The sequence below is a fragment of the Oryx dammah genome, unplaced genomic scaffold, assembly GCF_014754425.2.
Source record: "Oryx dammah isolate SB20612 unplaced genomic scaffold, SCBI_Odam_1.1 HiC_scaffold_13, whole genome shotgun sequence".
NCBI lineage: Eukaryota > Metazoa > Chordata > Mammalia > Artiodactyla > Bovidae > Oryx > Oryx dammah.
Window position 1 is genome coordinate 27,053,023 of NW_024070197.1, and position 72,089 is coordinate 27,125,111.

The following is a 72,089-nucleotide window of genomic DNA, read 5'->3' on the forward strand; positions in this document are numbered from 1 at the left end:
CCTGATGGTTCTACCCAGTTACTCTTCCCGCTCCATGTTTGCGTCTGTTTTACATATCAACTCAACAAAAATCCCATGGAAAGAAAGGGCGACACTAAGAAGAGACCTAGGACATCTATGGGGAAGCCAGCAAAACCTCACAATTCAATAAAGACATTTCATTCCCTTTACTTTCTAACAAGCTCCAGCCCATTCAAAGCACTTATTAGAATTTCCAATGAAAAGCTGAATACTATGAGCACTGTAAATCAGCTACAAACAGCTTTTAAAACTGTGTCAGGAGAAAATACACATGTAATTTTCTTCTTTTTTTTTAATATTGCTTTTTTTTTGCCCTCAAAGGTTCGTTTGTTAAGAAGCAGGTACCAATTTATTTTTACAGAGGGAATCTGTTTGATGTGGGGAGGAGTGAGGAGGCTGGAGAAATCCTTTAACCTGCATTTGGAGGGCTCCCAGCATTACTTCCACGTGTGGTACGTGCCCTACCACCCAAGGTGGTGGGCGTCACTTCACAAACCGCATTGCACTGCTGACTTTTTTCTTTCTCAGAATTCTCAGAATTCTCAGAATCTGAAGCAGAAGTATCACTTACCTGGGAAGAACTGCTCGTCAGACTTCTCCAGTCCAGGAAACTGTGGCTGCTGTCTTTGAAGGGTCCAGGAAAGATCAGGGTGCTAGTGGGGAGCTCTCCCTCGAAAGGAGAAGAGGGAGGCGGGATCCTTCTCAAGAGTCAGGAACCCTTCACCTCTTCTGCTGGCACGTCCTGCAGCCTCCCATAAGTTCATTTCCCAGAGAATATGACAGGGTCATGAGACAGGGATACTTTAGAATTGCTCCTTATTTCCTTTTTCAAGTTTCTGGAAAGAAAAGAAAAAGAGCTCTTTCAATTTGTCAAGTTCTTAAAGTAGTGGGAGACTGGGATTAATTTCCAAACTGAAGAATGTCATCTCCTCCTTCCTTTCTTCCCCTGCCCCCTCCTCCCATCCTTCCTTCCTTATCTCTGGCAGCACAGGAAAGCCTGTGTGGTTATATGGATCACCTTCCGTACCTCACAAAGCAAAATGATAGAGACAAACCAAAGTGTCACAGAGACTAGATACACTCTCTAGAAAACATGCACAAGAATTCAGTCTCCTGTTAGTTTCTTGACAGAGAACACTTACTGCTCAAGACTCTGAAAATGTGGGACAGTATGTTTTCATAGGAAAGACCACAGCCAGCTCTGGCGGAAAGCAGGTGCCACTCAAAACTCAGAAACTTTCATCTCCTTTGTTTTGGTTCTAAAAGTAGCTACCTCGACAGCAAAATGAAAATTACAACCTTGAAATGAATGAAGAGCTGCTCCAAGTCCTGGAGAATGGGATCCAGATGTCATTTTACCTCTATCTGGATAAAAAGATTGAATCAAGCTGCACTGGATAATTTATTTATTTAACAAAGAATTACTAAGCATCAACTACTGAAAACCATATGCATGCACTCTAACTACCGACAAGTCTCTGCCTACTTCTCCTTCAAATTTTGTAATTATCTTCCAGGCGAAAATACTTGAATGGTCAGTCAAAGGGTTATCCTATAAATTTTCTTTAGCGTGGGTAATGAAGGACTCTGGGCTTTAGGATCAGACAGAGATCTTTAGGAGAGAACATTCAGGAGGAAGGGAATCCACTGGTTGCTCTGGGTTAGAAATGGAGGGGTGTATTCACCACATACAGAGGGTGGCTGAACCTCATGTTTCTGGGAAGACTGGAAGACTCACTCCTCTCCCTTTCCTGCACCCTCTCCTCATAGCAGATATAGTCCTCTGCAATTTTTGGAAGATTTTAACTGAGGCAACGACAGTTTTCTTCCATAGGGGAGCATCTGCCTTGAACTAAGCCTGCTAGGCCACGAGGTAATGACAGAGACCCCAGTGGGAATGGAAATCCTGGACACCAGATATGGAGAACAATGAGGTCTGGCCTTTCCTTTCAGGAAATGTTTCCCCCACCAGTGGCAGCCCTGAAATGCCTGGCTTTGATTGCCTTGTGGGAGCTGGAATGCTTCCTTCCATGTGGATCTGCTATATATTAGCAGAATGACCTTGGGCAAGCTACCTAACTTCTCTGAACCTCATTCAGTCACCTTTAAAATAAGAGGAAAATACCTGCTTCATGGTGATGCCTAAATGAGATAATGCACAGCAAGTTCTTAGGACACAGCCTTGCTCAGGGGCACGTGGCTACAGTATTTTTTCCCCCTGGCTCCTGCTAGGGAGATGGTAATACTAGCTAAAGATAGCTTAAACTCAGTTGTTTAGAAGATTCTTCTGTGACTTTCTATGAGCTGATTTCACAACCTTTACCCACAAGAGACATTACTTTGCCAACAAGTTCTCTTTAGTCAAAGCTATGGCCTTTCCAGTCATGTATGGATGTGAGAGTTGTACCACAAAGACAGCTGAGTGCCAAAGAATTGATGCTTTTGAACTATGGCTCTGGAGAAGACTCTTGAAAGTCCCTTGGACAGCAAGGAGATCAAACCAATCAATTCTGAAGGAAATCAACCCTGAATATTCTTTTGAAGGACTGATGCTGAAGCTGAAGGTCCAATACTTTGGCCACCTGATGCAAAGAGTTGACTCACTGGAAAAGACCCTGATGCTGAGAAAGACTGAAGGTAGGAGGAGAAGGGGGCAACAGAAGACAAGATGGTTGGATGGCATCACCAACACAATGGACATGAGTTTGAGCAAATGCTGGGAGATAGTAAAGGACTGGGAAGCCTGGTGCACTGCGGTTCATGGGGTCACAAAGAGTCAGACACAACTTAGCAACTCAACAACAACAACAACATCCCATAACAGTCACCTATTATGGTAAAGGTTATTCATTTTGATTTTTCTGTCCCCTCTTTGCTAAGTCACTTCAGTCGTGTCCGACTCTGTGTGACCCCATAGACGGCAGCCCACCAGGCTCCCCCGTCCCTGGGATTCTCCAGGCAAGAACACTGGAGTGGGTTGCCATTTGCTTCTCCAATGCATGAAAGTGAAAAGTGAAAGTGAAGTCGCTCAGTCGTGTCTGACCCTCAGCGACCCCAGGGACTGCAGCCCACCAGGCTCCTCCGTCCATGGGTTTTCCAGGCAGGAGTACTGGAGTGGGGTGCCATTGCCTTCTCCCGTCCCCTCTTTAGTCAACTAAAAAGAACTATCCTTAAAAAATTTTCTCTTCCTTCCTCTTTCCATCCTCCTCTTCTTTCTCATGATCTCCCTTCTTTATTTCTCGCTTCCTTTTATATAGACATGTTCAGCCCAGCCGGTTACATGGTGCCTAAGACATGCACCACCTGAACTTGGAGTTTCTCTTCTGACTCTCTCGTTTTTTGTTTGTTTGTTTGTTTTGTTGTTGTTGTTATGCTTGTCACCTCTGTTTCAATATTCTGCATTACCTTCTTCTGCTCCTGATGCTGGGAAAGACTGAAGGCAAAAGGAGAACGGGGCGGCAGAGGATGAGATGGTTGGATGGCATCACCAATTCAAAGGACATGAATGGGAACAAACTCCAGGAGTTGGGGGAGGACAGAGGAGCCTGATGTGCGGTAGTCCACGGGGTCCCAAAGAGTCAGACACAACTGAGCGATTGAACAACAAACAAATGGAGTGTGGAAAAGTTCTGGAGTCACTGGATGCACTGAGCTCCTGGCTGCTTTATTTTTTTAATTAAATTTTTGGAGATAATTGTAAATTCATGTGCATTTTAGGGAATAATAAGATCCTGTGTACCTTTTTCCTAGTTTCCTCCAATGATACCATCTTCCAGAACTACAGTCCGCCATCACAATTAGGCTATGACATCAATAGAGTCAAGATACAGAACATTTCCATCCCCACAGGGCTCTCTCCAATTGCCCTTTTATAGTCACAGTTACTTTCTTCCAATCTCCATTCTCTCCCTGATCTTTGGCAACTAATCTGTTACCCATTTCTACACTTTTTCTCAATTTGAGAATGTTGCATAAATGAAATCACACAGCATGTAACTTTTGGGGACTGGCTTTTTCTACTCAGTGAAATTTTCTGGTGATACACCCAGGTTGTTGGGTTATATCAATGGTCTCTTCCGTTTTTATTGTTGAATGATATTCCATAGTATGGCTGTACCACTGTTGTTTAACAATTCACCCACTGAAGACCATCTGGGTTGTTTTCAGTTTTTCACTGTTACAAATAAAGTTGTTATTAATACAAACATTCATGGACAGGTTTTTGTGTAACATCCTTTTTCATTTCTCTGATATAAGTGTCTAGGAGTACCACTGTTGGGTTGTTTAACTGCATGCTTCGTTTTTAAGTTAAGAAACTACCAAACTGTTTTCTAGAGCAGTTTTATCATTTTACATTCCTAGCAGCAATGTATGAGGAATTGGATTTCTCTGCATCCTTGCTAGCATTTGGTGTTGACACTATGTTTTACTTTATCAACCTAATATATGCATAATGATATCCCATTGTGGCTTTCATGTATATTTCCCAAATAGTTCGTGATGTTGAACATATTTCCAACTGCTTATTTCTCATCTGCCTATCATCTTTGGTGAAATGTCTCTTTGCGTCTTCTGCCCATTTTCTAATTGGATTGTTTGTTTTTCTATGTTGAGTTTTAAGTGTTCTTGGGCTTCCCTGGTGGCTCAGACAGTAAAGAATCTGAGTTCTCAAGAGTTCTTTAAGAGTTCTTAACATAGTTTAGAAATTAGTCTTTTGCTGGATACACAGTTTGCAAATATTTTCTCCCAGTCTGCAGCTTGCCTTTTTCATCATCCTAAGACCTTTCACAGAGCAAAAGGTTTCAATTTTGTTGAACCAGTTATTAAGTTTTCCTTAAATGGATTGGGCTATTGATATCAAGTCTAGAAATCTTTGCCTCGACCTAGATCCTGAAGATTCTCCAATTTTTTTTGTACAAGTTTTTATCATTCTATGATTTACATTAAGTCTCTAGGATCCATTTTGAGTTAATTTTTGTATACAGTGTGAACTTGGGTTGCAGTTCGTTTCTGTTTGCCCATGGGTATCCAATTGTGCCAGCAACATTTGCTGTAAGGCTATCTTTCCTCCATTGAATTGCTTTTATATCTTTGTCAAAAATCATTCAGACATATTTGTGTGGGTCTGTTTCTGAGTTCTCTATTTTCTCCATTGATCTGTGTGACAACACCATACTGATTACTGTGGCCAAATAAGTCTTTAAATTGGGTAGATTGATTTCCTCCCATTTCATTCTTCTTTTTTGAAATGGTTGTAGCTATTCCAGTTCCTTTGAATTTCCATATAAATGTTTAAATAATCTTGGTTAAATTTATAAAGAAAAATCTTGCTGGAATTTTTACAGGAATTACGTTGAACTCATACATCAATTTAAGGAAAACTGATATCTTTACAATGGTGAGTGTTCCAAACCATGATCATGGTATTTTCTCTCCATTTATTAAGACCTTCTTTGATTTCTCTCATCAGCATATTGCAATTTTCAACATACAATTCCTGCATATTCTGTTAGATTTATACCTAAGTATTCATTTTTTAAAGCTATGATAAATGGCATTGTACTTTTAATTTTTATTTTTTGTGTTCAGTACTAGTATATAAAGATGGAGTTGGTTTTTGTATGTTTATCTTGCATTCTGTGACTTTGCTGAACTCATTTATTTAGGGAATTTGTTTGTTTGTTTGTTTGTTTACTGTAGAGTTCTTGGGATTGTCTATGTTGACAATCTCGTCTTCTGCAAATTAAGAACATTTTATTCCTTTCCAGTCTTAGAGTCTTGTTTCCTTTTTTGGTGTTTGCACTGACCAGAACTTCTAACAATGTAGGGAAAGTGAGTGGTGAGAGTAGGTATCCTTGTCTTTTTCCTAAACTTGGGAGAAAGCAATCAGTCCTTCATCCTTTAGTATAATATTAGTTGTAGGTTTTTGTAGGCACTTTTTAAAATTTGAATAAGTTTCACTCTATTCCTATTTTTCTCAGAGTTTTTATCATGAAAGGATATTAAATTTTATGATCATGATCATGCGATTTTCTTGTTGATATGGTAGAATATATTGTTCGATTTTTGAATATTTAACCAGATTTGCATGCCTAGGATAAACTCTGCTTGGTCATAGTATATAGCTGTTTTTATATATTACTAAATTCTTTTTGCTAATATTTTATTAAAGACTTTTACATCTATGATATGAGGGATATGTGTCTGCAGTTTTTCTTCTTTTTTATGCTGTGTAAGTCTGGTCTTGGTATTGGGGGAATATTAATTTCATAAAATGAATTGAGAAGTGTTTTCTCCTTTCTGGATGAAACTATGTAGGACTGGTGTCAATATTTTAAACATTCGATACAATTCTCTAGTGAAAGAAATGGGTCAGTGACTTTTCTCTTTTTTTCCAACTTTCCTTCCAGCTCTTATTTCCTTCTACAATTGTGCAAGTTTCTGGTGTCTATAATAAACTCCTTATTCCATAATACTCATACCATCTGCTCTTGTGAATAAGTCCTGGCTGGTATTTTAAATCATTTGTTATTAAACTAAAATAATAACGATAGTATTTACTGAGCACTTAAAAAGGCCAAGTACCTGCCATGTAGTTTACATGTGTTATGTATTGCAAGCAACCCCATAAGAAAGGATATACTACCATCCCAATTTTACAGAAAAGGAAATGGAAGGACAGAGAAGTTAAGTAAGCTGTAAACAACATACACTAAGGATCAGACGATAGAAATCAAACTCTCAATCATGATCCTGTTGATGTTCTTGCTCTTGGCATCTCATTTCTCTTTCAGAAGACCAGGGCCTATGGTGCTGGTACAATATACTTGAGTCTGTTATGTCCACTTCCAGTGTAACTTGTGCATTTAATTTTGTGGTTTTGTTGGCTTTCTCTTTACACCCACATCTTTTCCCTTTTTCTTCCTTTCTCTGCCCATTGAGGACTCTTCCACTGAACTTTTCTCCACCTAAACGCCCTCCTCACTTCCCTATCATGTTTCATGTAGCTGGAAAGTGATCAACACTAACTGATGTGTCTCCTTCCAGATTCGCTGGTCCCTATATGGGTAAAGTACCAGGTTTCCCTAGTGACTCAGTGGTAAAGAACCCACCTGCCAATGCAGGAGATGTGGGTTCGATCCCTGGGATGGGAAGATTGCCCTGGAGAAGGAATTGGCAACCTATACCAGTATTCTTGCCTGGGGAATCCCATGGACAGAGGAGCCTGGAGTGCTACAGCCCATGGGGTCGAAAAAGAGCCAGACACGACTTAGCAACTAAACAGCAACAAATATAAGTAAAGCATGACTTAGCAACTAAACAGCAACAAATATAAGTAAAGCACGGACAAGAGAACAAGGTCAAGCACTGGCTGGGGAAGGCAGGATGGCTGGTGCAGTGTGCTCCACAGAAGGCATGTGCATTAGAGCAAGAATCAGTGGGAATGTGTGGGGCGAGCAGACATAACCTGTTTAAAAAAACAGAGAAAAACGTTGCGCAGTTACTCTGAGAAAACACCTCCCTTGTTCTTTTTTTTTTTGGCTCACTTTGGGGTCCATTTCTTTATTAAAATGCCTACCATGCCTTTAGAAATAATATTAATGCATTAAAATAAACAATACTTTGGATGCACAAATGAACATTTAAGTAGATGCAGCCCAGATCCATTCCATTCAGAGGGGGTGTGTGTGTGGGTGTGTGTGTGTGTGTGTTTTCTTTTCCCTGAGTGCCTTTGCTTGGTAAAAGCCATCAAATATCCTTGGGAATTATTACTAATTTTTTGAACAGCCTGAAGAATTAAAGAGAGAGAGCAAGAGAGAAGGAATAAGAGGAAGAGAGAGAGAAAGAGAGAGGTTAAGCTCAAAGGCAGAGAGAGGCGAAATGGACCAGATTATACAAAATTAAAAAGCAAATACGAGCAGACAATTTGTGCCGAGTGATTGCAAGCAATTACAGTCCAGCTTTTCTGGAGGGAAGATGGGGGAGGGGGTTATTTCAGCTTAAAAGGAGACTTTATTCATTCCTGATCAGCTTCTCCTACCATTCTCTCTTTTATTCTTGGATATCAATTTAAAAAAAAAAAAATCAGCTTTCAGATGTTCCATGTCCACCCCTGCAAATCCACCCCTGGGCAGACAGTGAGAGTTTAAGCTTCCAATCGGTTCTTTCTATAGCCCTGGAAACCAATTTGTTCATAAAGAATAAAACAAGGAGGGGGAGGGGGAAACACAACAAGAGCATGTGTTTCTTTTAGAGGAGAGCTTCAATTTTACTATAATTGTCTAAAGACGGAGCTGCTTTGATCTGAAGAATTATTATTGTGCCTCAGATGCCGGCTGCTAGTGTCACAGCTGTGCTGGGGCTCGGTCACGCCAAGGGGCTTGGGGACCAACTTAGTCCCCAACCTGCCTCTGAGTCCCTGTCTCCTTATCTTTCTTTTGTCCACACAAGAAAGTTTGCTCTCCCAGTGCACCCCTCCTCTGCTGGCTTTATTCAGGATCCTGGGGAGGCAGGAATGTACACAGTGCTGACATAACGAGGGGCTGCTGAGGCTGGGCAGGAACGTGGGGATGAGCCTTCCGGGGGGCTGCACATGAGCTGGACATGAACATGCCCAGGAAGGCTGGTGTGGTCACTAGAGCAGGGCGACCCAGCTGCTCTTGGTCTCCCCGTGTGGGCAAGAGCAGCGAGGAAGAGGGCCTCAGTGCTTATGGGAAACACATTCACTGCGTTTCCCTGATCTTGCTTCTCTGGGTTAATAGTTATTTTCCCTCTCTCCAGCTTAGGCTGCACTGAAGCAAAGGGCAACTCAAGAAGTAGAATTAAACAATTTTTTTCTTTCAGGAGAATGGCTAAAAACTATATTTCGGGTCTGAGAGCTGAGCCATCTCCAGCGCTCAGGTTTGCCTTCCTGGGGCTGAAGCAGAGACCCAGAAGCAGGTTCTCCCAGTCGCTCCCCGGAAGCCTGGGTAGGACAGGCTCCAGGCTGCTCAGGTCCTCGCCTCGCCTCACCTGCTCCCAGCTCGGAAGCTGCCGTACTAGCCTTTGCCAAGGGCCTCGGAGATGTCCCCGGAGGCAGGAACTCTAGCAGGTCCTCCCCATCTGTTTCTTCGCGGGTTCCCCACTGCCCCCAGCGCCATCCAGCCTCCCCAGCCTGGTGCTCAAGTCTCCTCAGAGAAGCTGCCCACGGCCCTTCCTCTGCTGCTTTCCTGCTCAGGCTCAGGTGACACTGTTTCGGAAGTTCCAGCCAAGTTTTGCCTCTGGGCCCTGCTTTGAGCCTTTCCCCTGCCTGGAGCAGAGCCTGGCCCCCTCTCCCCTTCCCGGAGTCCTTGCCCCTTCCTTGGCTCCTCTTCCAGCCCAAAGTGCAGATGAGATGGATAAGAAAACTACTGCCCATGGACTGAGACACCATGTTCTGGGCACAGAGCTACGTATGGCCTGCATTACGGTCTGGGAGGGTGCAGGGGGCAGGGCATGACAATAAGGAAAGGACAGACTGGGAGGGACAGACCCACCCCACCCTGGACTCCAAGCCAGTGTTTCTCAACTGGAAGAATGCATGGAGCATTTTCAAAGAAAATGTAGTAAAATGTAAGAATGTTTGTGAGCGCCTAGGGTCTGAAGGTTTGGTTGGAAAAACACTGCCTTGAGAAATAAAAACACAGCAACATGAAAATATAAATGTAACTGTAGTTCTATTAAATTCCCCACAAAAATCATTCTTTCCAATCTGAGCTTCCCTGATACAAAAAATACTTCTAGAAAACTTCCATCAGCTGTGTAAGCATGGACCAGTCACTTAACGTCTCTGAACCTCAGTTTCCTCACTCATAACAGGAAGAGAAATAAAAGTACCTACTTCAAAGTATTGCTGGAGGGATAAAATGAAGTGATACACATGGTAAAGTGCTTTCATGACCCCTGGCACTTTGCCAGTTCTCAACCAGCTGTGGCTGTGATCAAACAGAACCCTCTAAGGTATCTGTTTTGTTACTGAAAAATTCAAGGACCTAACTCAGAACTCCTCACTCCCTCTTCAGCTCCAGGAGGTCTGATGTCCTGGGGTTTCCAGAGACTGGGAGGAATGAAGCTCAGAAGACTGAGGCTCTGAGGAAGGCTGAGCTGCAGCTCCAGGAAGCCCAAGAAAGGAGGCAGAGTCAACGTAAGATGTGTGAGTGAAGGGGAGGTGAGCTGGTTTTCTAGAGTGGTCTTGGTAGATGACGAGCACAGAACAGGTGGACAAATGCCCTAAGGATGGGACACAGGGAGGCAGGCTTAAGCTAGTGGAGGAAAAGCTAGTTGAAAAGAAGAATGGATATGATTCCAGCAAAAGAGGATTGATCTTTGTACCTTGGGGCAAATGGTAGGAGTAAGGGGAGAAGGGAGAGAGCTGTAGGGCTCGAGGAAATCTACAGAACCATCTCAGGGCAACTGTTAGAACAGAGAATGAGGAGGCAAGATCTCTCCAGAGGACAACGCAGCTCTGTCTGGCTTTGGTATCTACTTCCATTAACTGCCTGGGAACTTAGGTGCTGGAAGAGGAAAGATGAACCCTATGCAGATCTGTGAGTCATAAATTTTAGCCCTCAACCTCCTGCTCTCCTTCCTTGCAGGGATATAGGCTTGAACAGAAGCAGAGAAGTTGTAAAAATGAACAGACTGTATAGAAAGCAGGAAATTATTCAAGAGAGAGGGTACTGGTGCCTGCAAATTACTTTGACATCAGTTGACCAAAAAGGATAAAGTCTTGGATGGGCAAAAGGAAGAACAGATAGATGGACTGTGACAAAGAAAATCCATTCAAATGTTCACAGCTGAATATAGATGATGAGTGGATGGGTATGTATTATAAAAGTTTTTCAGTTTACATTTTAGCAAATTTTCATAATTTAAAAATTTAGGGAAAAAAAAAGCAACAGTATCCCAAATAAATCAACTTATACTCTCAAGGCCCCAAGACAAGCTGTCCCAAAGAACAGTTGGCAGAATGTTAAGAACGTCAAAAGAGTAGATTTTCTTCAGCTCTTCTCTCTTGATTTTCAGTCCCCTGGTGCTGTCCACCACCACCTTTTCCAAGGCTGGAAAACCTGCTAAGAACATTGCTTGTAAAGATTTAAGCTGTGAGCCCACCCTGCGGCATCTACATTTTATCTAGTCTTTCCTGACTAGAGAATAAAGTTAAACATTCAAAGAAACAAATCTTCAGAAGCGGAATTTAACCAACGCAGAAGATGCTTTAGGTGATACACCAGTTGGGATTAGGTTTGGTTGCAAGTGTCAGGTCAAAACAGTTGTCACCTACAAGAAGGAAGTTCATTTCATGTTCACATAAACAAAGTACAAATGGAATATGCGCAAGACTCTGTATCTCAAACATCTTAAGAACTCCAGTCCTTTCCAACTCAACTGCTCTACCATCCTAAGCAGTGGGCCCCCTCTTCCTGGCCCAAGATGGCTGCACCTTTATTCCAAGCAGAGGATGAAGGAAGGAACAAAGAAGAAACGCAGCAGGATGCGCAAGGGACCTCTCAAGGGGGGTTCTGGGAGCCCACCGTGTGCACTTAGTCACCTGTTTGTATTTGGCTTCAAGGGAAACTGGGAAATGCAGTCCTTATTCTCAGCAACAAATGTGCCCAGTAGAGAGATGATCTTACCATGAAAGAAGGGAGAAAGGATGTGGGGGGAACAAGCAGTAATCTCTTTAAAAGGTGGGGAGAATGTTCAATCACAAATCCATAGTCTCCACTTATTCTGTCTTCCCGTAGGTACCCCTGACCTTATCCTGACCTCCACGATAATGGTTTTCTTTCTGGCCTGATTACATAGTAAAGAGGAGAAGGAAATTAAAAAAACTATGTAATAAGTGATTTAGAACTTAATAAACAGTGTAAGGTAAGTATTAGCAGCATCAGCTTAGAGATAAGAAATGGACTCTCTCTAAATGCAAAAGACTAGTAGGGTTCTAGTCTTCAGAGACTGCTGTTAAAAGTGCATGAGGATTTAGAGCAAGGCTCCTCAGCCTCTCCTACCACCTAACCCCTCTACCTCCATCAGATAACTGAAACCTTGAAAAGCACAGACGTTGCCTAAGAGCAGAGATGCCTTAAACAGGTGGTCCCACCTGGAGGGGAAAAGAATCAACCAAAGCTGGGGGTGGACTGCACGGAGGCAGCAGGGAAATGCTGGGCCAATAAAGGGCAGCCAAGGATCCTTGAGTGTCTGGGAGCTCTAGGAGGAGGACAGCTGCTGTGGGTCTGGAGGGGAGGGAGAGGGGACTGACAAAGGAAGGTGTCCAGGTTGATGCAGATCGCCTGCATCCATATGGCAGCCCTGAATCCACTCCAAGGACCAGAACATGAGTTCTCTAAGTTCTCAAGCGGTTTTAAGGTAATCCAGTGCCCCAGTCTTCCTGATGAGAAGTTCTCCGAGTTGACCACCCGTTAAAATCACCAGAGCTTCTGAAATCATGCAAACACTTTGCTCCAACCTCCAAGATATTTATTTTATTATCCTGGGGTAAAAGGCTCTGTGTTGGGGTTTTTCAAACTTCCCAGTAAGATTCTAGTGTGCAGCAGATTTGGAGAATTACTAGAGGCTAGGGCAGTGGTCCTCAATCTTTAATGTGCATGGCCATCACCTTGGATTACATAAACATGCTGAACCTTCTTCAGGAGGTCCAGGATGGGGCCTGAGATGCTGCATTTTAATAATTTTCCAGGTGATGCTCAGGCCGCCCATCTCTGGGGCACACTTGACTTTGAGTTGCAGGTGTGACACACTTCTCCCACAGATGAAGTGTCTTTTGCTCTCTTCATGGAGGTGTTGATATACTGTGTACTTATGCAAGGCTGTCTGGAGGCCACAGGAGCCCTGATCCCTGTAACAAGAGGCCCCCGATAGGACTTCAGATCTGTTCCTGGCCTCCAGGTCCACATCTGCCTTTATGTTTAGAATGCATGTGTGTTAGTTGCCACACTTCTCCATCCATAGGATTCTCCAGGCAAGAATACTGGAGTGGGTTGCCATTTCCTTCTCCAGGGGATCTTCCTGACCAGGGATTGAATCTGGGTCTCCTGCATTGCAGGCAGACTCTTTACCGTCTAAGCCACCAGGGAAGCACTAATGGTTAGCATATCACCCACTAAGCCAATGATCTAGAATGGCCCAGCCTGGACACAGCAGACAGCAGCTTCCTGGTTCTCAAACAGTTCTTATTAATAATTAATACTTAGTGCTAATGAATAACCGATTACTCATAGCAACAATGGCATCCAGAAAACAGTGATAGTCCTACAGGGTACAATCAATCCCCTTTGCTCCTCCTACCCCAAATTATAGTTCTAAATGAGCTTCCAGAATCTTGTTTTGACAGGTACAGCCTCGCACACATTCACTTAGTAAGACAGCTCTAGTGAAATTCACCTTTCAATGGCTGCATTTTCAGCGTGGCTCACAGGAAATTAAATGTGAAAGTGTCATTAACATGGAAGTTGTGAGTTTAATTCCCTACCAGGGTGCTGGCAAACTAAGATTACTTATCTATTTCTCATTATGGCTGTGTGTTTCTTACAGGATCCAGTGATTTCCTTGGAAGTCAAAATCTTTCGTCTCCTTTTTTGGATATACATCTAATTGCCGCTTCAAATACTATCCTCAAAGACGCATATTCTCAGAAGCCAAAGAAGCAAATGTGAGCACATCACGAGGGAGAACATGACTCCACGGTGTGGTTCATGGTCACTGGAGATGGCATCCAGCACTGATTCGGGACATAAACCTTGTGTGTGTCTCGTTTCTTTAAATGTTTCTTCTTAGAGGAAGGAATGTAGCACTTAACGTCTAATGATATCTATTAAGGAATTCATTAAAGAAAACCTGATAACAAGATATGTTATCGTAGTTAACAATTAACTGTGCCGTGTAGGAATCTTGATTGCTCTTAGGATGTGTGACTGGAGCTGCTTTTGAAGCTGTACGTACAAAGCGGCAAGTATGGCACCGGTGCAACTTTCTGGGGCTGATTCTGACCAGTGGGCAAGCTACAAGTCCCGGCCATAAGTAAAGAGATGGGCCAAGCCAGGCTATTCATTCCCTACATTTGTTACATGTGGGCAAGACAGACCCCCACCGTGTGACTGTCTCTGTCTTTTTAAATCTCATCAGTCCTCAGGTCTCCTCTTTACTGCAGGTCTAACTGACTTGGGTGATGGTGGTTAAAAGAGATCCCGGGAAACCCTACAGGTTTTGATACCCTTGGGGACTAGGTTACAGGGAACTATAGGAAAAGCATTTTATTAGCAATCTCTCTTGATAAAAGAGCACCTAAGGAATGATGCTAAGGCTGAAACTCCAGTACTTTGGCCACCTCATGCGAAGAGTTGACTCATTGAAAAAGACTCTGATGCTGGGAGGGATTGGGGGCAGGAGGAGAAGGGGACGACAGAGGATGAGATGGCTGGATGGCATCACGGACTTGATGGACGTGAGTCTGAGTGAACTCCGGGAGTTGGTGATGGACAGGGAGGCCTGGCGTGCTGCGATTCGTGGGGTCGCAAAGAGTCAGACACAACTGAGTAACTGAACTGAACTGAAGGGAAACTCAAATGTCTCTGTTCTCTGGGTGGAGAAGAGCAGAGTTAAGAACTTGCCTGAATCTTTACAGTTAGTCTTAGCCTAGGAAAGACCCTGAAGCAAGCTGAGACATCTGAGAGCGTCTAGTGTGTTAAGCATGCGAGCTAGCCCTCTTCTTGGGGATAAATCACCTACTCACCTTCTGACTCTGACAATGTGATGCCAAACTTCTTCCAGCAGCCTAGGCATTTCAGAACCTACTCCTGCTTTTCCAAACACTCATGTCTGAGGAGTGGGTTCAGACATTCACGTGTATAACCTGTCATTCCTCCTAGTAGTCTTTGGTTTCGATTTAAAGACCTACTGAATGTTTGGTCTTCCCAGATGGGACCAGTGGTAAAGAACACACTTGCCAGTGTAGGAGACATAAGAGATGTGGGTTCAGTCCCTGGGTTGGGAAAATCTTCTGGAGAAAGGCATGACAATATCCACTGCAGTATTCTTGCCTGGAGAATCCCATGGACAGAGGAGCCTGTGGAGCTACAGTCCATGGGGTTCCAAAGAGTTGGATATGACAATCAACAGTATGCACGCGCTGAATGTTAGTGCCCAGAGAGATTTAAACCAGCTTTTAACCCCATTTCCTCATTTCACAGATGAGAAAACACCTAGAGAGGATTACCCACAGCCAACTGGAGCAGGAGCCCAGGTTTTCTGACTCCTAGTTCTGTTTTTTCAAATATCTAAAAATGTTAAATTTAAAGACTCAAATAAATACTTCTGGATTATCCTGCCTGTGGTGGTACGATGTGAAATCACACTTCATTGGCTTACTGGCTTTGTCTAGACTGTCTAGGCTGTTCTGATTCAGCCACAATACTTCTAGTTTGCCACCAGATACTCCTGCCATATTGAAAGGTGGAGCATATTTTGCTACTCCTGCCACCAATGGGAGAAATAGCACACTGAGTTTTACACAGATCGTAATTGCCTGAGTCAGGAGAGTATACCCAAAGTAAGGGATGTGCTGATTATTCTGTTTATTCTATTCTGCAGACTCCTACATCATCCTGCAGTTTCTCCACCAGGCTCTGTGTCCCAGGACACTAGCTTCTACAGACTGTATCACACGGATTCACTTTTCCTCCAGCTCATAGATGGATTTGACCAATGGGAAGATCCAGAAGGGGGTCAGAGGTCAAAGTATTGGTTGTTTCAGCTCCCTCTCTGCTTCACCATTGCTTTGACAGTGGCCATATCCCTCTGCCTACAGGCACAGCTCTTTCACAGCCATAGGTCTCACAAGGGATTTATTTTCTCTTCTTCCTTTTGCCACTTTATTTCTCTGAGATGTTTCATTATCCTTTGTCAGTTCCCTTTACCTTTTCTCCTCTATCAACACTATTAAACTCTCTTCATTAAATTAGCATGTCAGATATACTGTCCATTCCCTGCCAGGACCCTGACTGTGGCCATGCCCGTGGGTTGGAGCAGTCCCTAATGATCTTGGGTGTCCCTGGGTGGAATTGTATCACACAATGGTAGCTTACATTGTGTGCTGACTTGTGTATGGGGGCACTTCCATTTGAATAGAGTGGAAGGGAAAAAATAAGATATGAGGCATATGGGACCAACAGCAGTTGGCAAAATTTGTCTGATACTTGAGATCCCCGTGGTCTACTTCAGAGCATCCCACTCAAGTGAAAGGAGTCCACGGTAGAATCACAGTGTTCCACTTCCAGTGTCGCCACGGCTTTATTCTGTGGAACTGGGCAGGTCCCTCCTTTCAGTCCTCCAAACTGGCCACGTGATTCTGTTCCCTTATCTGCCCACTAAATATTAAGTGTTGCTATCTGCAATGTCCAAACTCTAGCAACTCACAGTAAGCTGTCTTAAATGCTAAAACAAACACAAATTGAACTGGTTTTCCCCATCTGTTTCTTTAACAAAAGGGAGCTTAAGCCCATGGGGAAAGTGCGTGGGTCAGGGAAACATCAAATGAACACTTCTGAGTAAAAACAAATGTTTCTGAAGATCTCAAGATATTTTAAACATAGCACTCCATTGGCCAGGCCAACTCCCCTCCGATGCCTGCACAAGATCCCGATGACAGCATTATTTGCTTGAATTGGATTTGTTACTGTGCCCAGAAACAACACACAAGGAACCTGGAATAGGAAACAGCTACTGGGTCCTAAAAGTTTTTCCAGGACACTGTCTGAGGCCAGACAGGAATGAAACAACAGTTGGAAAGAACACCGAGCGAGCAAAGATGATCATTCTTAGGGATCTGCATTATGGTTCTTATTTTATTATTAAAAATACCAAGAGCAAAGGGCAGTGTCTTGCTTTCCAACCTAAAGCCCTGCCAGGGGATACAGCATTTCCAGCGGGGGAAGAAGAGAAAATGGAGGAGGAGCAGCAGGAGGAAGTTTTATTTAAGAATCTGGATCATCACCCCTGATGAGCCCCTCTGAGTAGATGTGCCTTCTGGGTCCCTTTATTGCATTCTTCACCTGTGCCTAACGAGCTTGGTACATAGTAAGAATTAAGCAAATGCTTCTTGGCTCATTTAATTAAAGAATTAATGAATGACTGAGTGAATCTGTAAGAGATGGATGGGTCAGTGAATGGAGGGATCAATAATTGACAGCACTGCCTCTATAACTGATAAACTATTTCTTTCAAAAAAAGGTGATGGGTACTTACCACTAGGGGGACCTATATTGTGATGTCATGGGGCCACTTTCAGACTCGCTGCTGTTCATTCCCTGATACCCACCCTCACCCCCAGGAGTACACCAGCATCCCCAGGAGGGACTCCTTCAGCAGTTTGTATGCCAGGGCTCCCTTGGGGCTCCCCATCTCCCTTCCTGTCCCCTTCTTCCTCCTCCCGGGGCTTCCATGGTTTTCCTTCCTGTTCCTGCCTCTGCTCTCCGACTCTGTGATTCATTTTGATCTTTTCTTGCTGAGTATTTCTTCAGTTTTTATTCCTATTATGAGGAGGCCACACATTTATCAACAAATATGGAGACTTTTCAGAGGAAAAGTCAGGAATAATTAAAATTTGGTAATTTAAAATATTAGCTTATTTACTAATATATGGATTTTATTTATATTAATGGAATATAAAACAGTTTTATTTAAAACCTGTTTTCAAAGATGAAATCATTTCTATTAAAAATAAAATACATATCTGTGTTCATTAAAGCAAAATGAAAATAATTTCTTTTGTTCAATCTATTATCTGAATATTAAACAATATCATTAGCAGAATAATGGTATTTAGCATATCTTCATATATTTTAATGTACTTTTAGTCATATTTATTTTTAATATTGATATTGTTATCCCATGGTATTTTCATAAAGACCATTTTTTAAAACATGGATTTATTTTTAAATCTTTTTGCTCCATAAAATTGCATATAATCTTCTTTATAGTGGCATTTTTAAAGTTTTCTGAAATATTACACACCAAAATGCACTGAAGTTACATTTTACTGTTAATAATTTTGAAACTGTTGACACTCTCAATTGAATCATCTCTGTAGATTATAATATTATTTTTATTTGAGAAAAATACTTTCTCTAAAGTTACTAAGATGCCTTGTAAATTCAGAGCAAATTCTACAAGCATATACTCCAATGCTGTATTTTTCATATTAAAATCTGTAAATATTTTTGACTCCATGGACTATATAGTCCATGAATTTTCTAGGCCAGAATACTGGAGTGGATAGCCTTTCCCTTCTCCAGGGGATCTTCCCAACCCAGGGATCAAACCTAGGTCTCCCGCATTGCGGGCAGATTCTTTACCAGCTAAGCCACAAGGGAAGCCTAAGAATACTTGAGTTGGTAGTCAGCCTATCCCTTCTCCAGAAGAAATCTTCCCCACCCAGGAATCAAACCAGGGTTTCCTGCATTGCATGCAGATTCTTTACCAACTGAGCTATCAGGGAAACCCATATTTTAGCCCACATATTTTCTCAGATATTGTCTTTTTACCTCCCAAGTACTTGTTCCCACAGATATTTTTTCAGGAGAAAATCATTTAAATTAGTTTTCTTCATGATTCCAAAGGCTTCCTTGGTAGCTCAGCTGGTAAAGAATTTGCCTGCAATGCAGGAGACCTCGGTTCAATCCCTGGGTCAGGAAGATCCCTGGAGGAGGGCATGGCAACCCACTCCACTATTCTTGCCTGGATAATCCCCATGGACAGAGGGGTCACAAAGAGTCAGACATGACTGAGCAACTTACACTTAACTTATGATTCCAAATCATAAGGCTTTCAGTTTCATTTCCTCTGCCAAGACTGCAACTTTAAGCAATTAAAAATGGAAATGTCATCAAAAGAGTTTTCCAAAAGATCAAGATATCCTAAAGTGCAATAATAATTTTGAAAATAAAATTCATAATTTTTAAGTTCTTAACATTTAATTTGTTCATGGTTTTTTTTTCTTTCTCTTCTAAGGATAAATTTCATTGTCCTGTTTGCAAGCAATATTTTCAAAAATTACCTTTGGTTAAAAGCTTTAAAATAGTTTTTTGAATATTCTATTCTTAGAGTAAAATTATCTAACTGATGTTGAATAAAATGCAATCAAATTTTATAAATTTGTTTATAAAAGGTCAGTACCATTGCAAAACATGTACGTTGATTTACAAAATAGTTCTTCAAAGGTACAAAATCTTTAAAAATCCCTATTGATGACAGAATTTCAGCTGAGCTACTTAAAATCCTAAAAGATGCTGCTGTTAAAGTGCTGCACTCAATATGCTAGCAAATTTGGAAAACTTAGCAGTGGTCACAGGTACTGGAAAAGGTCAATGCCAAAGAATGTTCAAACTCCTCCACACTTGTGCTCAATTTGCATGCTGGTAAAGTTATGCTCAACATCCTTCAAGTTAGGCTTCAGCAGTACGTGAACTGAGAACTCCCAGATGTACAAGCTGGGTTTAGAAAAGGCAGAGGAACCAGAGATCAAATTGCCAACATTCATTGGATCATGGAGAAAGCAAGGGAATTTCAGAAAAGCATCATCTTCACTGACTATGCTAAAGCCTTTGATTGTGTGGATCACAACAAACTGTGGAAAATTCTTAAAGAGATGGGAATACCAGACCACTTTACCTGTTTCCTAAGAAACCTGTATGCAGGTCAAAAAGTTACAGTTAGAGCCAGACATGGAACAAGGGACTAGTTCAAAATCGGGAAAGGAGTAGGACAAGGTTACATATCATCACCCTGTTTATTTAATCTCTATGCAGAGGACGTCATGTGAAATGCCAGGCTGGAGGGGTCACAAGCTGGAATCAAGACTGCTGGGTGAAATATCAGCAACCAGTATGCAGATGATACCACTCTAGTGGCAGAAAGTGAAGAGGAACTAAGAGCCTCTTGAGGAGGGTGGAAGAGGAAAGTGGAAAAACTGGCTTGAAACTCAACATTCAAAAAATTAAGATCACGGCATCTGGTCTCATCACTTCATGGCAAACAGAAGGAGAAAAAGTCGAAGCAGTGACAGATTTTATTTTCTTGGGCTGCAAAATCCCTGTGGACAGTGATTGCAGCCACAACACTAAAAGATGCTTGCCCCCTGGAAGCAAAGCTATGACAAACCTAGATAGAGTATTAAAAAGCAGAGTTGTCACTTTGCCAACAAAGGTCCATATAGTCAGAGCTATGGTTTTACCAGTAGTCACGCACGGATGTAAGAGTTGGACCATAAAGAAGGCTGAGTGACAAAGAATTGATGCTTTCAAATTGCAGTGTTGGAGAAGACTCTTGAGAGTCCCTTGGACTGCAAGGTCAAACCAGTCAATTCTAAAGGAAATCAACTCTGAATAGAAATTCCAATACTTTGGCCACCTAATGCATAGAGCTGACTCATTGGAAAATACCCTGAAGCTGGGAAAGATTGAGAGCAGGAGGAGAAGGAGGTGGCAGAGGATGAGAAGGATAGACAGCATTACTGACTCAATGAACATGAATTTGAGCAAACTCTGGGAGACAGTGGAGGACAAGGGAGCCTGGAGTGTCCATGAGATCTCCAAGAGACAGACACCGCTTAGTGACTGAATGACAACTGAAGATCAGCAGCAAAGAAAAAGTGCATCTTGGCACAGGAAGGCATTCCTTAATTATTCTAATTGATCTAATATTGCAGCTTAGTTGGAGGGAACTATGAATTATATGAGCACCAAAGCAAATTCAAATCGTATTTCTGTTCCATAAGTATCTTAATTTTGTGATCACACTATCTTTACCATGAAGATGTGTATCACCAAAATTTAAATGTGTATTTATCACTACAAAAACTAATTGCTTTATCCTCAAAGTTAAACTAAAAAGATCATTTTTTAAAAAGTGAATTTTATGCTAATATTAAAAAAGTAGGTATTTCACCTTCTTCAGAATGAAATTCCAGAAACTTCATTGTTATTTCCTGAATTGAAAGTGAGTATTTGAACTAGTTATTAGAATTAATTGATTTTCTTTGTGAAGCATCAAATAACACTAATAAAATTGATACCCTTGAACTAGCTGCAGTTTTTCTTCTACTTAATCTCAACATATTCTAACTATGAACACCAAGTTTTGCACATAAATGAGACTTGGAGTAAAAATATTAGTGAAATTTAGGAAACAACAGTCATTTGATATAAAGCATGCTTTATAGAGGAGTCTGTAAACCCACCTCTGGCAGATTCATATGTGAATTCATCATCTAGAAGAGAACCTTCTTAAAATAACTGATTTTTAAAATTAGATGCTTATGTTTTGCAAGTCAAGTTTTTCCTCTATTTTTTATGTGGTCATTTACAACAATGGATGGTAAATGTTGATAAACATTTTGTGTAAGTTACACGTTCATCACTTTCCCAAGAAACAGAAATCCAGTAATTAATTTTTTATTAAACATGCATTTTTGGAGCTCACTGCTGACAGAAGTGCTTCTTTCAAAATAAAAATGTTATCAAATAATGAAATAAATAAGTTGTGGACATAAATGACAATAAGTGACGAAACCGCTATTGCAAGAGCACTCTGTGTTCCATGGCAGACGTGCTGAGACTGCATTTTCTACATGGAACCAGTATTTTCATGTACACCTAACCTGTGGTTTTCTACACTTCACACACATCCTGCCAACTGGCATCCTAGTGACCTGTTGCACGCTGAGGGCCCCAACACTGGCTAAACGCAGGTAGCAAGTAGGGCTGGCAGCATCAGTCACTTCTCAGCACCAGAGACCTGGAGGAGGCCCTGAACCCCAGTGCTCAAAGCTGCATGCGCTTCACACCATCAGCAAGTACCCTGCACACTGCACTTTAGAAAGCAGCATCAATTACCTTGTGCCTGGAACAAACTGCGAAAAGGGACACATCATCCCTGGTAATTTTTCAGCCTGAACCAAACTTGCATCTCACACACAGTTGGATGGGACCTTGACAGGAGCCAGCAGAACCAAGTGGAGGTCCATCAGCCCTCCTGGGTTATTTTAATGCAACAGTTAATTATGACACTTTGTTTAAAAATAGTAATAAAAGCAAAATCCGGGACAAATAATAAGCTGCATGCATGCCAAGACAATAGTCATACCCCAGGAATCCTTTGGTTTACCAAAGGGGGATTTTTTTTTTTTTTTGGGACTCTTGGGTTGTATTTTTCACTGCAGCAAATATCTAAATTTCTTACTCTTTTCTGTGCTAAGTGTTTTTCTGTTCACCTGTCCACCCCTTATAACTCCTAGGTTTTTCATAAAACAAAAAGGTAAGGTGCAAATACCTGATAGGGTATGGATGCAAGATGACTGCAAATCTCATGGAGGGAATGGCCACAGCCCACACCCAAGAGAAGCCCATGCCCCTTCACCTGTTGGAAAAGGCTTTGCTACAGCCTGTCTCGTGCCCATGCCATGCCCACGCTACCCTTTTTCCTTACAGGGGAAATGAACCTGAAGAGGGAAGTCATCTGCTAAGAATGGTGGATCAGAAAAACCAAAGGACTGTGGGTTGCGGATGGCTGTGGAGCTCCCACGGCTGCAAACTGCCAAAGTCTAGTGCCAGGAATCTGGCTCCTGACTTACCTAAACACCCAGGGGTGCAGTTCCTGTTTCCCGCTCCAGGATCCTCTGTCTCCGGGCTGCCCTTTGTACCCCAATTCCTTTGCCAGAAGAGTCTTTTCAACAGCTTCCAAACTCATTCCTCTCAACCTTCGCACATGCTGTTCCCTTGACTGAGATGCCCTTCCCAGCCTTGACACCCAGCCATTTCTGCCAGAAATGGGCATAGTTGTCACTTCCTCCAGGAAGCCTCTCCAGGTTGAGCTCCCATGACATCCCTTGCTTGCTCCCTCACACTACTCTATAATTGTCTGTTACCATGCCTGCCTTCCTTCAACCTGCAGTCAACCTGAGGGAGGGATGGGGTGCTTTCTCCATGATGACTATCACATACCACCATACTTGGTACAGAGAGGCATGCTTCTTACAAAGTGAAAGAATGCTGAAACTCACCAGAAAAGGGAGGGTCCCCAAAGGCCTCTGGGAGGATACCTGCCGGGCTTCTAAAGGCAGAGGTCACAAAAATGGCAGTTACTCTCCATCAATAGGATTAGGACCATTATCCTATTACACTTCCTTAGGGACCAGGGGGATGAGAGGACACGCCTATTAGTAACCCCAGTTTATGGCTGGACAAATGGAGGCCCACGGAGGTTAAAAGCCCCAGGTCAGCCCAGGAGCTACTGATGGACTGGGCTTCACAATCAGGGCAAGGCTGTCCACATGCCCTGATGGGGGTCCGCCACCTCCAAGGCCTCATCAATCCTTTTTCTATTTTTTAAGTAGAATTCAAAAAGTCTTCTCTCCAGATTAAGTCATCCTGGCTTCAAATATCTAAAGCAGCTTTTTTTTTTTCTTTTTCTTCAGCATTTGAAATGTTTTTAAGGGTTTATTTCAAACACCTTTTTCTTTGAACTGATTGTTCAGAACTTTCATTCCACTTTGTCAGTGTTTTTTGTAGTCAGCTCTGATTTCTCAAAGGTTTTTATTTCTTCTCTATTAGCAGCCACCACCTGCTTACTGTTTGGATGGTGTTTGCTGTATTTTCTTTGCTTTCATCTATTGAAATGGATGAGTGGGACCTTAGGAAATGAATCTCGTTTCCCCCTTGCCCCCACACTTGCCTTATTTTTAACTCCTCCTGCCATGACTGAGGATGAGGAAGAGGGTGGAAAACTCCTGGGGTGTTGATAAAGTCCACAGGAGTTCCTCCACCTTCCTTTCCAGGCACGGAGAGGGAGTGGCGAGCAGAAGAGGGCAGAACTGTGCCTGGAACATCACACATGCCCTTGGAGACTGCCTGGCCATCCTGCTCAGCCTTCTAAAAGGCCTTTCTGGCTGGGACTGAATGGGTGTCTTTCTTTATTCTAATGGTGACCCATTGCCTGTGACAGCAGTGTGTGTCACTGGCCAATGCTGAGGCCCCACCTTGATGGACACTAGCTTGTCCCACTTGGGAATAATCTGCACACACTGGCCCTTGTGGGAGCAGCCTTGCATATAAATATATAAATATTTTACCAGTCCATCCTGCCCTCGGGGTATCAAGTTGAATGAACTAAACATCCTCCATTAATCACCCAGCAGAACATTATTTACTTCTAGTGAGGGGGTAAGTGGCCAGCTGCAAAGACGGGCAAGGGCTCTGTTTGCACAACTCCTCCCTAAGCCATGTTGTCCCAAACCTTTAAGAAAAAAGGCTTAAATCCGTCAGGCCCACAAGCTGCATTGACATCTCACCACCTTGCCCTCTTCTCTCCCCCTTCCACATATCAGATACCAACTTTCTCCCCTATCTTCTGTCATCATAAAAAAAAAAAAAAAAACACCTCATTCTCCCCTGGTATCTGCCAAGTTCTGGAAAGGCATAACCTGTCTGCACAAATGCAACATAGTATATGCCTGGTAAGTTGCTTGAGTCGTGTCGGACTCTTTCTAACACTATGGACCACAGCCCACCAGGCTCCTCTGTCTATGGGATTCTCCAGGCAAGAATACCAGAGTGGGTTGCCATGCTCTCCTCCAGGGGATCTTCCCAGCCCAGGGATTGAAACTGCGGCGGTGGCAGAAGGGTTCTTTAGCAATCCCTGGGAGGCTTCTGGAAATGCATGGCTGTGGGGTATTTTAGCCTAGCGAGGGAGAAAGCAGTACTTCTTGAACGCTTCTCCCACAGCCAAGGTCAAGTAAGTTGTAAGTGATGCTGAGAAAATGTAGCTGAGGTAGGTACAGTACCAGAGGCCCTTTGACATATCTGAATATGCTCTGTAGATAGTATCTGTCATCCAGCTTAGAGCTCTGACAGCCACTCACTGCAAGTGTGTGGAGCTGGGAATGAAGGAAGGGGCGGGCACAGGCAGGGAAGTGGGGGCTGGTGTTGGTCGGCAGGAGCCGGGCTTGGGGAGGCAGCACAGTGACTGGGATGAGCAGGGCTTTTCCAGCCTTAGGTATTGCATCCTCTCCTCCTACAGACAAAGGCAAGGCTTAGAAGCTGACATCTCACCTGCTTCTTACCGGAAACAGTGATGTCCTCTTACATGTTGACCTCACGGACATCTAAGGGAATTGGGGGAGCTGCCATCCTGGCACAGAAAACAGGTATGAGCTACTGAGGCCCTGAGATGCGTTCTGCCCTTTGTCTCAGTTCTTTTGCAGGGCTGACCCTGGCCTCGCCTACTCCCCACTAGGTGGGCAGGCTCCTCCCTGCACTTGGCTAGGCTTTCAGAGCATCCTGCCTTGGGCCAGAGGTCTAGCAAAGCCTCTCCTGCCTGGGCTGTGCACTGCTTTAGCCCAACACTAATTAGTGATGCAATCCCACAAAGAGTGGAGCTGTCTGCCACCTCCCCTCACTCATAGTGATTTATGTTCAATTTGTACAAATGGAGAAAATGAGATTTCAAATTTCAATGCCATTTCTGCAATGAGGTGATTAAAAGAGAGAGAGGTATCGCCTTCCACTGTATAGAATATTGATCCCAGTGCTATTTTCCTTTGCAATAACCATTAGCTCGGTATTATTTGCAAACCTCTAATGTGAACCTGGAGATGTAATTTACATTTGTGCCTCACTTATTTGCTTTAACAAAACAACACAAAAGCTTTGGGTCTTTCAATCTATCCATATTGTCAATAAAATTAGCAGCTTGAAGAGGGAAAAATTATATTCAAAACCATAACTTCCCATTAACTACCGCAAGACACAACACATTGTTCCAAAGAAGCAAGCACGGCATGGTTAGCCCCTTTCTCATTCTTCGTCTCCTCCTTCGCCCCTACCCCCTTCGAGGGGCTAAGACTGAATAAGAAAACTTAAAAGTGAAGCATCTCCTCCTCTAAATGTGGATGAGCCTGGGCGCTCGGAGCTGGCCCTGCAAGTTCCATCCCTGGGCGCGCGTCCCCGGAAGGGCGCGTCTCCAGCGCCAAGTGCCTGCACGCGCCTTGCCCAGAGGTCCAAGCCCGACTGCCTGGACAAATGCATACACACAGACACGTGCGGGCTGCCGCTAACCCTCTGAGAGGCTTCCCCAAAGAGAGGCGGGGGGGCCGGGGCAGGGGGCAGACGGAGATGGAAGAAAAGAGGAGGAGGGAACTGTGAATAAAAGCGCAGGGCTGTGTGAGCGCAATTCAAGTGGCAGTCCGTCAGCCCCCCGACTCTTAACAAATAGGCCACGCAGCTCTGCGCTCTCATTTCTTGTCTCTGCAAATCCGTCAGCTGCCTACCACTGCTTACCAGACCCTGGAAGACAGAACAAGAAAAAGCGGGGTGGGGGTGAGTGGGGGGGGGGAAGCTAATGACCCATAATTGCCATGATAGTGGGAGAGGGGCCAGGCAGCTGTTTTACATTCCTGGTATGTATAGTATGCAAATATCGACAAAGGCTCGACACAGTTTCGCTATTGTGGATCCGGAGGGTAACCAAATTAGCCTTTGGCAGCCATGGTAATTGGGAGGTGCTGTTCCCATTAGGAGTCCTGCAAATTATGAAGAAAAATGGACCGAGGGCTTTGTCACAAATAATAATACCAAGAAGAAAAGAGCAGGCGGCTGTCTTTTCTTTTCTCTCCCCCCGCCCCTCACCCTCTGCATTTTTAAAAAATTTCTGCATTGTGTTAATACCTTTCCATTTAGTAATAAGAAAACAGTCTGAAATACCCCACTAGTCGGTGCCTAGACTTTGTTGCAAGGGGGGCTCATGTTTGGGAACGCATGTACACCTGTGGTGGATTCATGTCAATCTATGCCAAAACCAATACAGAATTGTAAAGTAAAAATTAAAAATAAATAAATAAATTTAAAAAATAAATAAATAAAAAAATAAAAAAAAAAAAGAATGTCAAGTTTGGAAGGGCAAGAATACGGGTTTGGTTCAGGAGCTCCTTTTCTGTCTTGGAACCCAGTGTCTGCAGGTAAGAAAGGTACCGATGTCCTGGGTCGAAGTTACGGCTCAGAGCCCTGGGAGATGAGAGAAGCTTTGGAACTAATGGGGTGGGGAAAAAAAAAAAGCTCTCACCAAGGAGTATCCTCACCTTAGTCCAGTGGTCCAGAGAACCTGGCCTTCTGGGTTATAGCTGTGCTTTTCCCTCCATCTCACTCTCAAAGAGTCTAAAGTCTGGCTGCTTTTAAGGTCCTAACCGTTCTGGTACTAGGCTCTAAACCTCCAGTTTGGATGCTTTAAGTTCCAAACTCAGGCAGAAAAAGTCCAGAGACTTTTGCCTGGGCATTCCCTTGAGACAGCCTAATTCCATGTCCCCAGGAGTTGGGTGGCTAGTGACCAGATGGGCCCCTAGAATATCAGATGACTGCTGGGGTGAGCTCATCCTGCTGTGTGTCATGAGTGAAGTTCAGCTGAGGGCATCAGAGGGGACAGCCAGCACTATGTTCCAGAGTCCTCAATGTGAAGAAGGCCCACACTTCTAAAAAGTCTCTCTGCTTTAAAGCATCAGCTTCCAGTTTCCCTGTTTTAGCCTCTGTTCTGCAGGAGGTATGCCTTCCATGAAAAAGGCCTCTCAGGACACACAGTGTCTCTCGTTTATATTCCTCCAGTGGCATAGGAACATTACATGCCTTGCTTTGGCACTTTATTTTTATTTTATATTTCATAAAAATGGTCAGTGTTGATACATGGGAAGGAACAGGAACCTTCCATTTGGATAACTGAAAAGATATAGCCACATACACGTCTTTAAAACCAGACAGCATTTCCCACAAGAAAAAAAAAAAAAGGAATGTTTCTGAGGTTTGAAGTATCCTTATAGATACATCTGCAAAAGGACCCCACCAATTTTGTCCTTTAAAGGGTAAAGAAAGAACTAATGGCTAGTTTTGTGCATTTGGAAAATTAACCAAAACATGAGAAAGGCTAAAAATAGATGAGGCAAAGTCACAGGGTTGAAAAATGAGTAAAAGAAAATGGCAAATTGCTTGTCCAATGTCAGGGCAGACGGGACCAATGGGTGATCTGGGGAACGGGACTGAGATGCTGGGTCCTTCAGTCCTGTAGTGTTTAAGCCCGTTCAGTAGATAGGGAGCAAGCGGCCAGGGCTTCTCTACTCAGCCTCCCTCCCAGTCCCATTCCTGGCTGGTTGTAAATGAAGAACTCTTGACTGTTGGATACAATCCAGGTTTTGATTCTCTTTGGAGGAAAACTTGAGAGTATGTGGGGGAACTTCTCAAGCATTTACTTTTTTTTTTTTTTTTAAAGAAAAAATGTTTCTGGTGAAAATGCCCTTCCATTTTGTGATTGTGTTTAAGTCTTTGTTCTGGTTCTGCCCCTTGATGTAGCTGCAGCCTCCAGGCTCCCGTCTGCCCTCCAACCGGATTTCTTCTCCCTCCTCAGAAACCCAACCATGCTAAACGTGCTTCAGTGTCTTGAAGTCAACGTGCCTTCTCTCGCCTCTTACTTCCACACCAGTTATTGCCTCTGCCCACTGAGGAGGTCCCTGTCCACTGCTCCACTCTGTCACACAGCGCCTGCAGGCCCACACGGGGATATGTATGTGCACAACTGCCCTCAGGCTGACTTATCTGAATCCTCTTCCTTAGCTCTCTGCTTAGATGCTGCTTCCTCTGGCAGCCTCCACTGACCTCCTAAGGCTGGAGCAAGCTCCCTCTCACAGTGCCCAGCGCTAGAACATATTACCAAGTTCTCTAACGGATCACTTTTCCAAGCCTGTGAGCTCCATGAGAGTAGCAGTAGCCCTCTCCTATTCATCTTGAGCCCCGAGGACCTAGCATGGGTGCCTGGCACATAGCAGTGGGTCCATAAACATGTGTTAAATAAATGCTACCTGATTATCCAAAAGCTTACTTGAGGGCTCAAAGTGACATGTGCTGATACTTCTCCACCACTGTCTTTGCATCTAGGAAAACAGGTTTTGCATTTCCAGCAAAGCCTGTCTGTTCCAGCATCCCAGCAAGTCCCCAACATAAAGGTAGACCTATGTGACTTCCAAATACACTAGATAAACTCCGTGTTGCTTGGTGACCTAGTGGGTTTTGTCACGCAGCTTTCACTCTAACCCAGAATCTCCCTCATTTCCTGCTGAAACTAGGGGCCTCTCTTCTCTATTTTTTTTTTAATCTTCAGAAATGGAATTCACTTTTATCTGAGAATGTTGCAAAGAATCCATCCTTCAATGTACTTTGCTGTGCTCTACACACTTCAGGATCTCAGGCTTCCCCCATAAACCCAGAACAAGATCACTTCAACCCTTGCAGGGAATTCACAAACCCCAAGGCAGTTTTGGATTTTTTTTCTAACATAAGCCCAATTCAAGACAGGTTACTGGGTATTTATTTATATCTTCCGTATATATGTGTTAGGGCCTGAGACTTACTTGGAAAATAAGGTTTCTGAGATGACAGCAATAGTAGGAATGATATGATGGGAAATGAGGCTGGAGATTGGAGTTTGGTAGAAGAATAGTGTTCCTTCAGCAGAAATAGCTTACTATTTAGAGAGAGCAAGGTTCTGACCCCGGGTAAATGGGAAGAGACCCTGAATAGGAACAATGGCTAGAGCAGATTTCTGAAGAGGTTTATAAAAAGATAATTTTAGAAGAGATCCACATTGGTGTGAGCCTTCAAAATCACACTAAGGAGTTTAGTTGATGGTGGGCAGTTTAGGTTTGGTGTTGTACGACAAGAGTCACACAAATGTCTTCTGAACCAACTCCAGGATGACTATTAAGGTTCTGTTATAGCCACGGCCCAGTGAATGACATCTCTTTGCATCCAGAGTATTATGTAGACCCTTTCACACTGACTCTGGGCTTGATCATGTGACTTGCTTTGGCTAATGCGACTTTAGTAAATGTGACGTAAGCAGAAGTTTTGTATGCATACATTGGAGTTTGTCTTCTCTTACTGCTTGCTGGGATTCTTTCTGGCATGTGAAAATAGCCTAGGCTAGCCTCCTTGAGGGTGAGAGACCAAGTAGAGAGAAAGATCCAATTATTCTAGGTGATCCAGCTGAACTCCCAGACATGTTGAGTGAGTTCAGCCAACACTGTGTGGGACAGAAATGAGCTATCTAGCTGGGCCCAGCCCAAGTGGTCTGCCTACAGAAGAGTGGAATATCTTATCATTTTTGTCTTCAGCTTCCAATTTTGGGGGTGACTTGTTACTTGGCAGTAGATAAATGATACCAGGTCCTCAAGGGAGGAACCTAGAAGAACTTGAAAGAGCAGAGCCACTCTTTTGGGAACTGACAGAAGAGCTGCAAACACTTTAAGAAAGCTAAAGGAGTGGGGCCATCCTTTTAGGGCTGCTTGCTCAGTGTTGTAACACTGTCATAGCAGATTGATGATAGCAGCCATGAGGGTGGCAAGGAAAAGAGAGGCAGCTCATGATGGTGGTGATCAGAAAAGCATCGTGGCCAAGCAATGGTTGGCTTGGGGTGAAGGGAAGTCAGAAGGACGGAAAGAATAAAAGAGCCCACATCAGTAGGAATCCCATGGCCAAATGGCAGGTCACAGCTAATGTCAGCTCACACTGGAGGAACCACAGGGATAACAGATGTAAGTTCATACTGACATGGATAGATCTAGCAGGCAAACCTCACTGGTTGCCTCTTGAATCCTGTTGGGGCAAAAAAAAAACAAGGAGGGGGAGGGTAATATTTAGACTCTACTGGGAAAAGTTTCACTGATCAAGTTTTCCCCATCTAGGCAGTTGGCTATATTTAGGAAAGCGTAGGCTGTCCAGAGACTAAAACTGCATGACAGGGCATATAAAACCCTGCAAAATTTGTCTGTCAGCTTAGACATTATTTTTGTTTTTATTTGCATCACCCCATCCACTACTGAAGTTGATGTCCAGTTATATTTACAGTTGTTAGGGGCCAAGATAGAATGGTGACTAAAGGTACCTGTTCTAGAGCCAAATGCCAGTGTAAACACCTACTGACTGATGGCCTTGGACAACTTACTTTACAGTCAGTTTCTTGATTGTAAAATGGAGATGATAATAGCTTCTATCTCATATGGTTGCTGTGATGATTAAATAAAATTAAACATTCAGCATATTTAAACACAGTATCCAGATCATAGCAAACTCTTCATATTGCCATTATTTTCAATAGTTATTTGGTCCTTCATATTTTCTCAAGGTTCTGACAAACTCAATTGGATTGTCCAGAAATACTTTGCCATTTGAATATCATCAATACCTCCTCTGATACCTAAAATAGATTAATTAGGGAAGATGCCCTCTGGACCACAGCATTTGAAACTGCCAAGGAGATAAGGAGGTTGCCTACTTTCCTCATGGTTGAGATTCTAATGTATTCCTGATGAAAATCTATATATACATTCAGCTGTATTTGATCTTTATTTCTATCCCATCTGGCTAGCAAGTTCTCATTAAGATATGATTTAAGAACCAAAAGTTCATTAAAAAGATCATTCTATGATAAAGTGAGATGAGCAACACAGAAATGATTCCATATCTTCTCCAGATCATCCCATTTAGGGCTTTTTTCCAACTGAATCCAGCATAATTCATAAAAGCACTAAGATTTGCCTTTTAAAGCCCTGGAATGACTCAACAATTAACATTAAACATTCTTGATATCTGATAAATGCACTGGCTCCAAATTTTAACAAATACCACCATTAGTAACTGTCTTCTACAGCTTTCTTACTTTAAGCACATTATCTTAGGAATCTTTCCTTCCATGCTCAGTTCTACAGGAAAATATTCACAAATAGCCTCTGACTTCAATATAATTTCCCCTTACTTTCTTAAGAATAAGAATATGGGGAATGAAAAGGACTGAAGTTTTCATTCAGAATGCTTAAAACATCTTTTTTTCCAGTTTTTTTTTTTTCAAATGAATAAAACAAAAACTCATAGTAATTGCAACGTTACTAGCATTCTTTTAAAAGCAGGGATCAGTCACAGAAATCTTGTGTTCTACAATGTCAAAATTTGTCTGAACTGCACTTTAAAAAAATCACAAAATAACAGCATGTCTATTCATGCTATATAAATATGAAAAACACCATCAAATGTAAAACATGAGACGCACCATTTACGTAATTGTTACAAATTTCTGTTGTACAACCAATTCCCACGAAATGCCACTGCAGTTGTTCAAATACTTGTGGAAGAGTATCTTAAAACCCCTACATTCTGCACCTTAAGGTTAAAAGAAATACCATCAACCAAGATTCTAACAGTTTTATCAAGAATTCCCCTGCCGCTCAGAATGGAGGGATAATATCAGTTGCTTCATCCAGTGAGATATAAAGTTCAAGAAACATCACATGAACTATGGTACTTTCACAGACATATTTTCCAAAGAAAGGAAGATCTTCATATTTTTATAGCATGGAGTTGTGAAATTTTGCCCAACTTCTGTTGTAAAACTTTTTAAGTGGGTAGGAAAAAACCCACAGATAATTTCCTTATTGTTTACATTAGGGAACATTTTATTGTGATTTAAGTAATGTGGAAATTAGTTTCAAAACGCATGATACATCTGAAATCAAGACTGAATTGGGATGCTGAATAATTCCACCTTTCACTGACACAAACTCCATTTAACAAAATCATGTTGTATCAAAAAATAAACAAATAAATAAATAACAACTCCACTGAAACTGGAAAACTACAGAGGTGACAGCTGACTGATGTTTCTTTGGCTGAATATATAATACCATGTCAGATTTCTCAGTGTTACTAACATTGATCTTACTATTCTATTAGGTACAGTTTTTATACGTGATTGTCATATACTTGGTTCCTGCAAAGTGGACATACATTTCACAAAACCTCAGTAAAATTTTCCTGTTCCCCCTCCCTTCTATGCTAATAAGAATTCTATTAATCAGAGTAAAGCTAAGCTCTGCTGTGGTAACATATAAACCTCCAAGCGTTAGTCTAAGCCTTGACACATCATATCCATACAAAGTCAGATATGGTTCAGGCAGCCCTCTTCCATCTAGAAAATAAGTCATCTGGAATATGGCTTCTGATGCTATTGTGTCAGGGCAAGAGAAATGGAAAAAGACATCTGGCTTTTATCTATTTCAGCCCAGAAGTGATACGTGTCAATTCCTCTCTCCCAAATCACTGAATAAATCAGTTGCCTGACTCTAACTCAACTGTCTGAGAAATATGAGAGCACGTGGGTAGTTGGTGAGCATCAGCTGCCTTTGACACAGGCACTAAAACTGTATAATTAAGTGATTTTGAACACACCTCAAAACGTTTCAAACTATAGGCAAATGACCAGTGCTAAAGAATTTAGAAATATTCAGTCTTCTGTTTCATAGCAGTCATTTTTCCTTGTGTATGTAATTACAAGAGCAGCACTGAGTCCCACTGACTGAAAACGTAGCACAGATGACATGATTCACATATATGTGTATACATATGTGGGTGTAGCATGAAATTTATGCTTATAAAATAGTCACATGAACTAGAAATAAAACTCTTAGGTCTATCTACCTCAGTGGTTTTTAGCTGGGGGCAACTTTGCTCCCCCACAAGGGACATTTGGAAGTGTCTGGAGATATTTGTGGTTGCCACAGCTGGCATCTAGTGGATAAAGGCCAGGGAAGCTGCTAAAATCCCACAATGCGTGAGACAGCCGCTCACAGCCATGACTCGCCTGACCCAAAGTGCCAACAGCACTGAGTTGAGAAACCCTTGTCCACCAGTCGGTCCGTGAAATGCCCAATGCCTGATGTGTCCAATGAGTGCTTGTGAACAGAGCAGTCAGAAAGTTGCTTGGTTTTGGCCTTGTGCTCCTGCTTGCTTGGCATCTTTGTTGCTATATACCTAACTTTAATCTCTCCCGAATGCCATATGTCTAACTACTATCAGTTATGCTTATCTGGATGTGCAACCATCTCCTTACATGAAACCTGTTCAAAATGAAATTCACTGCCATCTCCTGCCTCTGGCTCCAACCCCCTTTCCACCGTCTCTAATATCAGTCACTGACCTGCCCTTCCGGTCACCCAAGCTGGGAACCTTAAAGGCTGTCCCTGACTCCTCCACCTCCACAACTCACTCGCCCCGCAACTCCATGGAGAGCTCTGAGGAGAATGCTGAGCCGGACTCTTCTCCCACCCCCTTGTCATTTGTACACTGTATAATCTCCTTGTACATCCACTATTATTCTCACCAAATAACAATACTATTATTCCCCTCACGGGTCCCTCATACCCGTCTCTCTACCCTGGCCAAACTTCCACGTTATCACCAGGGAAGCTGCCTGGTGGAGGAGAATGAGTGAAGGATTTGGGATCCGATATGCCTAAATTCAAAATCCGTATCTTCCTCCATAACATGTGGGAGTTATGTTAACCTCGCTAAGCCATGTGTGTAAAATGGCACTAAAAACCTCTCCCTTACAAAACTGTTGTGAGGATTAAATGATGCAATATATAGAGATTTCCCGGCACAATTCCTGGGCAGAGAGAGGTGTTCAATACATCTCATCATTATTTCTTCCTGTTATTATTATATCACTTAAAAAAATCACTTTTAACATTAAATTATTTCAATTCCTAAGGATTAAGCTTTCATTGCCAAATGCCTTAAGCCTCCAGTAATCTGCTTCTAGACAATTGTTGTGAGACTGTAAACTCTACACGGTCACTAACCAAGTCTGTATTGTGTCCCACCGTGCTGACCATGCTTTCAAGGCACAGTAGGTGGTTGATAAGTACACAGTAAACAAATCAATAAAAATAAATGAGATATTAACTATATATATAATAATCTAAATACGTAATGGTAAGTGAAGTAACAACTACTTCTTTATTTAAACCATTTATTTATTTGATAATCCTTTCAAATTTTAAAGGCTTCTTGCTCAAATACAATCCTTCTTCTTAAAACCTTCCCGTAGCTACTTCTCCCCCTGCAATAACTCCTGCCCCTCTGTTCTGTTCTAACTTTGAGCCTCTCTTTGGAGTCACTGTTTTGCAGCCGCTGGCCTCATCTGCCTCTAACAGACTCTGCACTCTTGTCTTGCTAGGATACTAACTGAGTCACTGTTATCAATATTTCCCCCTCCCCTATACACACATAAATGCACATAGACTTACACATTTCAGTTGAAGTGACAGATATTTCTGACTTATCTTTTTTCCAGAAACGTCCATGGCTACAAGTCCAACCCACCTCATCCACTTGCACATCCAACTTTGTAAATTCTATCATGTAATGTTCCAAGGGAAAGCTTCATGTCACAGAAAAGCAGCATCCCCACTCGCTAGATGACTGAAGAAAAAACAAAAACTTACACCCAAAGGAGTGAGAAGCAGTTAAAGCAATCATTGACAGGGGCAGGGCTGAGTGAGGGCTTCCGGCATGGTGGGCGACTTAATCAGGGCTGGCCTGGCTCAGGGCGCTCGGGAAGCACAGGCTCACATGGTCCTCAGCCCGGCCATACCACAGACAAGCCCTGACCTCCAGGGTCAGTGCTGTTCATTCTTCCCAAGGCCTTAGCCCGGTTCTACCCAGGTAATTTCCTGGCTACTGAGAAGACAGTTAACTCAAACACCATTGTTCGTGGGTGCCTGGCAGCCTGATGGGCAGGTGCACACGCAGCTGACCCTTGACTGGCTGAGATTTCTCTGATCTGAACTCAGTCATTGCCCATGTCATCTGACACTCAGGCTCCCAGACCTCAGAGCTGCCGGAAGGGAGGATAAAAAGCCAAATTAATGAAGGTTGAATCAAGTGCACCCTGGACTGAAGTGTCCACGTGGCTTTTGAAATTGCCTTGCTTGCTGCTCAGAATGCTTTATTTCTTTCCACCTTGGGCGTTCTTCTTGTAACCTCCAGACTTGCTGCCTCACCCGTAGGTCTGCCTGCCTTCCTCCCGGGTTTCCCTTAGGGCCTTTTTAAACTGGCAGCCAAAGAGTCACTTCCCGGTAGGTGCAGTTGGCACGCCTGCAAGTGTACTTAAACTTTGTGTCTGATCAAGTTATGTGTATTGGATCTGAAACCAGTTAGTCAATTCGTTCAGGTCCCTAAGTGGCGATTTGTGGTAATGTCTACATCAATACGAATGGAGCGGTTTGCTAGCTGGTTTACGTAAAGCAAATGGCTACAGGAAAGAGGGGCTGCCTCTAGCCTTCTCTCTGCTAATGAAGATATGGCTGGAAAAGCAAGGAAAGTGAATGGAAAAAAAAGGGGGGGGGCATCTCCATGTGCAGAAACACATCGGTGAGGTCCGTATTCTGGGTTGAATCAATTTACCTCTTCAATCCATCCTACATTTCTTTCTCCCCAGTGGCTGTTTTTGCTGATGTTTACATGTAATCAGGAGTATTCTGATCATATTCTGTATAGGATGGACCTCCAGATCCAGGGCCAATCTGTATTTTTAAGAGGGAAACTGGGGTGCCAATATAAGCTCCACTCAGAGACATAGGAAAAACTGAACACAGAAAAGAATGTATGATGGTGCTCTCCACCTATCTCCATATTTCTCTTTAGTACAGTCTCTGCATTTGCCTTGGCAAGGGTAGGGGGCAGGCGGAACAGCCAGCCTAAGAGGGAATTTATTTCGTGTGTGTCTGCACATTGGCTGTATCTCTTTACTACTGCAGAGTACACTGTTTCTAATAATTGTGATGGATTGATACTTATGTCTGGCTGGCAGAATTCCTTTAGCATGTTAAAATATTACCTTTTATTCCTTGGTCTACTGCATAAGCTGATGTTTCGGTTGGTTTTTCAAATGTAATAAACAAACTTGAAAAGCAAATACCCCTAAAGGAAAGGAAGATGCTGTGTCTCTGGGTGGGTTCCCTTTGAAATCACTGCCCTCAGCAAGCCAAAGGAACCACTCACTTAGCAGCAGCCTTGTTCTTTAGCTCTGGTACGTTCATGCCTTCTAGGAGTCTGATACTAAAAGAAGAAATCTGTGCCCATAAAATACACTGAGATCTGTATGGCAGAAATACTTCTGCTAAAATGGAGCAGCTCAAATCCACCTTGCTGTGGTCTGCTAAGCTAGGCAGGAAACAGTGGATTTCATGATTCAAGGCTAAGAAGTGCTTTCTTGAGTTCCATTTCTGTCTTCACCTGCTGGTGGGAAATTTGGTCCCAGTTTTGCTCTTACAATTCCTCCTCAGTACACTGGCCCCTAAGATCCCTCTGGAAAGTTTGCCCCTGAAAATACACTAAGGCTTAGAAGCTTACCACCACCACCACCACCTCGGATCTGGAGACAAACCTCAGGGCCTTGACCAGAGTCACATTTGACACAGCAAGAGAACAGGCTGAACGGCTTAGCAGCCAAGTGGCTAAATGCAGACTGAATACTTGATTTCCTTCCCTTAATCAATGCACATTTCTGAAATAAGTGGCTTTAACTCTCAGGTCACATGGATTTTGACTTCATTTTGTTTTCTTGCATTTTAATTTCCATTCTTTCTTATTGTTAGTTACATCGCTTTTCACTGTGATTGTGCTGTAGAAACGGAGAGCACGATTTATGCAGCCTTAACATAAATATGATGCTAGACAGAAAAAGAGCGACATATTAGTTTAGAATTTGCAGACTCTCCCACATGGAGCGCACATCGCTGATTTATGAAACTGCAATCGCCTGTAAATCCTAAAGTAAGGTGCGGCATCTGTAAGCTCGAAAAAAGCAAGAAACAGAGCCCCTCAGCACAGCCTCCAGCTGGCAGTCCCCAGGCCCTGAAAACAAAGGCACTAAAGGTTCAGCCTTCTGCTTTCCTTAGGAATGCATCCTACAAAATCGGTTCTACACAGCGGTGGTAGGAAGGGTTTCTATTCATCAGCTAAGGAGGGATGGGAAAGGGGGTCTGCTGGTCATTGGCCTCCTCGCTCTCAAAGGCAAACCCTCCTTTCCTGCCCCATATTCCAGAGGGCAGCCCTGTGCAAACTCTATTCCCCAAGAGCTCCCTCTCCAAATGGCTCCTGGTTGGATGGAGTCAGCCAAAAAGGGAAGGATGGGCACGAGCCCTGAGGGTGGGCGTGAGGGAGAAGCCAGGTATTTCTCCCACTTCCCTTCTCCTCTTGCTTCTGGGTGGTTCCAATGGAAGCTGCTTCTTTTCCTGCCAGCCAGCCCTCTCGTGATTCTCGCTTCCTCAGATGTCCCCGGTCCCTGGGCTCTGAACCACCATCTTTGCTCCTCTAGGCTAGGGTTAGTAACAGTTTCCTGCATTCTAATCTCTGAGTTGCCACCCCACGCTCTTCCAGCACCTTTCAAACTAGATCCCACATTGAATTCCGCAATATCAAGAACACTGGCTCTCTTTTCCTGGCTGGGACCAGACTGATTCAGTGGGGATTGGAGACTGGGCCACCAACTCTAACTGATCAGCGTGGACACAAGGAGCAAGACACAAATCTGCTTCACCCCAATTGCAGCCACTTGAAGACTGTCTGACACATTCACTGCCACCACATTTATTTCACAATCATTGTATCTCCTCTTCCCCTTGGAGAAAGCAAGCCTCAACTGTGGACCTCAATAAATGGAACTTGAAACTCTCTGGGAATCCTGGCAACAGCACTGCAAAGAGTGGGACTGAAGGCTGAAGCCGCCCAAAGGATATGGTTAAAAACAGGGAGGGAGCTTCAGTAGTGCTGAGGAGAGAAGGATTATGAGAATTAGAAGGTGATACCTTATAAAGTGGATGACTCCTTTGGGGAAAAATAAATGGCAACATAGCCAGACCTTAAATTCTTAAATCCAAATTTAACTTCAAAATTTCAACCTAATGACTCCTTCAAATCCAACCTAACCATCCTAGTGACGAAGTTAAAATAATATAACTTGGCTCTATGGCATTTTACAACCATCTGTCTGCCTGTTAGGTTGTACATGTGTGCAATATTAACAACGTCCCTGCTTTTAAGTGCTTCATGTAAATACTGACCTGTGAGTTTTTTTCCTTCTGCATGCTGCTTCTGAATGTTTTTATTGCCTTTTAAATGTGTAACAGAAATGGTGACCCTGCCACCAGCACTGACAAAATTTTGAAGACTGTCAATGAAAAGAAAAATCAAAATGCACAAAATGATCATTTTAAAATTAATTTCCGTGGTTAGAGTTTGGAATAGTATTGGCCTTTGGTGGAGGAACTCACTGAGGGCATGAGGGATCTCCGGGGCACTGGACATGTTTGACAGATCGATGTGGGTTTGGTTACATGGGTCTGTATATACATACAAATGAACCTGTGACCTGTACACTTTATTGTAAATATGTATACATCAATAAATGTCTGAACACAGTCACTTTCTAAAAGATATACAACTTAAACCCCCAAACAGTTGTAGAAGGGATACCTTTACAGGAAAATGATGACTATGCCATCTTTTTAAAGGATGGACACTTTCATGAAATGTGATGGTCATGGTAGACCTGCAAGTTAACTCAAGGAATAACTACTGGGTGAGCAGGGGGCTGAGTACATGTACACCTGAGTACTCTCAGGTTTCATTCAAGGTTGTCTGGGGATGAGTTGCCTCCAGGACACCACTCTAAAGGTCTTACTGGAGATGGGTCTCAGGTATAGAGGCTCTGTGAGGGATATTTCCGTGCATGAAGTTTATTGAGGAGAGTATGTGGGATAATACTACCCTTGTTGGGATGAAGGAAGGATTGTGTCAAGGAAGAAGTCAAACTGTGATACAGATAAAACCAAGGCTCCAGATGGGATATGGTCTGCCTCTGAGGAAGGGTGTTTATTAACACAGGGCAATGACCAGAGATAGAACCCTGTTGAGAGCTGTCCAACATTCCCAACAGCCAGGGGAATTAATGCTTTTGTTCTGAAGTGGGAGATGGATCTGGAAGGTGTGAAAAGATTTCACTAATTAGGAGGCAAGAAGTAAGGAGCAGGTGCCATTTTTCACCTCTAAAAGTTACTCACCCCTTCTAACTTGAGCTCGTGAGAGCTGGACTTGGGCTCACAGTCATGGGCAAAACCACAGAACTAGTTTATTTCAGTAAGGACTTCATTTGGCATCCTGGGTAGGAGGATGTCGGGCCTGCAAGTAGAAGGTAACTGAAGAGAATCGGGTAGCCTGCAGGAGACACTCAGAGACACCTTTCCAGTCCTTGCGCCCATGACCTCTGCTGGGTCACAATCAAGAAAGACAACCGGAGCTGCAGGCTCATCTGCACACGGTCGTTCCTGATCTCTGCCACAGAAGAGAGAAGGGCTTGGGTTTGGGGAGGTGGTAACAAGCTGCCACTCTGCATTCGTCAGTTCCCTTTCTGAACAGGTGGCAACTGACTGACAGGCATTCTCTGAAGGGGAGGAGGACATCTGTGTTTTTCACACTGTAGTATATTGGATCTTTCCAAGTCACACATTTGGGAAAACAGCTGAGCTGCCTCTTAAGTCCTTCATGTTGTGGTACAAATATCCACCTGATGAGAAAACATGAGAGGCACAGCTTTATGATAGAACCAATGAAATAAAGTCTGCAAAGATCCAGATAGGAACTTGACGAGTGGAGACTATAGATATTTTAAGAAGTGATCTCAACAATTGAAAGAAAATATGGAAATGGGGAAAAAATATACAACAGTCACAAAAATCTACACTAAAAATTTTCCATGTTTTGTCTTTCCTTAAACACACACCTCCACACACCACTCATGATTTGAGACTGTGGACAGATCTGCCTTCAGCATGAAATAAGCCACCTATCTTGGTTCTTTTCTTAAACTATCCCAGCAACCAACAAGAAGAAATTGCATCATTTATGAGCTCCTTCATTCTGGAACCTTTAACCAGCAGTCTCCCCCACTTCCTCTCTGAACTGTGTTGTGAGTGCTTATGATTTATAGGTCACTGTTGATAATCAAAGCCATCACTGGATTGAAAATGACAATCAGATCAAACGTCTAAATGAAACAGGAGCTCAAGTCTCTTTCGGAGGATCCATTACAGTGAAAGAATTTTGCTGAAGACACCAAGACATTTATTGAGAACACCTCAGAGCAGGACTCAAACTGTGAACAAAATGGAAAATGTCTCAAAGAGCTCTCAGAATTAATTAGAAAAATTAAAAGAAGCCTAACAGGAAAAAAAAAAAGCAGCTGTGTGAGAAAGATGGAAGTTCAGACAGGCAGCCTGTGCCCCTGTTTGGAAGCCATGCCTGTCCTGACAGACCCACACAACCCCTCTCCCTTAGGAAGATGAGAAACCACTGAAGGTGCCTTTCTTACGCCTCTGGGAAGAGGCTCTGTGAAGAAGAGGTTTGGTTGCTGTTGTGTAGGATTTTTTTTTTAAACAAAGAGCCAATTGTTTACCGTGATAAACTGTGCCTCCCACAGCCAGTGGGTTATCTCTTTTTTTCTGTTGCTTTCCTCTAGGAGGTAACCCCCCTGAAAAGTGGTTGAAGATACAGTATTAACAGTCACTGATCAGGCAAAAAAAAAAAAAAAAAAAAAAAGGCCATAGATCAAGAAACCTGTGGTTATTTCGTTTTGAATATAAATGGAAACTTCTAAAAGGCCATTAAGGAAAGCAGGCTGGAAAATGCACTTTTCTTGGTTCTCTTTGATAAAGTCTTAGGTTCAGAGCCAACAAGATCTGCAAGGTAGTGCAGACTTGAAAACCCTGACACATTCAATGATTAAAGGCTGAGAAATCCAGGGGGCCCACCATAACCATGCTCCCTTTTTGAAGGGGTCATCTTGCCTCTTCTGTATCTCATGACCCCAACAACTGACCATGGTTAAAAGGATCAGAGATGGGCCCCTCATCCCAGGACAGTAATAGAGATTGGGGTAGTGTCCTGTGACGTGGCCTGGCCTAAGAAGCTACGGTAATTCGAAGCACTCAGACCCTTGCCTATGAAGTGTGTGGAATTCAGACCTATCAAGGGGGTAGGCAGAGCAGAAGCTGAGAGGCCCAAAGAAAGAAGGCAGAAGCCATGGGAAAGAGGAGTAGAGAGGTGAGAAACCAAGGCAGAGAAAGGGATGAGTGGGATCTCTTGAACCCTCAAGTCTGAGATGGATTTGCTAGAGTAGAAGCAATAGGCAACAGCTGCTGGAGAGAGAGGATACCCTATAGTAACCTCAGGAGATGAAGAATATTAGATGCTGAGCCACTAGAGAGTTAAAACACAGAGCCACTGAATGTTCCAGTTCTTTGTGATCTTTAGGTGTATGTAGGAAATGGCTTCCTTTTCTTCTCATTTCCCTGAGCATTATTAAAGTGGACTCTCAGTTTAGGAACGCTCACATTGTCTTTGCTCCCTGTAACCCCAGAGCACCTCGCTGAGACACCAGCATAACAGTGTTCAACATGACGGCAAACAGTGTCCATAGTGCCTCACTATGTGGGTCCATAGCCTGGGATGCTCGTTCAGAACTGTTGGTCCCCTTTCCTGCTTTCTCAAGAGATGCTCTAGTCAGAGCTGGATGACGCAAACCTAAAATGGGAGTTAGCATTTGGCACCGCAGGGCCATGGGCTGTGGATATTCACAGCTTCGTCTGGGTGGTAGCCATGGTGATGAACTAGAGGTGTTTCTCTCTATATCTGTACTTAGCGGTCTGCGTGCCTCACGTTCCAGGGTTTGTGTGACGTTCGCTCTTAGGTAAACAGCATCAGCAGCCCAGAGTAATTCTACAGGTAGCTTTGTCTCCGGGTATGTCTGAGATGGTGGACATATTGACAACTACAGGCTTCCTTTTGCTTCAAGTCATAACTGTTTACATGTATAGGACTTCCCTGAGATACGTCACACAGCTTAACATGAGACCTGTCTGCAAAAGGTAATGACTGCACACATCTGCTCCTGGCAGTGGCTCCACAGTGTCACCTATTTCAAGAGACTGATAGCTGTACATCTGTTCTCCTCCAGGCTCCAACCCAACTTGAGAAGCCTGTGATTACCAACATGTTGATTACAGACCATGTTATGATTTAACTGGATGCACCATTTCCTGAATTGGGGAGAGGGGAAAAAAGGATAAAGGAGTTGCCCTTAAAGAGTGAAGACACTGAATGAATGTCTACATGAAACATGTTCTCAAAGAAAGATGGGGGCCACTTCCTCCAAGTGGGAAAATGCAATCAACAGACCTGACTCAGTTTCAGACTAAAGTCAATGGATGCTCAATCAGCATTTCTTGATTATATTTTTGACCTGTTTCTTCCAATAAGGAAAATAAGAATTCCTGAAGGAATGTACTGGGGTTGTGCTCCTTAGAGGAAGAAATGACGGTGACAGTTCTTCATTTTTGCTATTCTGCTATGGAAATTGCTCTTTATTTTTAAACCACAACAAAAATAGGGGGCAAAAATGGGAAAATATGCTTACTGTTTGAGTCGATGACAGGACTAATAAAATCTGATTAATAAATAAATAGAAATGGGAAAATGTTAGTTTTCTTACAAACCATATTCCAGGCAATTCTCTCCTTGTTTTCCCCCTCTCTCTCACTCTTTTTAAAATATCTCCCCTCACCTACTCTCAGCTTTGGGAAGAAAGTATTATTTTAGTTTTAATGTTTTCTTTGAATAGATGCGGAATAAATAGTGGCAGGATAATAAACCAAAGGAGGAAAGAAACAAGTGAACTTAAATAAGAGAATTCACATCAGCTTTTTTGAAAGCGGGAAAAACAAAAGTATCCATTTCAAATCCCAACCCCTTTATTCTCCTCAAACTGCCTTTTTTTAATTTGCTCCTGTGCAAAAGTCTACCTAGGTTTCAAAACCAATTTCTCCTTTTCCCTAGAACCAACCAAATACTGAGTGTGTGCAAAAACATGGTAGCTTTAAAAAAATATATATGATAATCATCAGAGGGAAGGAGGAGGAAGGAAAGAGAAAGAAAATAAAGAGATATGACACAAGGGAAATGGGCCAAATGAAGACAAAGCAACGCACTTAACCCACCTGGAGAGCGAAGCGCACCAGCAAGGCGCTCTCAGCCAATCGCCTGGGTGTGCTGTGAGGAGGAGAGTCCGCATGGGTTCATTTGGCCGAGGAGTGTGTTTCATAAACCTTACGGTGCAGCTATGAAAGCTATCAGGATCTTCCCACGTTTCCTGTCATTCCGTGGAGATTGGCTGCTGGAGGGTTGGGTGGGGGGAGTGGTGGGGGGTGGAGGTGGAGGGGGAAGAGGGTGGGTGGGGTGTTGAAGGGTCACCTGGCCCGGGGGGGAGGTGGAATCACACAGGAATTTATTTTAAGTGCATATACAAAACGAAATGAGGAAAAAACCACAGTGTATTCCTTTTGGGTCATGTGAGGGAGCCACTGGCAAAGATAATAATATACCAGGAGGGAGAGAGAGAGGAAGAAAGAGAAGGAGGGAGAGAGAGGCAAAGGCTTTCTATTATTCGGGACACTGGTGAAGCACACTGAGGCAGCTGGAAGATTAAATTAAGTATTATATCTGCTGACCTTATTGCCATGGTTACCGGACAGCGGAAAATATTAATCAACCCAAGCCTTTTCAGATGAATGTGCTTGAAAAAATACAATAAATATAAATATATATGTATATCCTCCCTGCTCTGCTGTCTAAATGCAGGATGCCAGCCACTGCACCACCTGATAGTGGAGACAAACACATTTTTTAAAAAGTCTTGCCTCTTGGAGAAGGCTTACGTCAGTTACGGGAGGCAAGGCAGGGATGGTGGGACTGACCACTTGCTCACTTTCTCTTTGCCTGGTTTCTTCCCTCACCACCCTGTTCAACGGTGGACTCAAACATGTGGCTTGATTGCAAGTGAAGGGCTGTCTCCTTATTCCTGGGAGCCCCATCCACTACTAGTCACCCTTGTGCATTAACTAAAGTTAAAGCACACGGAAGGGGGGAAAAAAGGCAAAATATATATACAAATAAGCCCATGAAGTCAAGATAAGAATGGAGAGAGTCCCAGTCTGTTTGGCTGAGGGTCTGCGGCTGCTGCTAAGTCGCTTCAGTCGTGTCCGACTCTGTGCGACCCCAGAGCCGGCAGCCCACCAGGCTCCGCCATCCCTGGGATTCTCCAGGCAAGAACACTGGAGTGAGTTGCCATTTCCTTCTCCAATGCATGAACGTGGAAAGTGAAAGTGAAGTCGCTCAGTCGTGTCCGACTCTTCCCGACCCCATGGACTGCAGCCCACCAGGCTCCTCCGTCCATGGGATTTTCCAGGCAAGAGTACTGGAGTGGGGTGCCATTGCCTTCTCCGTGGCTGAGGGTTTAGAGGATCCTTGAAACTTCACTTCTTGTCTGGGGTATAAGGCTTAGAAGCTGCACCTGGTCATCTCTAAATCCTCAATTTTGTTTCCACTTTTCCCCCAGCAGCTGACACTGGGAGACTCTTCTGCCTGCCTTTAAATGTACTGTTACTGCTCACCTGTTGGAAAACCTGAGGAACTGCAGAGCAGAACCAAGGGGCATGGCCGCACTAACACTAATGCGCTCACTGGAGAAGAATCTTCCCTTCTGGACGCATAAGGACTGACTGGCACTCTGCTGCGGGAGGCATTCCGTTCAATGTCTATGAGTTCCTATTATGTGTCAGGCATTCAGCTGAACAGCAGAACAGTGTATGGGGATGTGGAAACCGAGGGGCTTGATTTATGGCAGGATGGGAGCCCGGCAGGGAGCGGCTTTGAATTTCACCTTGTTAAAACTTCATCATTTTGCAGATGAAGACACGAGAAGCCCCAGTGGATCAAGGATTGGTACCAACAACAGCTGAGTTGGTACAAACTGGATCTTGAGGATACTCTTCCATGCCTGGAATCTGATCTGATCTGAGATAACAAGACATTCAATAGCAACTTCATTCGTCCTTCCATGAAAAGTGACTAGTTCCAAATTCCTCATGCTGCCACTTTGCCTGGACCTGTCCCAGATAGTTAGGGATGCCTAAGAAATCTACCAGACAACCTCTCTCCGATTTTCTCTGTCTCACTTTTTTCTACATACCCACACCTTCCTAACTCTGTTCTCTGTAAAATATCATATTGTGGACATGTAGACTTGGTCTCCAGATTTCCTTCTGTTGAATACTCACATTCTTGCTGCTGCTGCTAAGTCGCTTCAGTCGTGTCCCACTCTGTGAGACTCCATAGACGGCAGCCCACCAGGCTCCGCCGTCCCTGGGATTCTCCAGGCAAGAACACTGGAGTGGGTTGCCACTGCCTTCTCTGACTCACATTCTCAGGTTCATGTCAAGTCTTGAGGAAATGCCCTGAAGTTTACCACAGACCTGCTAACAGAGTGTCCAGGCATCTTCAGCCAGAATGGCCTGAGCTACGACACCAAAGCAGGTCTCGGGGTCAGGCCTGGCTCTGCCACCCCCCTCACTGGAAGCCACAGGGGTTCGGATGGCTTTTCTCCTAGTTAAGCCTTCACCACATGTAGCCCCGACCGAAACCAATCAGCCTTCTCCTTCTGCTGAGGTGCAATTTTACACAGTAGGTGACATTAACTCGGTAGCTGAGTCCCCATGTGCAGCCACGGCAACCACAGGGTCCCAGCAGATGACAGGAGGCAGCGGATTGTATGATCCTGTAAATCATTTCCCCATAGTAATGGCAAGATTACACACTTTAATATGCATGCGGCTCTCTTCTTGGCTGAACCTGGGCGATTATACACATTTTGTGTCCAGAAATCCATTCTAAACTATGCTGTGTGGGATACTCAGCATTTCCTCCAGAGCTCTGACATGACCCTTCTCACCTGGCCTCTTTCATGGACCTACACTGGAGTGCTTCCCCCTTCACCTCTGGCATCTCCAGTTTTATGTCCACTCTTGAAACAGATTCAACAACCTTCTCACTTTTACCAGACCTTTTGTTCTAATATCTGCCTATAGCTTTTTTTCCCCTTTGGATGGATGACTAGATTTGGGTGTTTCCTTTTTAGGGGAAACAAGTGAAACTATCAGTAAATAAGGAGGGGAAAATAAAACAGAGAAATAAGGTGGTATAAAGTGTCCAGAATGGTAGTGACTGTTGTAAACACAATAGATCCTAGGTTTATGGGCTGAAGGTCATATTTCTTTTAGTTCAATACAAAATACCTCTCAGCCTGCAGTGACTCCCAGAAGACAGTCCACTGCATACCCTCACATCAGATACATTGGAAAGAGGAGTAGATTCAGTGGCAGAGGATAAACTTGAAATTCAGCTGTGAGACTACAGGCAAGTATTCAACCTATCTAATCCTCAGGACCGTCTACAAAACAGAACAATTACAATGAGCTTAAAAATCTTGTGATGAAATGAGTACCTAAACATACTAGATGCTCAACAAATGTTAGGAACAAGGCAGAGAGGCAAGTGTAACATGCAGTCCTTCTGCAAATGCTTACAGATGATAATTTGGTTTCAGTATAGAGTGACTTTCCCTGAATGCCCATCATGGATACCGTTAGCTAACCAGACTCATTATAATCCACAAGACACTCTAAGGATATCTCATCAAGGCTCCCAAAGGGTTTGGTAAAATCATTCTGCTTCTCATATGCTGAATTATTTTGGCTAGGCCTCAAGTCTTCCATCTGTGAAATGGGTAAGGATGGGTCAGGTGGAAACATTAAGGTTTTGTTTAATTCTAAGTGCTCTGGAGTAAATGTCTACATTTTGTGAAAAGAAGTTACATCAGTTAGTGAGGGCTATTTTTTGTTATTTTTCAAACATCTTAACAAAAAAAGGGGGAGGTTGGGGAAGGGAAGCATGTTTCAGGGAAAAAAGACCTGAGTAAATACGACAGACTACTCCACACAGGTGAAAGGGTATTACACGTCAAACACAGACACGTGGCTCCTCAGGACCATCATTACACATATGTGAGTTAGGCAGAGCAGAGCATCATTTTATCACATGGAACCAGTTACAGGGAAGAGTGTGAGCTGAACTTTGGACAACCTTGAATCATACTCAATTTATTCTCCATCATCCAACAAGTCATCATCAAAAACAGGCAAAACACAGTCTGGGGAGAATAGCACACCCTGGAAAGATACAGATTCAATGGTATATTATCATCCAGATAGGAATGAAAACTGTGGCTTAGTGAGACTTAGGCCTTAAGTAGCAAAAATAAAAGCAATGTGTCTCTCTCCTCCTTTGTCAAAGGAGGTTGTGTGTCTTGGACACTTTCACCAAAATAAGAACTGTGATGAAGGTTTATGATGTCTTTTGAATAAATCTAGGGAAAAGATACCCAGTGCCAAACGTGCAAAGGCTCAAATATGAACAGTCAAGGCACATTTTAGACCCTTTGATGGACAATGCCAATGAATCAAGTCAGTTCCAAGGGCAGTCTCATGGAGAAACATATGGTCACATACAGCAGATAAGAATTAATTAGATATTCTCAAGGTCTTCTCCAGCATAGCTACTTTAACTTTGACATTGATTCTCACAAGTACAAGTTAGTTATAATTATAATGGTAGCTACTAAAATGGAATGTCTTCATATTTGGACCTTGTCAATTCCGTTCCTTCTTTTTAAAATGGCCTTCCTAAGACCCAGATCCCTCTGGTTTAATAAACTGGCATGATAGTCCCCTGACCAGAGGTAGAACCCCTGCATTGGAAGTGTGGAGTCTTAACCACTGGAAAGTCCCCGGGAGCCATTCTTTCCAACACCCATTTAGAGTAAGAAGTACCCTGCTAATCCTGCATGGTCTGGGCCCTGACTATGTCTCCCACTTCATTTCTTTCCACTCCCACCTTGGTCTAGACCGTGCTGCCTCTGTTCCCTTTCTCAAGGTGCCCAATGCATTTTCCAGCCATCTTTGTGCTGCTTGTCCCCATTCCCTAGAGTGCTGTTTTCTGATTCCTTCTTGCCATTCTGATGCGGGCTCTAATATCATCTATTCTGAGAAGGCATTCTTGATTAACAATTCTAAAGTAACTATCCAGCCAGTTGCTGGTTGCTAATCCTATCTTAATTCTTCTCAGAGCATGTATGGTTGTCTAATATTACCCCTGTTTGTTCACTGTCTCTTCTCCTCCGCTAGAGCACATGCTCCATGAGAATAAGGGCTGTGTTTGTGGTGTTTGCCACTATATCTTCAGCAGCTGGATAAGTAAGTGGTTAATAAATTTGTGGTGAATGAATGCCCCAACCTGAACATCACGTGATTCCTCACTTGCATTCTGAATCCCCATAGTGTTTCATACAGACCACAATTATAACATCAGTCCTATGGGATTCTGTTTACCTGGGGCTTTTACTAAATCTAAGGGTGGAGACTCCATTTTGCTCCATTTGGACTGTTTACTCTGAAATTAGGAAAATCACCCAGAGTCATTATATACTGATGTGTAGGTGATATACTGGGTGGCTCCAAGTGGAGGGGGGGACAGCTCTCATTATGATAATAAGAACGACAGCCCATGGAGTTGAGTAGTAGCCAACTTGAACAAATGTAGATGGAAGCTCAGGTTTTTCTTTATCAGGGAGAGAAATCAAGATGATTCTATCTTCTTCACGTCTTTTTCTAGGAACAAATTCACAACCCAACATACTTTCCCTGGCCAACTTTTTCCTTCATTCCACATCTGAGGGCTTAGGAAGGCTCTTAGAGGGAGAACTCAGTGGGATCTTGTACAGGGTAACTCACACGCACCACTTTACATCTTCTCTGCCACCATCTACTCCATCAACTAAAGTAGTGAACGCCCAGTTATGCACAAACATCTTTGATCAGATTTTTGCAGATGCTAGACATGAGATCTGCACCATAACTCTAGCTTTTGCCTTATGCTTCTCCGATGGTGTAAAATGATAAACCTATAGGAACCTGCTCAACATTCGGGTATGGCCACCTTAAAATTGGCCGAGAATGGAAATTAATGGAAAATTTCTTCTACCTTTTATAACCGAGGCAGACAACTCTTGAGACTCATCTCAAAGAATTCTTCAGAAGTTTCAGGTAGGATTAAGCATACATTGTTTCTAGCAGTGCCCAACTTGACAATCACTCTTATACCATGTATCTTCCCTACAGTTCACTCATTTCTACTTCTTGAGGTCACTTCCAAATAACCCACCTTGTCTTCCTTCTGGTGTACCCAGGCCAATGCAGCTATTACAAGGAGTAGCATCACCATGACTGCGATTCTCACCTATGGTATATCGGCAGGAGGGCAAGTAAAATGCAGACCGTAAGACTGGGTGGTACTGATGACATCTGCATGACCTCAGGAAATCACGGTTACAAATATTATGGAGATGTTTGCCTTTAGCTAACTGTTTTGGAAACCTTCATAAAAACATGAACTCAGATGAAATAACAATCAATCCAAGGCAGCAATAAAACCCAGTGGTCTCTTTGACAGCATTTCACGACCGTCATCTCACATGGCAGTCACACTGCAGAAAGTGATGGATCATTCTCTCAGAAAGCAGAGCTCTGAACAGCACACCTGGTCATTGATTTAGGGTGAACTGGGATTTCTTTGGAAGGACTGATGCTGAGGCTGAAACTCCAATACTTTGGCCACCTCATGCAAAGAGTTGACTCATTGGAAAAGACTCTGATGCTGGGAGGGATTGGGGGCAGGAGGAGAAGGGGACGACAGAGGATGAGATGGCTGGATGGCATCACCGACTCGACGGACATGAGTTTGGGTGAACTCCGGGAGTTGGTGATGGACAGGGAGGCCTGGCGTGCTGCGATTCATGGGGTCGCAAAGAGTCAGACACAACTGAGTGACTGAACTGAACTGAAATGTCTGAGAGAAGACATGCAAAGGCTCGTGAGCAGTAGCAAATCCTTAGCTAGTCAGGAGCTTGGAAGGAGCAAGAGTGAAATACTGCAAGCAAGGATATATAAGAAAGGAGTGTACAAATATACCTATGAGAGGTAGAACAAAGCATGCAAGTCTTACACTCAAGCCCACCACAGGGGAGGCAATGAAGAAGTAGGAGGATTCACTCAGCAGATTCTCAGCAATTCTCCACCCTCAGCTATGCCAGCTTCTGCAGAGTCAGGATGGGTTGATTTGGAAGAGGTTTCATAGAGAAAGTTGTATTTTAGCCAAAATGAAAGATGCCTCTGTATTTGGTAGGTGACCACAGCTATTACTGTTACTGTTAGTACTGATTACCATTTATTGGTGGTATGTGATGGACCAAATACCATGCTAAGCATTTTATATTTATTTTCATATTTATTCTTCTCAATGACTTTATGACTAATGCCCTCTTGTTTTCATTTACCATTTTATATATGAACTAAATATCCTGAAATATTACTTTTATTATTATTAGTCTATACTTCCACTAAGGATACTAACAATACTGGTTAAGTGCAAACTTTGTACCTGTCATCTCATTTAGTCATCAGTGACCCTGTGAGACAGGTGTGATTGTCACTGTTTTACAAGCTCAAAGAAGCTGAACATAATATCTACCTTAGTTACCAAGGCCTCCTGGATCTAAGACTACCTTCTAAGTATTGGATGTCACTCTATCCCTGCCTGGAGAGCAGAGATGAAAGGCTGGTGAGGGTGAGCCATTGAGCTTGATCAAATTGTTATGAGTGAATGAATGAGTGAGCTGAGATGAACTGCCAGTTCACCTCCACGCTGGATCTACCTTAGGAAAATTGCTGTCCCTGCCTCACTCTCCCTACCCACACCCCTCTCTCTCTCACTTGTGATGATGGACAAAATATGACAACAGTTGAGCTGGTCTTACTCATCTTTACCATCTTGATATTTTATTCAAGTTTCCTTTTTATTCTCCCCTCTCCATAAACCAAAAGGTCTCATGTTTTGAGAAATAATGAAAATAAAGAGAATGTCAGCACATTCACTGCAAGGTATGTATCCCAAGTGTTTCCAGAGGCTTTTCAGTGCTGCTTCCCAAAAGGCTTTGAATCTGATACAGGCCAGGAAATCTGCTTTCTGAAGGCCCCCTTTCCATGCCTTTATCTACATAACTTTCATTGACCTAAATCGGATTTGTGTGTGTAGAAGGGCAGCACAATTGAGGCTCTGCAAGTCCTGTCATCTTTTTGTTAAGCTTCCCAGGCTGCCAATTATCAATTCTCTGCACTCGAGGATGTACAGGACACAGCACATTAAATTGGAACAGAATGTACTGGCTAATGATAACCCAGTCAAATATGTAAAGAGATTCCTGGTAACAAAGATGAAGCAGAGGTCTGAAGCCAATAAGATAGGGCTAAACTAGGATGGAGAGGCCAAAGGAAGGGAAGAGGAGAAGGGAGGGGAGGGGAGGAGAGAGGAAAGAGTAAGTAGAGAGAACAAATATGAGAATCTAAGGATACAGTCTGTTTAGAAGTACGTAATGGAGAAGAGGCTGGGAAATAAGTCCTTGAAATGATTTATGGCTAGAGGGAATCTGGGACCATTTAAAATCTGTCATGGAGGAATCTGGGACTCTAGATGGGAGACATTTCTTTGAGCTGTATCTATGTCTAACTATTTTGATCATCTGACCAGCTGTTTAAATGGAATGATTGTGTGGCTGGACGGATGGGCTAAATCAGTCAAACAAGCCCATCTGGAAGATGATGCAGAGTCAGTCAAAACGCTATATTCTCTGTGCAAATGCAAACACCCTGTTTCCATTGGTCATTTGCCATAACATGGAGCTAAGTAATCCCGATGATATAAATTTACATTCAGAGACAGAAAGCAGGAGAAAACTTGTCAGCACCTCTATTGCGAACTTTTCGCAACCATCCTTAAACACTGACCCATGGGGTCTTTTAGGAATACAATGCCACAACCTCTATGAACGCACTTTGAAACATTAAAACAAGTCTCAGGAAACTACGTACAATCACTGCTAGAAAAGATAACAGCAGTGAATCACCTTATGTAGCTGAGGCTGCGCAGAGGAAGTTAGGCAGCAGCTCTCCTGCTTTTGTCATCATGGCTTACATTCTGCCATGGCTGAGGTTCATGGGACTGCATGGTTAGAAAAGAAAATATGTGTGTGTGGACCAACAAATGCATATATGACCATACACAAGAGACACACACGCTGACATACATACAATAAAATCTTCAAGCACCCAAAGTGTATCATCTTTACACTGCATGCAAATTTAAGTGTTTAAGTGTTCTAACACACGATTCATAGCTGCCATAGACCAGTGATCAGAAGTTTTAGAACACCTCTTTGCAGGTAAGGTTCAGCATACCTGCAGCTCAACATTTTCTTTGGAATGACTGTTCAAAGAGCCTGTAGACCACTAGGCATGTTTATTCTAAATACCTGGGAGACAATATATCCAAAAATAAATCATCACCTTCTTCCCCAAACTATTTCCCCTTCCTCCACTACCCCCGATTTTCATCATGTGAGCTCTAATAGGGTAAGGAGCTTTGTCTGATTCACTCACAACTGCATTCCAAGGACCAGAGCAGGGTCTGGAACACAACAAATGCTAAGTAAACTCACACTGAATGATTTGAATGGCTGGACACATAGACAGAGTACTGATGTCACTACTGTCCCCACTTTGGGGCTCATCTCTGATACGTTCCTTTCTGATTACCCTCCGAGATCGGTCACAGGTCTGGTCACAATGCTTCTTTGCATTTGTTTACCTCACTGGGTTGATGATGGATAAAATGAGATCAAGCACAAGAAAATGCTTGATAAACTGTACACCACCACACTCATTTAAGGTAATTGTTCCTTTCAACTTCTGTTTGCCAGCATTTCAGCTGAGATGTTCATCTTCTTACAACAAATCTAACAAGCCGAACTGGCCTGCTTCCTTTCAGAGTTTCCCTTCGTATCATCTTCATATTTCTGTGAAAGTAACACCTCCTAAAGCTCTGTGGTGACCATGTCATTCCAACATCTAACACCTTCAATAAGAAGCTCCCTGTGGCCTGTAAGATTTCAAGCAGTTGAGATCATCTGTATTCGCCTGTGTATGTCTCCCCTCCTCTCCTCTTCTCTAGAAATACTTGTCATCTTGCGCTCCTCTAACAGACATGGCTATCTCTACTTTCACAATGTTTGTCTTTATATTCATTAGCAAAATTCATGGGTGAACAAATGTACAGATGAATGTTCCTTCTCATCTATTTTTACAAATCTCATCCACCTTTCAAAAGTCATGTCTAACTCTATAACCTTCTCCCTGGACTGCGTGAGTTTGGGTTAGTCGTCTTAGTAAGAGAGGTAAGAAATCTGAGGGCATATGGCTTACTTGAGGAGAACAAGGAAAATCAGCAAGGGAGTGGACAAATGTGGGAAAATATTGCAAATGGTACAAAACATACACCTTAGGCCTCTCTTACCAGTGAGGTAAAGGAATGGGGTATTTATACACCAATTCCTAAAATTACCAGGTAAGGACCAGTGTAGAGGAGGAAGGATGATAAGTCCCAATTTCTCCCATCTGTCAGAACTTCAGAAGCCCTCAGTATAGAGATGTAGATCCTGAAATACTTTAGGTTTAAGCAGTTCAGTCCAACAGAAATATAATGTGAGTCCCACATACAGCCTGCATATATTAAGCTTTAAGTTTTCTAGTAGCCACATTAAAAAGTTCAAAAGAAACAGGTAAAATTAACTTCAATAATTTTTTCATTATTTAACATTATTTTTTTAAATTCAACCTAGTTTATTACTCCAAATAATATCATTTCAACATGTGTTTAACATAAACAATTTACTGAGAAATTTCACATGTTTTTATAATAAGTATTCAAAAACTGGGATGCAGTTTATATGTAGAGCATATTTCAGTGAGAACCAGCCACATTTCATGTGTTTAACAGCCGTATGTGGCCAATGATTGCCATTATTGGACAACATGGCTTAAGGTATACCGGCAGGCCACTGAACCTATCTGCTCCGCTGATAATCTCTAATCACTGAGATCATCTTTCAATTGACTATTTAAAGTGCCGATCTAAGACTCAGCGTGCATTGCTGATAAATATCATTTACTTTTTCATTTGGGTCCTATTTCCCTGAAAAAGTTGCTTCTATGATTTACTTGTGTTATTTCCCCATTAGTCCTTTTTTCATTGCCTCACTCAGTTACCTTTTGCCAAATGATTGATTCTCAGAAGTCACCTTATCCACAGGTCCCTAACCATCTGTGAGGAGAAATCACTGTAAATTTCCCATTCAGGGGAACAAGGGGAGATGTGCCAGCCCTGGCCTCAGCAGAGAGGGACAGTTAGTTCTGGACCTCACTGTAGTCAGCCACTTCACAGAGACAGGAATTTTAAAGATCTCCACAGAGGGAGAAGCAGCAAATTCCTCCCATAACAAACTTGAATATCTAACAAATTTTGCCAGGTGAAAAATTTTCCATCCGTCTAGTCTAAATTATCTCTGTTTCTTTTAGGGAAAAATTCTCGTCTGCCTTCACTTCTGCGTCCAAAGAGGTCTTTGAAAAGCATAGGATACACACTTGGTGACCACTTTGCCATTAAAAGGTTGACATGTCTTCCCGGCTAAAAAGAACAGTGGTCATGATGCTACACAGCAAAAAGCACCAAGATTTGTGGCATGAAAGAGGCAAAGCGATGAAGGCAAGTGGATTTTGCTAAGTCCAGTAAAGTCTCAAAGGCACTAAGTGGTGTTCATTTTCTGCTAATGGAAAATGTGAATTTCCCAAGTCTCCTTTAAGTAAGTAGATAGATATAAACATTTCTAAACCCATCAACCTCTTAGGGAAAAAGAGGCAATCTTCTGAATTGCAGAGGATTCAAATGACCCTTCCTTTTTGATCTTAAGCTTAAAAAATGTTCTAGTAACTCTAACAATTATTTGTGACAAACAGGCAAACCATCAGTAAATCAGAAGATGAAAAGTTTTCATTGGAAAGATATTTTCTTCTTTATTAGTTATTGGGTTTATGAACACCTTTCTTTCCCTCTTCACTTATCTAAGATTAAATGTATATTTAATTAGCCTCTTTTAAAAAATTTCCATAAATTTTTCTTGTATCATTTTTCCTATATTTCTCTAGGATCTTTCTTATTTTGAAATTATTGCATGCTTTTCTTTTTAATAATCGTTTCTTCCTTCTTAACTCCTTTCTATTCTACTCTTCCTTGGGCCTATTTATTCACTCTCATTCACAAATTGTCCTACTTTCAAAATCATGTACCACATTCAGAAAACGAAGATCATAGCATCCGGTCCCATCACTCCATGGAAAATAGATGGAGAAACAGTGGAAACAGTGTCAGACTTATTTTGGGGGGCTCCAGAATCGCTGCAGATGGTGACTGCAGCCATGAAATTAAAGGACGCTGACTCCTTGGAAGAAAAGTTATGACCAACCTAGATAGCATATTCAAAAGCAGAGACATTATTTTGCCGACTAAGGTCCGTCCAGTCAAGGCTATGGTTTTTCCAGTGGTCATGTATGGATGTGAGAGTTGGACTGTGAAGAAGGCTGAGTGCCAAAGAATTGATGCTTTTGAACTGTGGTGTTGGAGAAGACTCTTGAGAGTCCCTTGGACTGTAAGGAGATCCAACCAGTCCATTCTGAAGATCAACCCTGGGATTTCTTTGGAAGGAATGATGCTAAAGCTGAAGCTCCAGTACTGTGGCCACCTCATGCAAAGAGTTGACTCATTGGAAAAAAGACTCTGATGCTGGGAGGGATTGGGGGCAGGAGGAAAAGGGGACGACAGAGGATTAGATGGCTGGCTGGCATCACTGACTCGATGGACGTGAATCTGAGTGAACTCCGGGAGTTGGTGATGGACAGGGAGGCCTGGCGTGCTGCGATTCATGGGGTCTCAAAGAGTCGGACACGACTGAGCGACTGAACTGAACTGAACTGAAATGAACTGGAGCTTGTACCTCAGTCAACTGGAATTTGTTTCCTTTGTTTTTTCTACCTTCCAGGTGAGACCACCTTTCTCTGTCCCACGTTCTTCCTGGTCACCTATCACCTGTCTAGTCTAGCTGTTCTCACTTAACCAGAGTGTCTCTTCCCAGGGACGTCAGTGGTTGACGGGTTCAGAAAGCAGCCCCGACAACTCCCTGGCTTCCTCCTGGAGGAAGGTGAAGAGGTAACCCTACATCTAGGTCTACTTCTTGTCCCAGGTGTTACTTGCCACTAACAAATGAGCTGTGTAATAAATCACTCTCAAATATTTACCCATACTAGGAATTAAGGCTACTTCATTTTCAAAGCAAAAACTTTTAGGAAAAGAAGTAGATTTATTAGGAGAGTTCTTAGAGTGAGAAAAAATAAAAACAAAACCTGATGCCTTTCTTTAGAAAATAAAATCACAGTATTTTAGATACTAGACAAATCACATATTTAAAGATAAAAGAAAGGATGAAAACTGCTGCCATTTGGGGTTGGTTTACACAGATTCGTTGCATACTTGATTTAATTTCACACTAGATACTTTTTTACAAACTTAAGTCTGGAATGGAACAGTGAGGTTTTCCTCTAGATAATGAACCTATTTTAAATGTGTTGCTTTATAGAAGATAAGCTAGGAGAAAATATTTGGAAAAGACACAGCTGATAAAGGGCCATTATCTAAAATTTACAAAAAACTTGCAAAAACTCAACAGTAAGACAACAAACAATTTGATTAAGAAATGGGCCAAAGACCTTAAGAGATACCTGGTGAAAGAATATATACAGATGGCAAACAAGAATATGAAAAGATGCTCCACATCTCAAGTCATCAGAGAGATTTAAATTAAAACAAAGCAATGCCCTCACTATATGACTATTAAAATGGCCAAAATCCAAAACATAGATAACACCAAATGCTGTCAAAGATGTGGAGCCACAGGAACTCTCATTCATTGCTGGTAAGAACACACCTTGTATCACCACTTTGGAAGACACTTCGTTGGTTTCTTACAAACATATTCTTGCCACATGACTTAGCAATCCCACTCCCCTGTGTTTATCCAGACAAGCTGGAAACTTATGTTCACACAAAAACCTGCATAGCATGTTGATTCATACTTGCAAAAACTTGAAAACTACCCAGATGTCCTTTACTAGTTGAATGGCTAAATAAACTCGTACACCCAATGGAATATTATTTAGCACTAAAAAGAAATGAGTTATCAAGCCATGAAAAGACATGAAGGAACCTTAAATGCATAGTGGAAGTGAAAAAAAAATCAATCTGAAAATCTATATAACTCTGTGATTCAAAAACATGACTTTCTGGAAAAGGTAAACCTATGGAGATAGCAAAAAGATCAGTCGTAGCCAGGTGAGGGGGCCAGAGATAAAAAAAAAAAGCAGAACACACAAGATTTTTAGAGCAGTAAAAGTATTCTGTATGAAATTATATTGATCGATAAGTGTCATTATACATGTGTCCAAACCCACTGAATGTACCACACCAAGAATGAATCCTTAGGTAAGCTATGAACTTTTTGTGATTATCATGTGTTCATGAAGGTTTATCCTTAATAAAACAATAGTGTACCACCTGGTGAGTGATGCTGATATCTGGGAAGACTGTTCCTATGTGGAGGAAAGGAACATATGAAAAATCTTTGTAATTTCCTTTCAATTTTATTCCAAAAAATTGCTCTAAAAATAGTCTTTTTTAAAAAGTGTTGCTTCAAATTCCATTTCAAAAATGATTTAATGGAACATTATTGTGTCTTTCAATTATTATTATATTTTATGATTATGTCTAATCCCCAAAGTTCCATTTTCTGAAACTTTCCATAAATTGTCCCACATTCTCTGAATTAAAGCTGAAAAAACTATATAGCCTTTTGTCTTCATCTAGGATGAAAACTAAAATTATATAAGCATAACTGAACAAACTTTGCTGAAATTTTTCAAAATTCATGTGTTAAGAAAAGATGGACCATAGGCTTTCACTTGAGAAGATAGATTTCAGGGAAATATCTTATAAAAGGTAAGTTTTAGCCCATAAGTGTTAATTTTCTTCTTCCTTTGGGTTTAGAAGAGCAGCTGAGCTGCCTTTCAAAGTGCCCATCTAGCTTCCTCACCTCTGGGCTCTTTGGCTCTGGAAGTTTACTATCTCCATTCATTCTTTCCACACAAGCGTATGAAGTAGAAGTGAAATTAATGTTTATTGAAGAACTAAACCAGGTTATCTATGAAGTGCAAATTTAGGTAAAATAAATTCAGTTTAACAAATATTTATTTAACATATACTATTTACACTAAAAAAATTAAAAGATGTCTACAAAGACATAGATTTTGCCATAGAAGAATCCATTAAACTGTATAGGGAAGAGAAGAGAGATCATCATATACTGGAGTGATGTTTAATATATGTGGGAGATAACAGACTCTGAATTAAGGTTAAAGTGACTCAAAAAATTATCACAATATACAAAATAATTTTGGACCTTTAAAAATTCAGAAGATGATAGGGCAATAAAACAAACTAATCCCAGAAAGCTTCCTGCTTTTCAAAGCAGTTAGGAAATCTTAGCCTTCAATGATCGAACTTAACTTAGGTCTCCTTGTTGGCTGGTTGACTAGGTACCATATAGATCAGACAGCAAATGTTAGAGGCACTCTGTCACTTTCTAGTCGAGGAATTTCATCAATGACATACAAAATTTAGTATCTACCTTAAAGGGTTGTTTTAAAGAGTTTAGAATGGAGTTTGGTGTATAACCAAACTGGATGAAAATGAACTACCATTAATAACAGTAATAGTCATTTGTTCCACTAAGTTACTGGGTCACTAACTCTGAACTTAGCAGAATAGAACCAGTCAAATTTTGCTTAAATGAACAGATGGATCCTATAGACAGGTTGGGGGAGGAGTGATTTCTCTGGCTTACCCTGAACTCCGTATTTGTCCTACTCCAAATGCCCATATCACTTCACTCTACCCTGGTGATTCATGGAAGCCACTGTGAGAAAATATAGTAAAAGCAGGCAAAGGGAGAAATTTGTGAAAACTGAGAAACTCTAAGAATAGTTTTCCCTATTAGTTGAGATTCTGCTCAAAAAGGTGAACTCACAGAGTGACCAATTTTTCATCTTACTTCTGCTTAGTATGGTGACTAAAATTCCACCAGAAAAAAAAAAAAATAAGTGGTTTCCAGCCCTGGGTCCTTAGAATCCTGAGTCTGCAAAGGTAGTATTTTTCCTATAATAAAGATTTCACAAAGCTTGATGAAAATGCCAAGTTCTTTCCCTTTGGCTAAAATTATAGCAAGTTTGCATGAAAGCCTTGGTTATCTAATGATTCACAAAAGTTCTGCCTCTCAGTTATACAGGTCTGCACTTAATGAACACAGGAAGAAGAATTTATGATTATTCAATCAACAAAGTTCAGCATCAGAGCATGGATGTTCATTGTTTTTGAGCATAACAAATATACATGGCTTCCTATGAAATCATTTGGGAATATTGACAGTTTGAAAAAAAAATTAAGGCTAAACAAACAAAAACACATGAAAGCTATTTAGTAAAGAACTTTTGGAGCACAGTAGCCACCTGGTGCAATGAGATCTCTTACTACTCAGATTTAAGCACCAACACTAGGTCCATCTAGTCAAGGCTATGGTTTTTCCAGTGGTCATGTATGGATGTGAGAGTTGGACTGTGAAGAAGGCTGAGTGCCAAAGAATTGATGCTTTTGAACTGTGGTGTTGGAGAAGACTCTTGAGAGCTCCTTGGACTGCAAGGAGATCCAACCAGTCCATTCTGAAGGAGATCAACCCTGGGATTTCTTTGGAAGGAATGATGCTAAAGCTGAAACTCCAGTACTTTGGCCACCTCATGCGAAGAGTTGACTCATTGGAAAAGACTCTGATGCTGGGAGGGATTGGGGGCAGGAGGAGAAGGGGACGACAGAGGATGAGATGGCTGGATGGCATCACCAACTTGACGGATGTGAGTTTGAGTGAACTCTGGGAGTTGGTGATGGACAGGGAGGCCTGGCGTGCTGCGATTCATGGGGTCGCAAAGAGTCGGACATGACTGAGCGACTGAACTGAACTGAACTACTGGTTTCGGTGCTTGTGACCACATGCACCCTCCCTGGATTTGCATACTCTGCTACCAGCATCTGAAGTGCCATCTCAGGGGCAGGGTTGTTGCTGTCTTCTCAGTGAGTCGGTGGCCCTGTCTCATAAGCAGAGTTCACTAACACACTCAGGAGCACACTCCATACCCATGGCATTTTTGCACATGCCCAGATAGCATCATCAGTCTTGCATATGGCCACTTGCCCTGGAGGCCTGGGATGTCTCACTGCAATTTATGTGGTTCTGGGAGTGGGCAGAAGAAAACACAGGTTTTTTTTTTTTTCATGTGTATATTGTGATGGAAGGAATGACAAAGAAAATAAGACAGAAGATGGATGAAGTTGTCTCTTTCACCCCTTTCTAAGTTTCTTCTCCTTGACTTTGCCTTGCCTCTTACATACTCCTCACAAAGAAGACATTCCTATCTCGAAGAAACTCTATCCTTTATCAAAACAAGTACACAAACCTAAATATTTAGATGGAGCAATTAAGTCCTCCATCATTGAAAATACAGAAGCATAGATGGTTACATAAAAATTTAGCCAACTCATAGGTACTACAAAAGGGGATGATGGATTGATTTTGAGAACTTAGGCAAAAGAGCAAATGAAATTTTGAAATATCTCCATCATTTCAGTTTGTCGAGTCTTCCCTAGAATTACACATCACTAGAATTACACATTGAAAAATTGCCATCCTGGCAGTTCTGCTCATGCCAGGAGTCACAGTGAATAGTAGACATGAATGTCTGAGCAAAGGAAGGACAGAAGGCTGAGTGTGAACTTGGATTGGAATTACGTGGGTTTTTGTCTGTTATCTTATTCCTTCTACAAACCAATTGCAGCCACATTGCCATGTCCTAGGCACACAGGCAACACTAATTATTTTTTATACATAAAGACATTCTCTTCCTATGACTTAGCTTTCTCTCCCACAAAGTGATAGCTGTCTTCTAGTATACAGAAATGCTGGGAAGAACCACAGAAATTAGCAAATCTAGCCCCTTCATCTAAAATTTACACTCTGTTGTCCAATGACACCCCACTCCAGTACTCTTTTGCCTGGAAAATCCCATCGACAGAGGAGCATGGTGGGCTGCAGTCCATGGGGTGGCTGAGAGTCAGACATGACTGAGTGACTTCACTTTCATGCATTGGAGGAGGAAATGGCAACTCACTCCAGTGTTCTTGCCTGGAGAATCCCAGGGACGGTGGAGCCTGGTGGGCTGCTGTCTATGGGGTCGCACAGAGTTGGACACGACTGCAGTGACTTAGCAGCAGCAGCCCCCAGAGAAGGGACGATTCTTGCGAAGTTGACGCTTGAGTGAGTGGCGGCATTAGGGTGGGACTGAGGCCTCTGACTTTTGTGCCCTCTCCACTACCATATGCAGGTAATGAAGACAGGGAGACAGACAGGTAAGACTCCCTTCCAAGGTGTTAGTTCTATTCTGTTTCTCTAAGAGCTGAAGAACCAGTTTGACTCATATGTTGTGACCACGGGATGGATGAATTAATCTCATCAGTAAATAAATCTTTTTCTTTTTTCTTTGGTGCCTAGATTTGCAAGCCACTACTTCTGGTGGTAAAGAATCCCAAGATAAAAATGATGTGGCCTTTGCTTTCCATGAGCTTCCCATTAAAGGGCAAACATCTTGATATGAATCTTGGTAGGATCAGCATGTGTGTGGTCAGCTTGCATTCTATTAACCTCCCTGCCTCTATTCACACATATGTTGTCAGAAGTCTTCCTTTTCAGCATTTGTACACATTCTTCAGATAGGCTGAGGACAGAATGAATATGTATTCTATTTCATAGAGGGCCTCTGTGCCTGAGTGATTAGAAACGAACTCTCCTCATCGACTCCCTTCTGCCAACCACTCTACATAAAAAGGTAACAAAAGGACCCTCCTCAAGTTCCAGTTCAAGCTGTGACTTGCAGAAGCTCTCAAACCACATAGATCCCAGGAAAAATACTTTTTTCTGTGTATGGAAGGCATTGGCCAATAATGATAAACAGACCCAGGCGCTAAGCCAGGAGCCAGTGAAAGGAGAGAATCACAATTTAGCTTTTACCAACACTTAACTCTCTTCCCACCTCTGGAGGTCCTTGCTGGTGATTTCTCTTCTTTGAAGTTGTAGCACATACATTGAGTGAAAACTAGCAAATGTCTTTATACAAGAAACAACCAGGGACAAATCGAGGCTATGTCATGGTATTCATAAAGCTTCACACACAAACCCAGTCACTGTAGCCTGAGCCATGCAAAAGTATACTATTTATCTGTTGAATTTTAGCTCATGAGAAAAAACTCCTTCTTAATTCTTTTGGAAACCTAACGGGTGGTGTAGTAAAACAATGAAATAGACTTTTTCACAGGAAAAGAGCTCTTAAGATTTACTTACTTAGTTTTGAGAAGAATGAACAGAAAAGGAGAAGGGGATATCCAGATTCTGAGCAGATGTACAAGGCTTAATCTCTGGACAGATAACATTTATCTTGGTACGAGGGTATGGTTTGAGCTGCACTCCAGCACACCCCTAGACACCACTACGTCTAAATACAGCACCATAAAAGGCAGAAGGATGTAAGTCCCCTCTTCCCCTCAGGACCAGCAGCCAATATCTCCCTGACCTCCTGGAAAGACCCAGAAATGGTTTGGGCTTAATCACTTGTATACAATACACCCTTTACAGCCTTTTAATATTTCCAGTAATTTTTTTCTTATGAGTTTGGAGCTAGCATAATTCTCAAGACACTTCCCTTTCGGCCTAACATCAGCAGAGGCAAAAGTGGTGTGCTCAGGGACAAAGCAGGGTCCAGCCAGACACACAATTTCCCCCACACTTTTGGCTCCTGGTGGCCTTAATGACAAAGCTTTTAACTTTGTACAATCCCTCCCTCTCAAACAAAGACATGATTAAAAGAAAGGGGGGTTGGTGAGGGGGGTAGAGGGGAAATAACATAAAGATGGAGATGTACAGGAGGCCAGTGTGGTCTCTGTCCGGCACACAATCCATTCCTGGCCAGGAAAATGATTGCCGCACAATGGCCAGTATGGCCAGCCCAGGGCAGCTGTGAGATATAAATTGTCAGCAATGACCATAAGCACTCAGAGAAACAATTTAATTCCTCACTTCCGCCATCATGGGCTGATATATTCTTTCAAGGTCATTACCCAAGGCTAGAAGGGTCGCTTGATTAACGACTGACAGGCCCAATGAGGGCCAGTGTGCTCGAGCAAGGCCTTATATTAATTAGACAGAAGCTCGGGAAAATAAATGTTACAGAGAAAGGAGGGGCCAAGTCTTCGGCATAAGTTGTGACCTCGCCACCCCCACCCCATTCACCCCACAAAAGATAACACCCTGACCTTGATCCTTAATGCTATACTTTAGCTTTGTTTTAAAACCTATAAAATACAAAACATAAACCATGCTTCGTTTCATATTCAAAATGACCCAGGCCCTGGCCTCCAGTTTTGACACTGCCTTTGTCTAACCCTTTCTCACTTAGTTATTCTAATTTATTGGTTAATTCTGAGCAGGATGGAGAGAACTGCTGGCTCTGAACTTCACATCTCTGAAGCAGCTGAAACCACGCTGATCTGAGCCAAGAGAAGCAAAAGAATGATGACACTTCAGTGTTTTAGGCCTGTTGGCTAATAACCCAGCAATCGCTCTTTAATAAAATGTCATTATCTTGCTTCGGGAGTTAAGGAGATTTGGCAGAACAGTGGACTGTCAGGGCAAATGACCATTCAAGGCAAGAGGGGGCTTAAAAATACCCTCTGCTCCTCGTCCACTACACTGTATCTCTTTGATTACGTCTATCCTGAAAGCCTCGCTTGAAGAGACACAAAGGAACAAACTCCTAGGGGACTTTAGTCAATTCAAAGCATTCATTTCCAACACAAGAGACAACCAGCTTCAGAATGGAGTTGCAGCTTCACCAACCATCACGAAGGATTTTTCCTTCCTCCACCCCCACACTCAACAGTTTTGATCACTGATCCCATTGGAAAAGCAGTCTCGCCATCTCAGAGGGTCCCAGCCTGAGGAGTTCACTGTGAGGGCAGAGCACATGTGTTTGAATTTCCCAGAAATCCACCGACATCTATTGAAGGGAGCTCAGGAAGTGGAGGTGAGAGGCTGCAGTGCCACTCGGGATGGGAGGGGCTATTGGCAGAAGCCTCCAGCAAGAAGCCACATTCACCTTTGCTTTCTGTTGAAATGGGGAAAACAGAGTTCACTTTCAAGGCACGCTGCTTCTGTGGTCTCTTATTTGGCACCACCTTCTGACCCAACACTACGTACAGACAGGCAAGAGGGAGCTGGCAGAGAGGCATTCTGGGAGCTTTGGGGGTGCCCACTGTGACTGACAGTGTCTGAGACGGCCTCCAAGGACCCCTGCCTCCTGGTACTCTGGAATGTCACCTTCTGCCCTTCGGTGTGGCAGGGCGTACTGACCCACTTCTATCAAGACCATAGCAACTATGACGGCCTGTTTCTTCTGAGGTTGGGTGACAAGAACACTGTGACTTCCGTCTTGCTTGCTCTCTGTCACTCTCTCTTGGAGTTCAACCTGCAGGAAACAAGCTGCCATATGTATGAGCTGCCGTGTGGAAACCAAGGCCGGGAAATGAGAGCTCCAGCCAATCAAATCTCCAAGATCTGAGAACCTCAGATCTGTCAACAGCCTCACATGTGAACTTGGAGTGAATCCTCTCCAATCAAGCCTAGAGGTGCCAGCAGCCCCAACTGACCCCTTGATCACAGCCCTGTAACAGACAGGCTCGGAGATGGAGGCCTCCAGCTAAACTGCACCCAAACTCCTGACCCAGGGAAACAGAGATAATACCTGTTTGAAGCTGCAAAATGTTAGGGTAATCGTTGTAGCAACAGATAACTAATATTGCTGTTAATTCCACTGATCCTGCTGTATACTGCCTGATGTTGTGCAGAACAATTCAACCACTCTGATTTAGATTCCTTTTCTCTAAAATGGGAGCAGCCTCCAAGAGAGGCCTTCAGTTCAGTTCAGTCGTGTACGACTCTTTGTGACCTCATGGACTGCAGCACACCAGGCTTCCCTGTCCGTCACCAACTCCTGGAGCTTACTCAAACTCATCTCCATTAAGTTGGTGGCCATCCAACCATCTCATCCTCAGCCATCCCCTTTTCCTCCTGCCTTCAATCATTCCCAGCATCAGGGTCTTTTCCAATGAGTCAGTTCTTCATATCAGGTGGCCAAAGTATTGGAGTTTCAGCATCAGTTCTTCCAATGAATATTCAGGACTGATTTCCTTTAGGATGGACTGGTTGGATCTCCTTGTAGTCCAAGGGACTCTCAACAGTCTTCTCCAACACCACAGTTCAAAAGCATCAATTCTTTGGCGCTCAGCTTTCTTTATAGTCCAACTCTCACATCCACACATGACCACTGAAAAACCATAGCCTTGACTAGACGGACCTTTGTTGGCAAAGTAATGTCTCTGCTTTTTAATATGCTATGTTGGTCATAACTTTCCTTCCAAGGAGCAACCGTCTTTTAATTTCATGGCTGCAGTCACTATCTGCAGTGATTTTGGAGCCCAGAAAAATAAAGTCAGCCATTGTTTCCACTGTTTCCCCATCTATTTGCCATGAAGTGATGGGACCAGATGCCACAATCTGAATTCTGAATGTTGAGCTTTAAGCCAACTTTGTGACTCTCCACTTTCACTTTAATCAAGAGGCTCTTTAGTTCTTCGCTTTCTGCCATAAGGGTGGTGTCATCTGCATATCTGAAGTTATTGATATTTCTTCCAGCAAAATCTTGATTCCAGCTTGTGCTTCTTCCAGCCTAGCATTTCTCATGATGTACTCTGCATATAAGTTAAATAAGCAGTGTGACAATATACAGCCTTGACGTACTCCTTTCACAATTTGGAACCAGTCTGTTGTTCCATATACAGGTCTAACGGTTGCTTCTTGACCTGCATATAGATTTCTCAGGAGGCAGGTCAGATGGTCTGGTATTCCCATCTCCTGAAGAATTTGCCACAGTTTGTTGTGATTCACACTGTCAAAGGCTTTGGCGTAGTCAATAAAGCAGAAGTAGATGTTTTTTTGGAACTTTCTTGCTTCTTTGATGATCCAACAGATGTTGACAATTTGATCTCTGGTTCCTCTGCCTTTTCTAAATCCTACTCTTTGTGATCCCAGAGGCTAGAATACTGGAGTGGGTAGCATTTCCCTTCTCCAGGGGATCTTCCCAACTCAGGGATCAAACCCAGGTCCCCCGCACTGCAGGCAGATTCTTTACCAGCTGAGCCACAAGGGAAGTCCAAAAGAGAGGATTTAGACATGCATTTAATACTTACAAGGATTTGGTTCTGTTGGTGGGATGGGAAAGTCTCTGCATTATCAGCTTATTATGAGCAATCAATGCACACTCCATTATCAGATATATCAGTTTTGTGGAACCTGTAGCATTATCATCAGGCATGATTATTACATCTGTTTTACATCTCTGAACTATCTGTCCTTGATGGATACCAACAGAGGTAACAGCCAGCAGATATGCCAAAACAACTCACACAACTTACTTATCTATCCATCCATGTCTCTAACCATCCATCCTCTATCCATTCTCTCAGCAAGGATTTACTGAGTGTGCGTTAGTACTGTAAGAGACATAAAAATGTACTCAATATAGTTTACTTCTTCCAGGAATTTATAACCCAGTGAGGAAGACAACATATGGGCAATAATTACTGGGGTCTCAGGTAGTGATAAGTTTCATGAGAACACAAACACATGGAAGAGACTGAGAATGGGGAGAATTCAGCTCTGGCTGGGGGAGGCTAGAAGAGGGACCTGGGGCACACTCTACCCCTAAGGCACGTGCTGTGAGTTCTTGTTCCTGAAGCACTGACGATACGTTGGCCACAGACTCTCATTCAGTCTCACTTTGACCAACTCATTCACTCGAAGTGCAGTATCAGAACAGAGTTACCGTCCACAGCCAGAGAGTTGAGGTAACTGGCACCCTGGGAATCACACCCAGGACCTCAGCCTCATTACACCAGCTACATTATAATGATACATGACTGAACATCAGCCTCCTGGATACAGACAGGCATCTGGCTCTCCAACCTTCTGAATTGAGAACAGCATGTAATGAATCCCCAGTTCCTTAACATGTTTAACAATTAATAAGCTAGGCTTTCCTTGAGGACAGCAAAAAATAAAATATGAGCACAGCAAGGAAGAGGTCACACAGCATAAATGCATTGTATGAAAACAGTATGTGTGGTGAGGTTTGAGGTGGTGGGGGTGGAGGTGAGTGGCTTTCCCTCTACTTTGAAAATTGAGTAAAATAGATTGGCGGGGGGGGGGGTCCTAAATTATCCAGACATTCGTCAGTTCTGTATCTCATCCTCCTGTTTAGATCTCCTATATGTAGACAGCAATTTTGCCCATTGGACAGAGAAGCTGATAAGAGAAAAGCTGCCCTAGTCAAAAGATCTGCTATTAATTTCAGGGATGCTCACAAAAGAGCCTATATGGGAAAGGAGAAGGAATCAGAGAGTTTGGTGCCAAGGAAAAGGATTAATAAAAAATATCCCAGCCCTTCTGGAGAAGCTAATTCAGCAGGTTTCTCTCCCTTGATGTGTCCAACTGCCTCACACTGAGAGAAATGGCATGGCACTCACCCACATGGGGAGGGGTGCTGGCAGCTTCCCAGCACGTTGCCACTTGGAGACAGGAAAGACCCGCCTGGCCCCGGCCTTCTCCTGGCCTGCAGAGGTCAGTTGGAAGGCTTGGCAAAGCTGCTGTCTGACCCCTGCCCAGTATCCAGGTGACAGATGAGGAAGTCCCCATCAGGAACTGCAGAAAAATTCCAGAGAGCAGCGACTTCTGAGGAAAGCAGTGGCACTGTTACTTTGTGCCTTTGCCTAGAGAGTAATTCAGTGGAAAATGATTTTCACACTTGAAAATTCTGGTTTCAAGTGCTGGAAATAATTGTGTCATTTGCGATTGTTGCTGTTACATCGCAAGTGATGCACCTGCTTCTCTGGGTGTTAATTAGGCGATCTCAGGCTACGTGATGGCACACAGCAACTGGGCAATAGAAACTTCTTAGAAAATAACTCCCTTCACATCCAAGATTCAGTTCTGTAAGGGAGCTTTTAGGGGGATGGAACGACTGTCTTGTATTTGGCAACTGAAATGTACTGCTTGCATTCCAGATTAGTTCTTTTCCCTAACAGTTCAGATGTGATTGGAACTTCCAGAGATGCATTTCCATGGTTGCAAATTTGCTTCCATTATCCCTGAAGTTAGGACATAGCGCCTCTTCTGTGCATACCGAACTGCCAAAATGATGTCAGTGCTACTGGAGGGTGGGCCACTTCTTAGCACCCCCAGGGCTGCTGGTCAGAGTTGATGTCATCACTAACCCAGATTACATCAGTAGGATGTCTACTTCTGGCCTCTGTTCTCAACTCAGAAGCCACCCTCTCTCTTCTGCTCAAGATCTTCTAATGGCTAATCCCTTCATTCAAGGTCCAAGCCCAAGTCCTTCCAAAAGCCTATGAGGTGATCTATACTCAGCTCCCCTTACCTCTTTGACTACCTACTTCTCTTACACATGTAACTAAGGGATCTGTGTTTTATTATCTGGGAAGATATATTTGCATAAGTTAATTCAATGATATTCTTTATTTTAAAGAAAAAAACTCACACTATGAGTATCCACAAATCCCCCCTTTCAAGTTTGTGTTAATTTGCTTTAGTGTTTATCTGACCTGAGCATTCAAAAGGTACCAGCAATAAGTTATCTATCTCATCATACACTGACCTGACTCAGAACTGATTCAGTTATGACCCACTGAATTGATTCACTCAACACAGAGTACTCCAGGCCTCAGTAGGCATGATGTTGCTGGCTGATGTTTGTCGTGAAAACTTTAGCTGCTCAGGGTTCAAAGTTCAGCATTACCAATATTACTTTGCTTACAGGAGAACATTCTGATGATGGAACCTGAGCAGTGCATTCTCACCCAGCATATGTACACATTACATCAATGACTGCTGTATCACTGTTCTATTTTTCGTATTTTCACTATCCAGCTAGGGGCTTCCCTGATGGCTCAGTTGGTAAAGAATCCACCTGCAGTGCAGGAGACCCTGGTTTGATTCCTGGGTTGGGAAGATCCCCTGGAGAAGGAAAAGGTTACCCACTCCAGTATTCTAGCCTGGAGAATTCCATGGACTGTATAGTCCATGGGGTCACAAACAGTCAGACATGACTGAGCGACTTTCACTCTCACTCAACTAAAATTAAAAAATGGAAAAAGTTTCATGCACTCCCTCCAGTGTCTCATCTTATGCTCTCTTCTGTTTCCTCTGCTGTAAAGGGTTTGGGAAAAATTTTCACCAAGGATTATTGGAATAAAATTTAACAAAAGAGCCATGAAATGGAAAAGGTCACCCTGCACTTGAGTATGAAATCCAAACTCCAGCTCTGAAGGTATATCAACAAGAAGTGCATATGGGGTGCGTTCCAGAAACCAAATAATAAATACTGTGGCATTTATTTCTAAACTCACATGTCTCTGAAAAAGTTACACAATTTTTTTCTTCTTCACAAGAAAACAACTCCACCTCCACCAAATCAGGGATCAGAGGAGAAGTCCAGACAGAAGACGAAGCACACGGTATCACCACCTCCTCTGTAGGTGGTCCTATTTCTCACCCAGTTCCTAACTTCTCCCTCCTGGCACCTGCCCGTCTGCTAAAACAGCAGAGACATAACATTGTAGAAATTTAGAACCACTAACGAGCTGGCCAGCTTGACAACTCACATGGGAGCAAGTAGAGAAAAATGAACAGGCAGGTCTGCCCTTCCTAGTCAGTGAACAAACTCCCAACAATAGCAGCACCTCCTTCCCCCATTGAAAAATATCCAGGTTGACTTGGATAGAAATGTGTTGAGAGCCACACACACTGAACAATGATTATTTCAATAAACCAGTGTAATGACATCTGTTGGGTCCAAGATCCAAGATCACCGAGACATCTTCCTCAAACAGGGGCATAGACAAAGAGGTCTGCCCAAGAAGGCCTGATTTATCAAGGGAGACTGAATGTGCCTGGAGACGAGGGGAAATGACAGCATCATCTCATTTCAAATTTCCACTTAAAACAGACACCTAGACCCTATGTTATCAAATAAAGTTGTTTTTGTTTTTGTTTTTTTTTTTTTTGTCTTTGAAAACTGAGTAGAACAAGTGTACCTGTGGATTACCAGTGCTTCTTATGTGACTGGGTGGCCCTATAGACACATAGGCCACACATCTGTCTCTGCACTGAAGCCAGGGTGTAAACGAGTCTATGAAGGTCTGGAATTCTACACTACACTGTTATTGAGTGAAACTGACTTTGCATCTTCCCTCACGTGCCCCTACCTCTTCCTATAAGCTCCCCATGCCCCCTGATCATTTCCAAATTCCCTTGTTGCTATGGCTGCTGCTTCTTCTTCTTTTTTTTTCCTTCTTTTTTTTTTCATAAGGCCTCTGGCCTTGCACTGCTGTTTATCACCTAAGGCAAACTCTCTCTCTTACTCCTTTTCCCTCTCTGTTTCTTTAAATCTCTAAACCACAAAGCAGCATGCAAGCAACACCGTGGGTCAAGATATCAAAAGAGGGAACTTTTATAGGTTTCCTCGATAACATGGACAATAAAAGAAGAAGGAGCGCAAGCAGCATTACTGACCTTATTTGATGCTGTGCAGTAAAGAGAGACGGTTCTTCCGCCGTCTGCCTGTGTGGGTTCGGGCATTGGTGTGTGAAGAAGGGACATCAGGATCAACACTTGGTCTGGGTTTTCCTACACTCTTAGACCAGAGCTTCCCAAGTGTTTTCAGTAAATAATACCCAAATAAACAGAAGGTTACTGAATACATTCAACTCATTGCGGCAAGAAATTGCATTTTGACACCCAGTTATACACAGACACTGTTTTTCTCTGCA